The sequence below is a fragment of the Aethalodelphis obliquidens genome, unplaced genomic scaffold, assembly GCF_003676395.1.
Source record: "Aethalodelphis obliquidens isolate GAN/ISIS:26980383/991018 unplaced genomic scaffold, ASM367639v1 scaffold17, whole genome shotgun sequence".
Classification (NCBI taxonomy): domain Eukaryota; kingdom Metazoa; phylum Chordata; class Mammalia; order Artiodactyla; family Delphinidae; genus Aethalodelphis; species Aethalodelphis obliquidens.
The window spans coordinates 19,894,530-19,955,477 of NW_020837961.1; the positions used below are offsets into that span (position 1 = coordinate 19,894,530).

Sequence of the window (60,948 nt, forward strand, 5' to 3'; positions counted from 1 at the left end):
GTTGTGTTTTTGTCAATTTGTCATGGCAGACCTAGGGAACTCAAACAGGTGACCAGACCCAAGCCTCTTTATTACCAGCTTCACTACTCCACCTTCTCCCACCTCCAGAGCAGTCAGAGCCAGACCTGTAAGGGATGCCTTTGATTCAAACAGTCCCCTTAAATCATGGGACTACCGATGATTCAGTCAGGACTCTTGTATCAAGAGGCTCCCGTTGATTCAATCAGCCCCCCCCAAAATACACAACTCCCATCGATTGAATCAGATCCTTAACTAGCCTCACTCCCATTGATTAAGTCAATTCCTTTAACTATTGGGACCCCTGTTAACTCAATCGTCCTCCGAAAATCTCTTAAGGTTCATTAAACCAATCAAATGCCTTAGATTTCCTGACTCCCATTAAATCAACCTGCCTTCTTAATTCTCCCTACACTCATTAAGAAGGATGATTGATTTAATTAGGGTCACCAATTTAAGAAGGCATATTGAATCAATGCGAGTGCAGTGATTGAATCAATGGGAGTTCCCCCTGGGGGACAGCCAGGGAGGGGTCCTGTCCCCCATGGGGGGCGCTCGGGAGCCCCGTGTAAATTAGTTCATTTGTACCAATTTTTGGATTCCACCTATAAGTGATATTATATGATATTTGTCTTTCCCTTCCTGACTTCACTGAGTATGATCAACTCTGGGTTCAACTGTGTTGCCGTTAAGTGGCATTATTTCATTCTTTTTTATGGCTGAGCAATATTCCATTGTCTATACATACCACATCTTCTTTATCTTTTCATCTGTCTGTGAACATTTTGGTTGCTTCCACATCTTGACTGTTGTAAATACTGCTGCAATGGACGTTGGGGTGCGTGGGTCTTTTTGAATACTGGTTTTCTCTGGATATACCCCCAGGAGTGGGATTGCCGGATCATCTGATTAGCTTTATTTTAATTTTCTAAGGAACTTCCATGCTGTTCTTTATAATAGCTCTTACCAGTTTCTATTCCCACCAGCAGCATAAGTGGGTTCCCTTTTCTCCATCTCTGATGATGGCCGTTGTGACTGGTATGAGGTGATACCTTGTTATTGTTTTGATTTGCGTTTCTCTGATAATTAGGAATGTTGAGCATCTTGTCATGTGCTTTTTTTTAAAACAGTGTGAGTAAAAATTACCTCTTGAAATTGGCTTCTTGACAGTCTGCCCTGTTTGGAATTGTTTTTCCATTCCCTATGGCAGGACATTTCTAGAGGGTAGGTGTCAATTACAGCCCCCCAGGCCTTGTGAATATGAAGTGCCCATAAGCATGTTATGAGAGGCCCCAAGTTAACAGGATTTCTTCATACTCATCTCTGGTTATTCTGGCAACAAGAGCCTTAGAGAAAGTTGTGCTCATGGGTTGTAAATTCGACTGGTATGTGCCAAAACAAACACCCAAGGGGACTTCCCTGGTGGTCCAGTGGTTAAGACTCTGAGCTTCCAATGCAAGGGGCGCTGGTTAGATCCCTGGTAGGGAACTAGGATCCCATGTGCTGCCTGGCCAAAAACAAACAAACAATCCAAGTGTTGTATCTCATTACTTCTTCCCCCTTACTCTTTACCCCTGAGGCAAAATCCCAACCTCTGGAAAACCACTCTGCTGAGGGAGCTGTCCTCTGGAGGTGGGGAGACTGTAAGGGAGGAGGCTAGAGGTGGGAAACTCACCAGCAGGGGACCTGGAGACCAGCTGACTTTTCAGAGCTCTTCCAGCCCAGAGAGTCTGCCTGGACCTGGAGACTGTGGTCCCATGAAGAGGGCACCAGGCACTACAGTCCAAGGAGGGCTCATTTGCTGGTACATCTCTCCCCGTACCCTCAGTCCCAGGACCGTCCAGCCTTGGAACCCAAGCCTGCTCAGGCTCCAGGGGTGTGACTCCAGCCCAGGTCACCGAGGTCTGTCGGGAACATAGTAGGCATTTCTTTTTTTTTTTTAAATTTAATTAATTGTTATTTTATATTGGAGTATAGTTGATTTACAACGTTGTGTTGTTTTAGGTGTTCAGCAACTTGATTCAGTTCTACATAGACGTATATCTGTTCTTTTTTGGATTCTTTTCCCATATATGTTATTACGAGTTTTGAGTAGAGTTCCCTGTGCTAGACAGTAGATCCTTATTGATTATCTACTTTATATATATGTTAGGGTGTATGTGCTAATCCCAGCCAAACATGGCCAAAAATAATAAATAAAATAAATAAATTTATTAAAAAAAAATAGTGACTCAGATCATGCCATTGCTCTATGGAATCTCTTTCCATTGCAGTTAGAATAAAATCCAAACTATGTACACTGGCCTGTCCATCCTGATCGCTATTAAAAATATTTTATTGAATCAAGTCCTGCTGGTTTGAGCGCCATTTTTCTTCTTTTTCTGGTGACTTTAGGTAGCTCTGCTCTGATCTTAAAACAGCTCCCAGGGGGCTTCCCTGGTGGCACAGTGGTTACGAATCTGCCTGCCAATGCAGGGGACACAGGTTCAAACCCTGGTCCAGGAAGATCCTACATGCCGTGGAGCAACTAAGCCCATGCGCCACACCTACTGAGCCTGTGTTCTAGAGCCCATGCTCTAGAGCCCTCATGCTACGACTACTGAAGCCTGCGCACCTGGGGCCCATGCTCCACAACAAGAGAAGCCACCTTAATGAGAAGCCCGCACATCGCAATGAAGAGTAGCCCGGCTCAGGCAACTAGGGAAAGCCCGCGCGCAGCAACGAAGACCCAACGCAGTCAAAAATAAATTAAAAAAAAAAAAAAAAAACGGCTCCCAGAGAGTGATTTTTAAGTTCTTGAGGGAAGCCTATGGTTCTGAGAACAGTTACCATTATCATTAGGCAGGGTACATTCCACTTACTCTTACCTTTTCTTAATTACTCAGGAATATCACTCTGAGCATCGCTTACTGGACTACGCTGCAAAGCCGAAATGCCAGGCTTCTGTGCTCTGCCCAGGTGACGTGATCCATATGCAGGGTCTCTGGGAGTGGGGTCCAAGAATCTGCATAGGTAACAATTTCCCAGGTGGTTCTGCCCCTGAGGTTGGAGGAGGACTGGCTGAGAACACTGTCAGAGATTGCTAAGGTACGGAGCTTTCAAGCCATGGTTCTAAAAACCTGGAAGAGATTTTTAGAAACCAGCTGCATTTCTCTGATACTTCCCCCTTCCCTGTGTCACTGGCTGTCACACCTCATGGTTCAGAGGACCTGAGGCTGGAATCTCGTGCTCCTCACTGGCTGTGTCAAGGCAGTTCTCCAGGGCAGAGTGCATGAACTTTGAAATAGCTACTGGCTGCTCAGAAGTCCCTTACTTTCAAGTTTCTGCCTGTGTCCCACATAGCTGTGGGTGCTATAAGTCTTACCTAGGTAAGTGGTGTTCCTGTACACACACACACACACACACACACACACACACAAGCAGAGTGCTAGATTTGCTTTTTTTTAAAATTGAAGTATAGTTGATTTAAAATGTTGTGTTAGTTTCAGGTGTCCAGCAAAGGGATTCAAGCGTTATATGTGTGTGTGTGTGTGTGTACACACATATTTATACACACACATATATATTTTCTTTTTCAGATTATTTTCCATTATAGCTTACTATAAGATATTGAATATAGTTCCCTGTGCTATACAGTAGGTCCTTGTTGTTTATCTATTTTATATACAGTATTGTGTACCTGCTAATCCCATACTCCTAACTTATCTCTCCCCCCAGCCCCCTGCCTTTCCCCTTTGGTAACCATAAGTTTGTTTTCTATGTCTGTGAGTCTGTTTCTGTTTTGGAAATAAGTTCATATGTATCATCTTTTTTTAAGATTCCACATATAAGTGATATCATAAAATATTTGTCTTCTTCTGTCTGACTTACTTCACTTAGTATGATCATCTCTAGGTCTATCCATGTTGCTGCAAATGGCATTATTTCATTCTCTTTTATGGTTGAGTAATATTCCATTGTATATATATATACACCACATCTTTACCCATGCATCTGTCGATGGACATTTAGGTTGTTTCCACGTCTTGGCTATTGTAAATAGTACTGCTATGAACATTGGGGTGCATGTATCTTTTCAAATTAGAGTTTTCTCTGGATATATGCCCAGGAGTGGGATTGCTGGATCATATGCTTCTAGAGTGCTATATTTTGAATGGTTCTACTATATAACAAAATTTTGAGAAATTTCTCTAATATCTCAATTCTACTGGGATAAATGATAGGGTTGGCCAAAAAGTGCATTCGGGTTTTTCCATTCAATGTTATGGGAAAAACCTGAACCAACTTTTTGGCCAGCCCAATATTTTCCTTTTAGGGACCAATTTCAGTAGTTATGAGATAAACATTCATATTCTCCCCCCACCCCCAGTGTACATTCCACTCACATGGTAAGCTTGAATATGACTCTTTTTATTTCAAGCTACTTAAGATTTCCTTATTTTGGAGAAACTATATTCCTCTGCCCCAGTCAGGAGCTAGATTCTAGAGTTTAGAATAAGTTCAGGAAGCTGGTTGTCAGTGAAGGTATCTACACGCTTCCATTTACTCTGTATAGTTCATGCATGTGGTTAACTAGGAGATAACTTCCCCTGGTGATCCATGACCCTTTCACCACCCCACGGGTGACTCATTTAAAAAAAAATGGTAAATAAATAAAATGATAGGTCAGGGAAGTACAAGATAAGCTTGATTTAGGACTAGTGAACTCATAACCCATGTTTTGCAGAAAACTGTGCTTTTAAAGAGCTACATGACCTAAAAATGCTTTTTTTTTCGGTTTGTTTTCAAAGAAAACCAAGCTTTGTTCAACTTAGTTTTATTGCAAGCTCCAAAAGTGCTATTAGACCTTTTGAAATTTGGGCTTATTTAAAAAATAAAAAAAGCCCTGGAAATTGTGTCTTCATTTGTCTATACAAAGTTCAACCTGATAATGGGAATAAATAGACATCAGCCCAGTTTTCATGTTTGTTTTCAAAATGTATCAAATCCTTTTGCAAAAGTTCTTTCGGATTCCTGTCAGAAACAGTATGAGAATAAATGCTCACCACAAGGGGGAGCTGGACCACGAAGAAATTAATGGGTTGTTTTGGAAATAGAAACAAAAACTGGGAGAGTGCAGGTGATTCAGGGTAAAACCATCAGGGTTGGCAGGAGTGATATTCACAAGTGATCATTCCATTCTTTTAGCTGTTCAGACCAAAGATCAGAGTCGTGCTTGATTCCTTACTTCCCAATGAATTAAGCCTGTCTTTCTCTTCTGATGCTTGGCCATCTGGGGCCTTGCTGACCCTGGGCCACCAATTCCTTGAGACAGCAAACAACTCGTCCTTTCATATGCAAACCAACCAATCCAGAGCCCATCTTGCGAGCCCAGGCCTCTATCACCCCAAGGCCAGGTACCAGGTGACTAAAAGCAGCCCCTATACCACAGAGCCCATTGAAAGTATTCAAGCTAATTCTAAATCTTCCTGCCTGTTTCTTCCCCCAGAAACCACAATCAAGCCTCTTGTCCCTGTTTTTGCCTGTTCCCTCTGCCTCCTGACCAACCCTGGCGCTTCCCTGCATGGCCCCTGTGGCTTGGTGTCTGTGGGAACTGTGAAGTAATGAGCTCTCTTTTCCTTCCACGGCACTGATCTGTTGGCCTCCCTGTACCTGAGAAATAATAAGACCAACACCTTAAAATCGCTACCCTACATCTCAGCAAATCCTACTGTCTCTGCCTTTATGGTGTAGCCCCAGTTCAAGCACTCATCGCCATCGCCCCTGTGTCCCACCCACCATCATCTTGTTCTTCCTGTTTCCACCTGCCCACCACCCCACTCCCTGCCCCCTCATTCCAGGCTATTCTGCACCCTGTGAACAGTCAAGGTGAGCCTGTCACACAAGTAACGCAGGTCTTATCACTCTTCCCTTCAGAGCCCTCCAATTGAAGCCCTAACGGCAATTACGGTTTCAACAGCGTTTTTGGAAACTTCAGGAAACTAAGTTGGATAAAGCTGGTTTGTTTTTGAAAACACACAAAAGTGGTTCATGTCATCAGCTGACTTTCCATCCACTCTGAGTTAGAAACCCAATCCTTAAAATGGCTTTGGGGGCCCCTATAGAATTGGGTTCCTGCTTGCCCTCTGAGCACAGCACCCGGCCGGCCCTTTCTCCTTACAGCCCTGGCCTCCACCCTACCAGACCCCCCGATTTGCACTCCCTCCCTCAGTGCGGTCCCCCATCTAACCGCCACACCCCTTGCCTTGTTCCATAGCACTTACAGCCATTGCTGGCTCATGATCAGTGTCGCCATGAAAACGTCAGCTCCACGAGGCAGGGCCTTTGTTTTTGTTCACTGCCAATTTGTTAATGGCTTAGAATAGTGACTGCTACATGGTAAGAAATACGTGTTGATTGAATGAGCAAGCCGAGAAAATGATTTTTTTTAAAACGACACTCCAGCTCCGTCATGCTTACATCAAGTATTTGGAGAATGCTTTGTATGCATCCAGAAAGACACACTTGCTGGCCCCGAAGCCTGTCATCTAAGGGGGAGGCCAGCAAGATGTTTCACTCATTAAACAATCAAGAATACAGTGTGGCCCGAGATGTCCATGGGTGCAGAAAAGCGGTGGGGGGGGGCAGTGAGGGCAGGTCATGAAGAGTGAGGCCAGCTTCTCCTGCCCCCTCCATCCCCCACCCCCCAAAGGTGGCATTCCAAAGCAGAAAGGACACAGTTAGTGAGTCTGCTCCATGGGTCAAGCACTCAATCTTTTTTTTTTTTTTTAGGTATCATTATTAATGTAAATTTACAAGTAAGGAAACTGAAACATAAAGAAGTTTCATCATACAGTTGGGAAATGGCAGCGCTGGGATTTCAGTCTAAGATGATTACCAAAGCTCTCTTAAACATTACAATCTGTGGACTCCCGTTCAGTTTATTGAGTGCTTACTATGTGCCTCACGTTAAGGATCCATCAGTGAATGAAACAGACTAAATCCATGCCCACCTGGAGCTGACAGTCTAGAGAGAGGAGAAAGACAGTGAACAAACATAATGGATAATGAAATTATATAGTAAGTTAGAAGGTGAAAGTGGTCTGGAGAAAAAGAAAGGAGGGTAAAGGGGTTCGGAGATGCTGCGGAGAGGAGGATGCTACAATTTAAGTGGATGGTCAAGGAAGGCATTTCAGCAAAGACTTGTAGGAGGCGAGGGAGGGAGCCATGTGGATCTGGGAGAAAGACACGCACAGGTGAGAGGGGAGCTGGAGCAAGCCTGGCATTTCTAAAGACAAGAAGGCAGTGAGAGTGACCGGAGGGGAAGGAAGAAGCTCAGGGAGGGAGGAGGGCTTGCAAAAGCTCAATCTTTACAATCCCCAAGCAACCCTGTGCAGCAGGTGTTATCCACGTTTGCTAGAGAGCAGTCTAAAGCCCGCTGTCCTTTGGACAGTGGCAGAGCTGATGCAAACCAGTCTGACCCAGAGCCCAGGTCCCGTCCATCACATGACCCTCGCCGGTGCCACCACAGAGAGGCAGTGAAACCTCATCACTGAGGGAGCTGCACGTGGTGGGGGTGAGGAATGAGAAATAAGATGGGATGGAAAAGCTACGACTGGAATCAAGGCAGAGGGGGTGAAAGTTCCGGATCAGGGCAGAAGGTGATGAGAGCAAAACCGTAGGAAGGTGGTCTGGATACTGACGCCGAAAGCTCAGCTTCTCTGTATACCGGTGCCGAATCAAACCTCAGAAACAGAGTTTGGAGTGAAGCAGAAAAGGATAGCTTTATTGCTTTGCCAGGCAAAGGGGGACACAGCAGGCTACTGCCTCAGAAAACCGTATGTCCCAACCTGGGAGGATGTGATGAGTTTTATGGTGGTAGTTCAGGGGCGGGGTTGCTGACAAGATGAGGGTGTGTGCAGGGTCTCGGGTGGTCCGTCTCCTAATCTTGATGGGCTTCTCTGGTCCCTGTAATCTCAGGTGGTTTCTTAGCTGCTCCTCCCTTGATTAGCAACTGTTCGAATCTGCCCTTTGGAACTCAGGGAAGGTCGTGGAGGCTGGAGTCTTGCCTACAAGAAACGGGGGACAAAAAGGCCTCCAGGCCCGGGAGCCCCACAGGGCCCCGCTCGGTTTCAATATCGCATGGATTGGACCGAGGAGGGATGGGGCCTGGGAGATCAGTCAATTAGCTGGCTAAGCAAATGATCAAGGGAAAGAAGACTTAGACTAAGGATATTAATAGTTGGTTTTACCCCGTGGAGAGCATGAAGAAATGAAGGGCAGGAGGAGAGAGGAGCTCCCATAAGTGTGGTTAGGAGAGTAGCCTGGAGCCCAGCTGCCCGGCTTCATGCTTTGCCTCTGCCTCTTCCTTGTGAGTTCTGCGACCGGGTTACCTAACTGCAAGTGAAGTTACTTAACATCGGTATGCCTCAGTTCTTCCCTCTCTAAAATGGGGTGATAGCAGTACCTGTATCACATGGCTGTTTGTGAGATAAATGAATAACCTAAACATTTAAAACTGCCTTTAAACTTGACCTAAATGTATCTTTGTAGAACTCTCTCCCACACCAGCCACTGGAGAATTCTCGGAGTTGATTTGATTAATTAGAAAATCCATTTATGTATCTGAAGAAACTATTTCCTTTCTTCTCTGAAGAAAATAAGACAAAACCTGTGACGTAGAAGAGGCAGACACTGTGAGTGGTCAACCCAACTGTCTTTTCTCCTTTCTTCCTTGCTGGGAGAATCCCAGCTTTGTTCAGGCCCTCCACCCTTCTTCACACAGCAGTAAGCTTCCCTCAGGTAATCATGGTGCCCCCATGGCTCTGCAAGGGATTGGTCTAGGTTTCCTCCATGGTAGAGACCATACAAGAGATTTTCCTTTTCACCCACTAGATGTTGCCAAATCTGGCTGTGATGTCTGCAACTGTGACACCCATGCTGTGACTGTAGGGTGAACTGGGCCCTCAGGGCAAACCGGACCTGCTAAGAATTGCAAAGCAGAAAGATAGAAAGTTGGTTAGAATTAACCAACTCTAGGGTCACTCAACACTTCTTGTTATGTGAGATAGTACATCTTTATTACTTCAGCTATATTGAGGCAGGTTTTTAGGCTTCTTGAAGCCGGAAGCATTCTGATACTTGCAATATCAGAATGATACTGATACCTGCAAAATCTGATACCTGCCAATAAAAATTTGGTAGCAATCTAGATGGAGCCATTCATCTTTTTCTATGTACATTATAAGAAGTGAAGCTCTGGGGCTTCCCTGGTGGCGCAGTGGTTGAGAATCTGCCTGCTAATGCAGGAGACACGGGTTCGAGCCCTGGTCTGGGAGGATCCCACATGCCGTGGAGCAACTAGGCCCGTGAGCCACAACGACTGAGCCTGCGCGTCCAGAGCCTGTGCTCCACAACAAGAGAGGCCGCGATAGTGAGAGGCCCGCACACTGCGATGAAGAGTGGCCCCCGCTTGCCACAACTAGAGAAAGCCCTCGCACAGAAACGAAGACCCAACACAGCTAAAATAAATAAATAATTAAAAAAAAAAAAGAAGTGAAGCTCTAAATTCAAAACCATGGCTTTTGGTTTTCACAAAGAAACAAAACTTTAAGAGAAACACATACCAGTGTGTTGCAGGGGAGTTTGCATTATCTTTTTATATAAAAGGCAACAGCTGTTTTCTAAAATACTTTTGGGGCAAAACTTTCTAGTTGAACAACCCCAAACCAGTCAGATGCATAAAATCCTTCTGAATGATTGTTATCTAACTCTAATTCTAGAAATGAATAATTTCTGAAATAATTTTAAGTCTAGTGTGAATTAGCAGGCTAAATGGTCTGGAACATTAAAACCCCAAAGCAGATATTTAGTAAGAAGTATATGTGGGACGAGTATTGAGACTAAAACAATTTGGTTTCAATCTTCCTCACAATCCCTTATGCTACAACACTTGAGCCTACATCCATCTTAATCCACAAAAAGTTGCCTGTTCGAGAACAAACGTATGGACACCAAGAGGGGAAAGGCGGGGTAGGATGAACTGGGAGACTGGGATTGACATATATACGCTAATACGTATAGAATCGACAACTAATGAGAACCTGCTGTATGGCGCACGGAACTCTACTTAATGCTCTGTGGTGACCTAAATGGGAAGGAAACCCAAAAAAGAGGGGATATATGTATACATACAGCTGATTCACTTCTCTGTACAGCAGACACTAACACAACATTGTAAAGCAACTGTACTCCAGTAAAAACAAACCAAAACTGTTGCCTGATCGTTCACTTTTGAGAGTTGAGCTTCTTAGACTTGCCCCAGTTTTATTCAGCTTTTAATTTCACACCCCTCTCCCACACAAGGAGGAAGAATATTAATATTGTGTGTTAGTGGGCGAAACTCTGCCTTAAAGTTCCAGTGTATGGACGTGTCTTCATCCAAGTGGGGAAACTGATCTAGCCCGGTTTGGACTGAGTCATCTCACTTGCTTCAATGGAAGGAAGTGTGATAAGATCAAAGAATGGGCAACCGAGGGAGGTAAGATAAAGTGGGCGGGCTCATGGGCTGCTTCAGTTTGACACCCAGCTTACTGGAATTCACTTCTTTGGGACCATGGGTAGATGGCCCAGCTGATAGCAAAGTACTATTTTTACCTCCTTTGTCACTGGCCTTTGTGCTTTGGGAATGTTGTAGGGGAGAGTTTGGGAACGTTGGCAGTGATTGGGCAGAAATAAGGGGTTTCTGGCTTCCTTGGCTCAAAGCTGTCCTAAGATCACCAAGATCTACCACAACATCTAACAAGGTTCCTGTATCTTCAACCACAAATGTAAGTTTCCCGTTCTTCAGATATTTTCGCTGATCTTCTTCTGATTTACGTTCAATATCCTTAACATTTATGGAGCCCATCAGATACGTCTGGCTGATGTGGCTAATTTTTCTGGATTCATGGGTGTATGGGGTGCCATACCAAATACACAGCAGGCTCCTCACCTTTCATACCCCTCCCTCAGGTCTTACTATGATGCTTTGAAAAAGGTAAAAGGTTAGTACAGTAAGTCCCCCACATACGAACCTTCAAGTTGCGAACTTTCAAAGATGCGAACGTGCGTTTCATCAGCGTCAGGCGTGAGTGAAACTGCAGCTTGCCTTGCATCTCCTGTTGCTGACGATCCTTCAGCTCTACCATCTCCCACCTCCCCTCCCTTCTCCAGTCCATAACTCTTCTTGCCTGTTCACTCGATGCCAGCCCCTGTATGCCAGCTGTTTTACTGTACTACTGTACTTTTCAAGGTACTGTACTGTAAGATTAAAAATGTTTTCTTTGTTGTTTGCGTTTGTTTTTTATGTATTATTTGTGTGAAAGTATTATAAACCTATTATAGTACAGTACTATGTAGCCGATTGTGTTAGCTGGGTACCTAGGCTAACTTTGTTGGACGTACAAACAAAGTGGACTTACGAACGCACTCTCAGAATGGAACTCGTTCGTATGTAGGGGACTTACTGTAACATTTTTAAACAACTTCAAATGTAAAGTTTGCTTAGTAATTTAAATATACAGGAAGACATGGCAGAGAAATACGTTACTGCCTTCCTGCCCCAGGCAACCAAAGGAAGACAACGACAGGTGATTGTATATTTTGTTTAATACTTGCATTGTTTCTATAGCGCAATTATAGCAATCTTTAAATTTACTTTTCATTACAAATATTTGTCAAGTTTTGTTTCAGAAACATTTTTCCTACTCTTGCACATGCACCCAGACACACTACAAAAAACTCATTCATAACACAGTAAGGGCAAACATTATTCATGTAAACATCTTTCATTAATTTCCCATAATTTAAAAAAATCATAGAATTATAGATATTGAATAAGGCTCATAGATTTAGTTCAAATTCCACAAAAGACCAATCAAAGATGCTCGTTAACTGTGATGAGGTTAACTTTTGGTTGCAATAAATGCCGAAAGCATTCCCCTGGCTTCCAATCCTTAAACATACCTCACAACCTAATCAATGCATTTCAGGATAAAAAGAGAACACAGAAAACCCAGGAGGAAAAACTTTTGAAGTAGGGAGCTCAGAACCATGAACCCAACTTTCCTCTATGATAAGCAGACATCATGTAGTCCCTGTAGTTTCCCAGTACATGACTTGAGATGAATGACAGTCACCCAAAATGTAACCAAGTTGTAGGTTAAGATACATTGGTATGTGTGTACATATTGCTAGTATACACAGTGAAAATTTGTCATCATATTTATCATTTCATTATATCCAGGACTAAAGCGGAAAAAAAAACAAACCACTCAAGTTGAATATCATTATAAAGGAGTGTTCTAGTAAGAGTCAGTGGAGTTGGGAGGTATGTCCTATAGGGAGGTGATTGGTCTTGATGTTAAAACGACTTCTAACAACGGTGTGTAAAGTCACAGACAGAGGAAGCAAGGATCTGCGTTATCCGAGGATGTCTCTCTCTGGTTGGAAGTTTGGTGCTTGGGTGCATAGTTTCCCAGAGCTGAGACCGGAAGTGTACTGTGCTGAGAAATGGGCCCCTTGCCAGCAGGACCCTCCTCCGTCCTCTCTCGAGGTGGAGGCCCAGAGGCAGGGACTGCTGGCAAAACCGTGAGGTCCCACCCGGGGGTCTGAACCCCAGCTCCACTGAGGGCAGCCTCCCTGACGTGTGTGACTAGGCAGTAAGGAAAGCGGTGGATGGCGGCCAGAAAACCCGGTTCCGAGGTTCCCATGGCCACGTCTGGCTTCTGATTCTGCTGCCCTGCAAAGAAATTGTGCTCCGGATAACTGCACCGGTGTCTCTAATGCCTCTGAGTCACTCACGGGCCCCCAAAGGCCCGGAGTGATGTCACTAAGGGTGGACATACCTCCACGAGCACCTAACTTCCACCAGGAAGCGGCTGAGGCACTGGGGAAGCCTACGAGCTCTCTCCACGTCAGATGCAACAACGCGGGGAAGTTGCCATGAGTCAGAGTTTTTTGTAGGCTTTTTGATTTTGTAAAAATCAAAACTGATCTGCATTATATCTCAATAGACTCAGAGAATTCTCACCAAAAATGTTTGCAATTTGTTTAAATAGCACTGGAATAATTCAACTTCACTTAAATATATTCATTCTACCATGAAAATAGTTCATACAAACATCTATTTACATACAAACACGTTAAAATTTGTGAAAAGGGTTTCCATCCCTGTGGTTGTATGGCTTGAAATAGTTTTCATTGCTTTGAGTATGTCTGCACCCATTTGGCAAAATAAAACGATTACAATTTAGGATTTTAAAAATCAAAATGGACACTGAGGCTCCACATTCCTGAAGGGAAAGATCAAAGACAAAAAAAAAAACAGTCTATCAAGGTACCTCAAGTAGATGTAAATTCAATATATTTTGTGAACCTTTGATCTGCGGCAAATAAACATTACGACTATCAGTCTTGCAACATGGTTTTGCTTGTTTTTCTAAAATGAAAGATGTCTGGATTCTAAATCACTACTCTTAAGACAGAAACTTGAGGCAACTGTTTTAAAACAAAGCACAACAGAAAACAATAACCTTCCTGGAAGATCTTAAATGCATTTTGCAGTGAGTGATTTAAAATTCCATATAGTAAAGGAAATTTACTAAAGTGCCACATACCACTCACTGAGAAGACAACCCTCGAACTCACTGTTCACAGTTACTGCAATTTTACCCTTACAATTAAATGTTGTCAATGGTTACACCTGGCCTTCACTTGGGCCTTTTCAGGTTGTTGGTGATAAGGAAATTGTTTTTCAATGTGAAGAACCCCCAGAAGGCAAATAAGTTTAATGACAGCCCCAGACAGGTTCAAAGGGGTCTTGAACAACGAATTTCCTTCTCAGTTTCTCAGGCAGACCAGGGATGAAGCAGGTTAAAATAAGAATAGGTAATGCAAAACTCAAGTCTTCCTTGCCTGTAGCTTTTAAATCTCATCAGTCCTCTGTGTCAGAAATTCAGTCCTTACGGTTGTTTTTTGTGAGTCCTTTCAAATACCCATTTGGGGACATACTCCTACAGATTAGTTCCTATTCCTAACTCTAACACAAGATAATATTTTGTCATAGAAAAGCTGCTAAGGAAAGATCTAGTCATGCAGGAGTTGGACTGAGACAGCTCTGAGTGAATCTGATGGGGACCATGGCATCAGGCACCCTCCTCGGCACCGGCCCTTTTGCAGGAGAGCAGAAAGTTACTCCTTTATCCCCACCACCTGGACTCTTCCACATTTGTTACGATGCTGATGAAACTACCTGCTTCCTGACATATTTCCTTCCACAGCGGACATCAAGATTCAGTAGAAAAATACATCCCAAGGCTTCCCCCTCAGCTTTGGCTCAAACAGGGAACAAACCCTATTCCCTCACCAGTTAATTCCTCATGGGACCCCAACCCCCTTGACTGTTTTATCTACCTACAGAACACAGTGAATCTCAAGGCCCCCTACGACCCCACCCTGTGACAAAGCCTTACATTTGGTTGGGGGGGGGTGTCAGGGGGACAACAGAAGCAGCAGAACCAGACATGGACACAGAGTGATGGAGAGAGGTACTCGCAGAGGGACAGACAGACAGAGAGGGTCCAATGGGCCAGAGAGACTGGGAGGAGAGGAGGGAGAGAGGGAGCGGTCGGAGGGATCAGCTGGCACGCTGTTATGTACAAACACCAGCCATTCTCACAGACAACAGAGAGAGAGAGAGAGGAGCGGGTAGGGCAGGAGAAAGAAGAGCCAGAGAACAAGGGAGACAGGAGAGAGGACGTGGAGAGGCTCAGCTTGGATGTACTGCTTCCTCTGATTTGTCTGAACGTCACAGACAGACACACTGCCAGGCTTTAAACTCAGAGGGTTATTCACTATCTTATTTGAAAAATGGATTCGCTGGTTAATCACTATTTCCAACTCTTCAGCCACTTTTGTCAAAAGAAAAGAAAAATTCCATTTGAATGGGGAAGCCCATTGGGACAGAAATTACACCCCATGGCAGCCGGCAGCCTGAAGTCCTTGCTTTGGATCCTGCGCCATCCTCCCCCGACCGACCGCACTCCCTGATCTGGCTCCACAACCCAACTCACTGGGGCTGATTAAAGCCATCTTTCTCCTGAAGACAGTCACTTTGGGACACGTTTGAATGAAAGCACCTATCAGAATACAAGTCCCAAGACTCTGCCCATCGGCCAGTTTATGGAACGGTCTCTTTCTACAGAATAGAAGCAATCCTATCCTGGTGCCTTTTAATCTAAAAACTCTATTCAGTTCACTTCGCGGAAGATCTTCCTGGCAGCCTCAGAATTTCTCACGAGTGAACCAGCAGCTTAGCTCCCTGAAACCATGGCCACCCAGCTGCACTGCTGGGGACAGGGGAGCTCTGGGAAGCCTGGATTTACCAAGGGAAAGGGCCACTTCTGTCACTGTCTTGAAGGCTGAATCCTGTGCCCAGGAGCTGCCAGAACTGAAAGTTGTGAGCAGCTCTGGATGAAGCACTTTTGTTAAATTCTTCCCAAGAGCAATGTGTCACTGACATGAAATAGCAAACTTCCTCCTGCCTGTTTCTTTTCTCTTTTCCTGCTCCCAGCAAGCCTTCCCTACTAGCCAGAGCTACAGTGTGGAAGGCTTCAGCTTTCAAGACCAAACTGACTCGGTGACAGGTGCCCCAGCTGACAGTTGCAACTTGTAGCAACTGCTGCTTTCCAGACCTCCCAGCTCCTCAGCTGGGCATCTGAAGAGGACACAGCTATGGCGTGTGGTGAGGGCACTTACAAAAACCCCAAACTCCCAGAATTCCCCCAGAGTAATCCCAGTCAGGTTACATACCTAATTAGCTAAACTAAAAAACAGGGGCTTTTCTCCTTATTTCTGCAGTTGTGATTACACACGGCTAGCAAAAATGGCTGAAATGCTATTGATACCGTTGCTTCTAAACTATACAGGTGTTAGTCTTAATTCACAAGGCTGTGAAGCAGATAAGTGCTTTGAAATTACAATGATGAAGAGTTTTACCATTAAGGTTTGATTTGTACCTAGTGATCAGTACGTCTCTCTTAACAGTAGCGATTTAAAAAAAAAAAAAAAACGAAAAACGAAAAAAACCTTTTGAATTCTGTGTTATAATTCAAGTTTGCTATTTGACTTTTGAATTCAATGCACTGTGCCACAAGCCAGACTGCTCTGTTATGTACATTTAATGTGTACCCAAGGAGAAAGAAAATTACTAGCACTATTGAAGATATTGCAAAATTGCCACGTCTACTGCTTAGAAATACTAATTTCCCTCTCTTCTTTCTTAAAGTATATGTTACAACTCTTCCATAACTTAATGCAAACAAAGTAAATTCATTTCTTCTCACATCTTAAAGCAAAGATACCTTTGTTTACATGCGAGAATAATAATTCTATAATAATAGCCCGGCCCTAGGAGCCAGGTCTTTATATTAGGACATAATAATGAAACAGTGATATAGAGAGAGCCAGAGAGACCTACACACTGGCACTGAAACGAAATCCATTTGGAAGTTTTCTCTTGTGAAAGATACCTAAGATAGAGAAGAGGACTAAGGGGTGAAGTGACTCAAAAAGTGGGGTTCTGTTCGCTAGGGAAAAAACAAAGCCATTCTATTGCAAGAACAGATCAAAGGTTAAAAGGCAAATGATACTACATTTAGAGAATAAAAATGTAGTAATTCTCTGTCCTCCATATGGCGCATATGCAAGTGTGATAACGCAATTTGCACTGGCCACAGAAATAAACCTCATGGAAAAGCCACTGACTAAAAATGACTGAAAAACCCCCTTTTTCCCTTTTTTCAGTCTAATCGTTTGGCATCTCTGAATGTGGTACAGATTTAGTCTTGAACCACCCAAGAACATCACGCTGTCTTCTGTCAAGTGCTCAACAGTACCTCTCAGGAGGGCGTTGTTGCTAGCTAATTTTAAATCTGGTATGAGTAATACAGTCAGACCTAGTTAGTATTCGAGAAAGTTGTAGCGAACGCAGAGTGAGAGGATGTGATGTCACAGCATGAGCAGTCCCTGGTTGTCCCGTTGTCGGATAAACGTAGTGCATAGATCCAAGTTTCTATTCCAGGTCTCTGAAGCCCAGAGCCAGGCCTTTCACTTCTGCTGGGTGGCCTGGAAGGCCTTCAGCTCCACCTGGTACCACTCGGGGGCTTCAGGCCCACTCTTTCCCGGGGGGCTGTGGTCGTAGCCATAGGCAACAGTGAGTTCCTCGTCGGCCTCCACGGCTCGGAGCGTGCGAATGCATTTGATGGGTCCAAAACGGGGGTGGACAAACCTAGACATCAAGATGCACATGGTCATTCTCGGGCCGGACCGGGAGGTCAGATGCAGAGGCTAGAAGGGCTGAGGCAGGAATCACCCATGTGCTTGCTGCGCCCTGGACACCACCGGCAGGTCCTCAGTGTGCGGGCCACCGAGGAGCCGGCATCAGCTTCCCCTGGGAGCCTGGTGCTCACGGGGGTACTCCGGGCTTCCCCACCCAGACCTGGTAGTGGAATCTGCATTCTAACACCCCGCCCCCCTCCCCCTCCCCGGTGATTCCTATGTACATTAAGGTTTAAAAAGCACGGCCCTATCTTCCTTTCTGAGCCTATTTGCCACTCTGTATTTGTAAATCAACAATCAGGATCTTCAACAAAAATCTGTCTTTAATGAGAAATCAGATCCAGTGCAGCCTGTCAGCATTTCAGCTGTACCTCGGGGAAAGGCTTTGCCAGGGCACTTCTGGAGTTGTAAGAAAGAGCCCTGTGGATTTTCAAAAGCAAAAACCTCTGTTTTCCATCCTGTACCTATAGAGGAAGAGTTATTTTCTAGCATAAAAGTAAACGAAGGGCTTCCCTGGTGGCGCAGTGGTTGAGAGTCCGCCTGCCGATGCAGGGGACACGGGTTCGTGCCCCGGTCCGGGAAGATCCCACATGCCGCGGAGCGGCTGGGCCCGTGAGCCATGGCCACTGAGCCTGCGCGTCCGGAGCCTGTGCTCCGCAACGGGAGAGGCCACAACAGTGAGAGGCCTGCGTACCGCAAAAAAAAAAAAAAAGTAAATGAAGATCTTTTTCCCAAGAGGGAAGCTCAGACCGCTCTGCCATCCTGCTTCTTTCAGATTTCCCTCCGATGCACCCTGTGATGGGAGAGGCCGGGCTAAAGCTAGGATTATGCTCCTCTGCCAGAGGCTCCCAGCCTGGCTCACCTGCACAGCTCCCTGCAGGGGAACGGGAGCTAAATAAGTATTAAGAGACTCATCTCCTCTAACAGCTGCTGAAACCCAACACCGATACCTGGAAGGCAGGCCAGAAAGAAATTAACTTTGTTTTCCTATGCATCTGGTCCAATCCATTCATTTATAGTTACATTTTGAACAAAGGGCATTGAAACACCAAAGGAGGAGGTTCCAGGCCGGAAGTCAGAGGTACATGGGGCTTGATGGCAAGCGCTTGGTGGGAGAGGAGTGTGTCTGCAGTGTATGGACATATTTTGTGGGGAGTAAAAAGGAACAACCACACCCTCACTCCAAGGGGGCCTCTATGTCCACCCCCTTTGGCTGTCCTGTTTCTTGGAAAGCACACTTGATTTGGGCCCGAAGACTCTGGTGTGAGTCCTGGTGCCACACATTATTACTGCGTCCTTCTGGAAAGCTCGCCTCTGTGTCTCTGAATCTCACTTTCCTCACCTGCCAAATCATGATAACACCAGTAATCCTTATCCTCCAAGAGTCATTGTGGTGACAAGATAGGGTCACATAAATAAAGCACCACACGCAGCGCCTGGCACAACTGAAGACTCGTATCAGTCGTGACATGTGTAAGCAGGCACGTGGGTATATGAGAGCACGCACGTGCACAGGAGTCTCAGACTGTGCTCCAGCACAGAGGACATCCCTGGATCAGGGATTTGGGAATTCCTTATTAAAATCACAACTCTTTGTCTCTAAATTAAAATATTTCATTAAAAAATAATACTCCTTACAATGGAATATTACTCGGCCATAAAAAAGAATGAAATAATGCCATTTGCAGCAACATGGATGGACCTAGAGATTGTCATACTAAGAGAAGTCAGTCAGACAAAGAAAAATATATGATATCACTTACATGTGGAATCTTAAAAAAAAAAAGATACAAATGAATTTATTTACAAAACAGAAACAGACTCGCAGACATAGAAAACAAACTTATGGTTACCAAAGGGGAAAGGCGGGGAGAGGGGGAGGGATAAATTAGGAGTATGGGATTAACAGATACACACTACTATATATAAAATAGATAAACAACAAGGACCTACTGTATAGCACAGGGAACTATATTCAATATCTTGTAATAACCTATAATGGAAAAGCATCTGAAAATGAATATATGTATATCCAAATCACTTTGTTGTATACCTGAAACTAACACAGTATTGTAAATCAGTGATACTTCAATAAAAAAAATACTCCTGAAATGGAGCTCTAGGTAACCTTCTGGTACACTGGAAAAAAATCACACAAGAAGCCTAAGATTTCTCTTAGCGTCCTCTTGTACTTTAATTTTCTTGCTCATGATCGTTATTCTCAGTAGAAAATGGACAGACTGAAAAGACCGAACTCAATCTCAGGTGCTGATTCTTCAAAGCAGCCCTAAGGCACAATGGTTAAGAGCACTTCTCCACTTTGACAAGAGCCCTGCGTTTCTTTTCTTTTCTTTTCTTTTTTTTTGCAGTACGCGGGCCTCTCACTGTTGTGGCCTCTCCCGTTGTGGAGCACAGACTCCGGACGCGCAGGCGCAGCGGCCCTGGCTCACGGGCCCAGCCGCTCCGCGGCACGTGGGATCTTCCCAGACCAGGGCACGAACCCGCGTCCCCTGCATCGGCAGGCGGACTCTCAACCACTGCGCCACCAGGGAAGCCCGAGCCCTGCGTTTCTTGTCACTGATCTGGGACCAGCAGTAATACCAGGAGCCCCACGCAGTTACTGGGAGGATTGAATGACAATGTGCACAGAAGGCTTTAGCACAGCACCGACCTAGAGGAAGTGCTCAGGAAACACTGGCTGCACGATTAGCACTCAGACCAAACCTCTGGGCCACCCTCTTCGGTCCCTTGTGGACAAGTAACCTATATTTACAGCGAGAAAAGTAGTTCCTGCCTATCTGTCCATGTGGCACGCTGTACCAGAGTGCAGTTAAAACAGCTTATAGAACTGCTGTTCTGTTTAAGTTACAGTGTGCATAACAGTACCAATGATTTTAGAAACAAATGAATGCCATGGATGGGTATCTGAATGTTATATTTGATTATTATTCAGCTAGTTTCCCCATGACACCCAATAACTAATCGTTCACATTGGGCTTGGAAAAAAAAAAAACTCTGAGGAGGGACTTGATTTTGCACAAATGGTTCCTTCTCTTGTCTCCTGTGCTCTCTTCTTTTTGATGAGAAAAATCACGTTCTTGCCATGAAATCACAGGACTCATTTGTTTTAAGGGGCAGCCTAAGTAGCATTTGTTATCCTTAGTTACCACTGCTTTAAAGGGTTGTTGTTCAGCTGTGTGCAGCCTGCAAAGATGCTTTGGCCTAATTCACACTGGCCGTGAAAGCCTTGGAGTTAATAACAGTGTCAGTTTCATTTCACATGACACATGTCCTTTGCCATTTCTACCCGCCCTTTAAACAGAAGTTGTAGCTTCAGTACTTGGTACTGGCTGACAAGGAGAGCAAGTCAGTGCCAGACAATTTTAAAGCCATCTCAGGGATGCAAGAGGGGATATTCAAATCCTGGCAATTTTCCTACAGATTAAATGCACATGATCAGATCCTGCTTATGTTAACGAGCTAGAGGACTAAGTGACAGCAAACTACAGCTGAGCAGAAAAGGTTGCACACAGCTGCCTAACTCCTAGACTCCTAGCCTGTCCTCAGCCCGAGTTAAGGACAGCAACAACACGGAATCTCAGCTGTATCCTTTAAGGCATAGTCGGAGATGCTTGCCTTTTGGAAGAGAGGGTTTAGAGGGCACATGAAAACTACTAAGATATTTGTAGGACTACTATGTGGAAGAGAGACTGACACTGTACACAAGAAAAAAGGGAGGTAATTAGGGCCAAGGGCTGGATATTACAGGGAAACCCATAAGGGCTCAACAGAAGGAACTTTCTAATCATCAGAGCCCAACAGCTAATTCCATGGTATGTATTTGTTTGTCCAGACAGCCGCCTTTGTGGATAATGGTAAGGTTCTCATCAATGGAGGTTTCCAAGAGGTTCAATGCACCGTTGGAAGGGGAAGTAGGATTATTTGATTTTTTAAAATAATGATTTTGTTGAGATATAATTCATGTCTCATAAAATTCATCCATTTAAAGTGTACAATTCAGTGGTTTTCAGTTGTGCAACCATCACCACTAATTTTGGAAGCTTTCATCAGCCTCAAAAGGAACCTCCACGCTCATTAGCCATCAACTTCTACTCCGCCCACCCCCGCCCCCAGCTCTAGGCAACCACTGATCTGCATTCTGTCTCTGCGGCTATAGTGGACTGTTCATATACATGGAAATCATACACTACATGCTCTTGTGACTGGCTTCTTTTGTAATATTTATTTATTTATTCTGGCTACACTGGGTCTTCGTTGCGAGCACGCAGGATCTTCGTGGCAGCATGTGGGATCTTTAGTTGCGGCACATGGGATCTTTAGTTGTGGCATGCAGGCTCTTAGCTGCGGCATGCATGCGGGATCTAGTTCCCCCACCAGGGATCGAACCCAGGCCCCCTGCATTGGGAGCGTGGAGTCTTAACAACTGGACCACCAGGGAAGTCCCCATGACTGGCTTCTTGCACTTAGCATGTCTTCAAGGCTCCTCCATGTTGTAGCACGTGTTCAGTATTTCATTCCTCTTGATTGTTACATGATAGGGACTCTGATTTTACACGTTTTTTTCCCAATACTGAGAGCTCACACCCTAGGCTCAGGATCTTTTGGTTCTCCTTCCTTGCACATAATAAAAGGATTCCCTAATATCCACTGTGCAGAGTCATTTCAATTTGTACTATTACTTCAAAGGACACTACCCTTAATTTTCCAGAATGAGACAACTAAAGGACAAAAAAGCCACACTAAAACAGCAACCACTAAGTACAGCATTTCTACTCTTCGAAGCACTTTTCCATTTCTGAGTTTCAAGTTATAACCATGAGGCCCCTGGCCAGAGGACCCTCGAATATTCTGAGGAAGCCACCTTCCTCAAGGCAGGATGACACCTTTGAGGTACCCTCCTCATTCTCGGGGCCCCAGCCACTGGCCGCTTGGTATCCTACTCACATGTCATAGATGCAGTTCGGAGTGAAGGAGTGATTTGCCTTGTGTCCTAAGGAGGCACAGTACTTGGATACACGGTTGTAGGGCTCAGGCACATCAATGACCGTTTCTTCATCGAGGGAGAGGGTGTTCCCATTAAGAGTCCAGTCCCTGCTATCAACCTGCAGAAAACAAGAAAGTGAACATTAGAAAGGCCCTTCCTCCCAAGAGCTCAAAGGACACCGGAGATATTAACTCATTTATCCTTAAACTTCACGGTGTGAGTGCCATATACATGGGAAGAGCCTAAGGCATCCCTTGCACCTCGATGGTGCAAACCCTGCACACTGATGGTGCAAAAGGCGTATGTGGGCAGCGCCGGGCAGCTCAACTTAGCATTTATTGATTTTCCCCTATCTTATACGAAAAAAAGGATTTAAAGTCCCTTTACAAAGACACAAAAAAGTCCCTTTACAAAGACACAAAAAAGATGTCTACTTTTTTTAACATCTTTATTGGAGTATAATTGCTTTACAGTGGTGTGTTAGTTTCTGCTTTATAACAAAGTGAATCAGCTATAATATGCATATATCCCCATATCTCCTCCCTCTTGCATCTCCCTCCCACCCTCCCTATCCCACCGCTCTAGGTGGTCACAAAGCACCGAGCTGATCTCCCTGTGCTATGCGGCTGCTTCCACAAGCTATCTTTTTTACATTTGGTAGTGTATATATGTCCATGCCACTCTCTCACTTCGTCCCAGCTTACCCTTCCCCCTCCCCATGTCCTCAAGTCCATTCTCTACGTCTGCATCTTTACTCCTGTCCTGCCCCTATTGTTCTTCAGAACCTTTTTTTTGTTTTTTTAGTTTCCATATATATATGTTAGCATACGGTATTTGTTTTTCTCTTTCTGACTTACTTCACTCTGTATGACAGACTCTAGGTCCATCCACCTTACTACAAATAACTCAATTTCGTTTCTTTTCATGGCTGAGTAATATCCCATTGTATATATGTGCCACATCTTCTTTATCCATTCATCTGTCAATGGACGACACTTAGGTTGCCTCCATGTCCTGGCTATTGTAAATAGAGCTGCAATGAATGTTGTGATACATAACTCTTTTTGAATTATGGTTTTCTCAGGGTATACAGTGGTATATAGTGGCCCAGTAGTGGGATTGCTGGGTCATATGGTAGTTCTATTTTTAGTTTTTTAAGGAACCTCCATACTATTCTCCACAGTGGCTGTATCAATTTACATTCGCACCAAGAGTACAAGAGGGTTCCCTTTTCTCCACACCCTCTCTAGCATTTATTGTTTGTAGATTTTTTGATGATGGCCATTCTGACCAGTGTGAAGTGATACCTCATTGTACTTTTGGTTTGCATCTCTCTAATGATTAGTGATGTTGCATCCTTTCATATGTTTGTTGGTGATCTGTATATCTTCTTTGGAGAAATGTCTATTTAGGTCTTCTGCCCATTTTTGGATTGGGTTTTTTGTTTTGTTTTTAATAAATTTATTCATTTATTTATTTTTGGCTGTGTTGGGTCTTCGTTGCTGCGCACGGGCTTTCTCTAGTTGCGGTGTGAGTGGGGGCTACTTCTCATTGCGATGGGCGGGCTTTTCATTGCAGTGGCTTCTCTTGTTGCAGAGCACGGGCTCTAGGCCCGGAGGCTTCAGTAGCTGTGGCGCATGGGCTTAGTTGCTCTGCGGCATGTGGGACCCTCTCGGACCAGGACTCAAATCCATGTCCCCTGCATTGGCAGGCAGATTCTTAACCACTGTGCCACCAGGTAAGTCCCAGGTTGTTTGTTTTTTTGACATTGAGTTGCATGAGCTGCTTGTAAACTTTGGAGATTAATCCTTTGTCAGTTGCTTCATTTGCAAATATTTTCTCCCATTCTGAGGGTTGTTTTTTCGTCTTGTTCATGGTTTCCTTTGCTGTGCAAAAGCTTTGAAGTTTCATTAGGTCCCATTTGTTTATTTTTGTTTTTATTTCCATTTCTCTAGGAGGTGGGTCAAAAAGGATCTTGCTGTGATTGATGTCATAAGGTGTTCTGCCTGTTTTCCTCTAAGAGTTTCATAGTGTCAGGCCTTACATTTATCACCAGATGTCTTGAATTAAAAGCAGGTGAGTGTTATGTCAACGAGTCAAAGATGGCGTCTGTGTATGGGCCCCTAGGTTGTTTATTTCTTCACTACTGGCTGAGACCTGTTACCTTAAAAGCCCATCACCACCAACCTTAAATTTTTACAGACCCCACTCTTATTTTAAATAGCCCAAACAGAGCAGAGTTTTAGCCATTCAGAGTTTGCTTCATCCACAAAACCTCACCCCACATCTGCTAGGAGCAGATAGATAAACCCAGGACCATAAAGACGCCAGACTGTAGCTGTCCTTTGGAGTTCTTTGGCCCAGAGACCCCTCCCAGGCTACACATCACCTAGACATGTCAAGCCCCTCTCCGGTCCTTCTTTTTCCCAGGAGTTCCGTTGCCCTGCTCCCCTCTGGACCTTGGCCCCTGTGCCATAAACCTCTGAACGGCCTCATGCTGGGAGGACACCCCCTCCCATGCAGCCCTGCCCAATCACCACCCCATATCTATAAAGCTTGTTGTGTGCTGCTGCCTCTTGTGGTCTTTTTCTTTAATCAGCCCTCAAATCCCTTGAACCTCTACAGAGAGAAGGATGAAGCCAAAGAAAAATGAAAGTAAGAACATCAAACAGAACCGGAAACCTAAGGAATGCAAAACTGAGCGCCAGAAAAGTCCTACACCTTTGCTGCAGATGGGCAATCGGTGTGACCAGCAGAGTCACGGACAACCAGTGTGCTTTCTCACCCACAGCAGGACTCACTATCCGCTGTGCAAGCAGCAGGCATCCCTTCTCCCAACCAGTCCTGACCAACAGGCCCCAGCATCTGTGCATGCCAGCAAGGACAGCGTTTTGGAACTAACAGGATCCCACTTTCATTCAAAAACTGTTGACACTCAGAGGTATACCATCTCTCCTGTCTGTAAGCTACAATTATGCTTTTATTTGTATCTGATATTCATTCAACAGATACTGACTGAGCACCTACCATATGCTAGGCACTGTTCTAGGTGCAGGGGATACAGCAGTGATGAAAGTGAAAAAATCTTCGTGGATCTTAATATTCCAGACCTGTTATGTGATTTGATATATGACACTCAGTACCATTGTCCTTATGTTGCCACTAGTTGTGTATTTTTCTCATCGAAACTTCATGAAGGCAAGGAGGCACCCTCATTCATTTATATAGTGAGTCTCAGCACAGAGCCAGATTCTGCTGTTAGAAACCTTGCTTGAATTCTGCCATTACTATATTTGTGACCTTAGGCAAATTGCTTAACCCCTCTTGGCTTCAGTTTCCTTAGATGTAAAACGTTTGAATAAATTATGTGTCAGTATCCCGCGCCACCGTCCACAGGCTGAATTCCTTGGACTTTCTGGATTGACCATCACAAGGGGACACTGCGAGGCAGATCACAGCTCAGTTTCTGCACTGACATCTTTGTCTGGGCGGCTGCTTTGAATGTACAGTGACTTGATTATTTCTTGGCCTTTTGCTTTTTATCATTCCATAGGAACAAACGAAAAATGAAGACGTGAAGGTGGGATATGAGTGATGGGCTTAAGTCCCACCCAACTTCACACAAGTGAGACCAGGATGGACAGAGCCCTAGCTGTGCTCAAAGCATCAAGCTTTCACCCTTCAGCAGACACTTAAGGAAGCTAGTTGTGAAGTAAAGAAGCAAAAACAAAAAAACATATATGAAATCTGAGAAGTGTATCAAAGATTGTGTCTTAAAGGCAAGAGGTGATTCAACAATTCAACTTTTAATTTTTTTTGGAAATAGAACCCTTCCAGGTAAGATGGAGGCTATTGTATGGCTTTTGCACAGACAGAAGTAGGGCCCTTCCTGTAAAGCACCCCACCCAAGGTCATAAATTAATTATTGACAGAGTTCGGTTGGATCTCAATTTTTCAGATACTGGGTGTAGTCCAATACAAAGCAATTACTGTCTCCCTGATGGTACCAGCCCACTCTCTATAAAATAGCTGTGGAATGTAAAAAAAAAAAAAAAAAAAATCATACTAAGGCTCAAAATAAAGAGGAAAATTGGGACATCCCTGGCGGTCCAGTGGTTAAGACTCTGCATTTCCACTGCAGGGGGTGCGGATTCAATCCCTGGTCGGGGAACTAAGATCCCACATGCCGTGCAGTGTGGCCAAATAAATAAATTAAAATATATTAAAAAAAAAAAGATGAATAGACTTGATTTCACAACAATTAAAAAAAAAATAAGAGGAAAATATCTGCTATAGACTGAATGTTGATGTCCCCCCTCCAAGCATATGTTGAAATCTCATCCCCAATGTCAGGGTATCCGGAGGTGGGGTCTTTGGGAGGTGTTTAGGTCATGACAGCAGGCAGAGCCCTCATGAATGGGATTAGTGTCTTATAAAAGAGGCCCCAGAGAGCTCCCTCATCCCTCCTGCCATATGAAGTTACAGCAAAAAGAGGGACATCTATGAACCAGGAAGCAGGCTCTCACCAGACACTGAATCTGTTGGCACCTTGATCTTGGACTTCCCAGCCTCCAGAACTGTGAGAAATCAATTTCTGTTGTTCATAAGCTACATAATCTATGGTGTCTTTGCTAAAGCAGTCTGAGGCTGGCTATAAGACAATATCCAAGCATTTTACAAAAAACCCTAGCTTTTTGCTCCTTTATATTCCTAGTGAATATTAAAGTAAAAGGACTAATGAGAAAATTAATAAGGGTGCTTGAAACAAAACCCTTTAACCAATCATGCTGATTTTCCACTTCTACCCCGCTCACCTCTTGGTGTGTAATTCGGACTCCATTATAAAAAGACATAACAGTATTGGGTCCCACTGCTACCTTTGAAAACAGTCCTTCTCCAGCACTGGAAATGAGAGATTCCGCAACATAAACCCTAAACAGAAAAAAGGGGCAAATAATGATTTTTTTTTAGTTTGATATGTCATCCCTTACATCAACCACCAAAATAGTCTTATAGCTACGGGATACAAAATGTCAGTTCATAATAATCCAATGAGGAAGTAAGAAACAGTGAAACCACATATTTTGGCATTAGAAACTGGAGAACTGTTACTTATTTCTCTCACTGCTCTCTAATAAAGGGATTATTAGTATATATTCACAAGGTAACTCAGTGCTTGATAGAAGGTTTTTAAAAATTTGTCTGTTTTAATTAATGACAATTTCCACTGTCTTCCTAGACAAGGCAAACATTTCCCAAAGCTAATTAAAGCTATACCTAAGTTTCTCAGTGCCAAATAGGAGGGAAAGACTGTTTTAATGGAGCCCCAAGATGAATCTTTTACATAATAAAATATATCCAATAAGCACTTCCCAACAAAGGAGTTTATAGCAGATCAGCTCAAGGACCGAATCTGGCTGTGTCCATTTTTGTAAATGAAGTTTTATTGGGACACAGCCACACCTATCTGTTCAATATTATCTATGACTGCTTTAGCATTACAAAGGTAGACTTAAGTAGTTGCAGTAGAGACCCACAAAGCCTAAAATACTGACCACATGGCCCTTTATAGGGCAAGTTTGCCCACCACTGGTTTATAAGAAAACAGCGCTCATGATTACGGAACTGGATTTAGTAAGTAAGTACATGCCCCGTCCACAGGATTTCAGTTCTTCTGGCCCCTGTGATGTAATGACTCTGGTGGAACTGGTCATCTGGGATTTTTGTTATGTAGATCTTCTGCTTATTTGATGGGCTGGAAGGCTGAATTATTGCTTTTACCTCTTGACTCTCTCCCTGGGACAGAATTATACGTCCTGCTGCTTGGCCGCATGACTGCCCTTCAGCTTGGGCTGAGGATACATCCCTGCCTGACTGACTTTGGTCTTGGCCATATGATCTGCTTTGCAACTAGGCAGAAGTGACTGCAAAGCTAGGTCTCGGATATTAAGAAGCATGGCGAGTTTCTGCCAGCTTCCTTGAGTTTCCATTCATCTCCACAAGAAGAAGATGCCCCGGGGGGCTGTTGCTCCCTTAGCCTGAGTCTTGGAATGAAGGCATGTGAGACAGACTGGAACCCAACTTGAAACCTGGAGTGTAGCCTAGTCCAGCTGAGCCGAGTTGAGCCCAGTCAAAAGTGGCTGAACGTCAGCCAATCTACAGAAGCATGAGCGTAAAAGAAAATGTTTGCTTTCATAAATCACTGATAGTCTGAGGGTATTGTTATGTGGTATCATCACAATGACAGTAACAAAAAATGACTGATGCATACGGTTATGGTACTGTTGTGTTTTGGGGGCTAACAAGAGACCAAACCTTTCTCCCTGCAAACAGTCCAGAGCCTCGTGTCAAGAAAGAGGCCATTCATTCATTGTGACATTGTGGTGTCAGCCCTGTCAGTTAAACCAGGGAAGAGGCCTTTTCTCTGATGGGGACGGGACAGAAACTGAATAGAAGCCACGCTTACAGAGTGAGGCCAAGAGAAAGCCAACTGCAGATGGCACTCTTACCCACAAACAAGCCAGTCGCTGGGGAATAAGAACCCCAGGCAGGGGACCAGAGAAAACCATACCAGGAGCTTAGAGTTTAGCTAGGGTATGAAATGGAACAGGGCTTGACACTCTGGGAGGGATCTTAGAGAATCAGAAACTTGTAATTTATAAGCTGGAATGTTTTTATGCTTCATGTATTTTCTTTGTTTCACTCCTGTCTTCCCTTAGTGAATAAAGAAATTATCTCACATTCCAGACCCCCTCAGCTGGGCTAAGTAGAAAAGGAGGCATTTGGTCCCTGCCTCGGCTAGAGCTTTCAAGAGTGTGAAATGCTCCCTAGGGGCCAGCAGGGGCTAAGGCACAAACTGTGGCACCAGAGCCCCAAGAAAGGGGACGCTTGAGCAGGGCATAGCTGGCTGCCTGGCCCAACTGCTGTCTTTGTAGAAGCTTCATTCTGGGACTGACACACAAGCTGTTCTGTGCTTTATGGGTGGAAAAACTTCCTTACAGGGACAGATTCTATATGACAATAAAAACACTCTTCCTCGGAATATATGACTATTTTTTTCTGCTCAAGAACTCGGCCTTAGCAGAGGGCCAATAATTCCTACCACAAGGGTTATTTAATCTCACATAAATGGTGCTGTTTAAACCACATGGAAAAAATTACCTCTCTGATTCATACGGATCTGGAAGAAGGGCATTGGTAGAAATGCAAGATGCAGTTGACTTATCAAAGTGGTACACCGAACCTAAAAAGCAAACAAAAATCTCAGTACAAGGCCCAGAGTTAGGGAAGAGCGTTCTCTCTATCCACAGGACCAGAAAGAGTTAAATAATGAAAAGTGTTATTCAAGTCAGGCCAACTAGAATGAAATTCTTCAATATAAATGGATAGTTTTCTAAAATGATAATAGGTTTTTATGATAAGAAAGTTTACTGGCGCGGGTTAGGGGAAAAGAAAAGTTTACTTATGCTGAGTGTGCAAACATAATAAATTTCTTAGCTTCATTCTCCATCATATTCACATGAATCTCTTGGTGATTAAAATAACATCCATTATATTTAAGAGAATTTACGATTGTGAATAGATAAACCCCAACTCCTCATTTTGTTACGTAGTAAAAGGTACACATATGGGTTTTATTTCTTTTCCTGAATATCTAAGTGGAAAAAATACATACAGATAATCAGGAAAAAGTTAATCTAAAGAAATACTTTTTTTATATTACTCCTGAAATGCTTTCACTTTATTCAAGAATATAATAATGAAGATGGCTATCATGTTATACAGCATAATTTACTTTCTCTCTTTCATTCTACAAATATCTGGAATTACCTGGGTGCTCTACATGCAAGCATCACCCACACCATTTGGTACAACTGATGTTACACCTCTAAGATCACTTATGATTGGAGAATCATAAGTATAACAAATATTGCCATAACGTCAAATATTTTCATACGAGGGGATTAAAATCTGCTGTTTTGTTTGTTGAACTTTGTGATGTCGAATTGAGTCGCTAAAAGATATTTTTAGGTTATTACTGAATACAGCGATTGGATGCTTAGTAGATGGGAACGGTAACATGTGGTAATATTAGTTCTAATTAAAATATGTGATAGAGGGACTTCCTTGGTGGCGCAGTGGTTAAGAACCCGCCTGCCAATGCAGGGGACATGGGTTCGATCCCTGGTCCGGGAAGATTCCACATGGCATGAAGCAACGAAGCCCATGCACCACAACTGCTGAGACTGCGTGCTGCAACTAGTGAAGCCCGTGTGCCTAGAGCCCGTGCTCTGCAACAAGAGAAGCCACTGCAATGAGAAGCCTGAGCACTGCAACGAAGAGTAGCCCCCGCTCGCCGCAACTAGAGAAAGCTCACGCACAGCAACGAAGACCCAAAGCAGACAAAAATTAAAAAATAAAATAAAATTAAATTAAAAAAAGTTCAATGACAGGGAATATTGTGTAAAAAAAAATATGTGATAGAATGAGATAGTAGCTGACTGGCTAGGTAACATGCTTCCTATAGGCAGGTTTACACCAGTCATTACAGATTGCTGTGCAAGACATAAATGGATAGTTTTTAGGTTTGTTCTGGAGTTTCGTTCTCAGGTCTTAATAAACAGCCATCAGAAGTATCTTTTAAAATCCCATTTTTGCTTTTGAATTTTCTTTATTCATATGGTTTAAAAGCTGCTTGTGTAATTACAATTTTTAATCAAGAAAAAGCTTTGTCATGAAAATTGGAGATCTCTCTGGTCAGATCAGATTGGATAATAGTTTTAAATTTTTCTTGTGGTTTTCTTGATACTAGACACAGTCTATAGACTCCAACCACCCACCCTTGGCAATTGTCTCCTTCACTAAAAATAAATTCAGCCTCAGCAGAATTAAGGAGAACAGACTGCTTTTGATAAAGCATTAACAAAGTCATCTTATTTCTATTAAAGTGGTTCAGAAGCCAATTAGTAATTTATTCCAGAAACGAAGGTACACAACCGTCCTAGAATTAATGTTCGTTCTCTGCAAAGAATTAGCTTCAGAGCATCCTCCCAGAGCACAAGGAAGACATACGGTGTTCCAAAGGCTAATAAGTAAAGAAACAAGTTTTGGAACTGGAGGGCTTACTCCAGCAAAGTCAATTATTTTAGGTACTAAGGCATCACAAATTATTCCACTAAGCAATTCCTAAGTGGTCACCAATGGCTACCAGGTCCTCTTTCTGTTTCCTTTTTTTATACAATCAAACCCCAAATTAATGGGCTTCCCTGGTGGCACAGTGGTTAAGAATCCGCCTGCCAATGCAGGGGACAGGGGTTCGAGCCCTGGTCCGGGAAGATCCCACATGATGCGGAGCAACTAAGTCCGTGCGCCACAACTACTGAGCCTGCGCTCTAGGGCTCACGAGCCACAACTACTGAGCCTGCATGCAACAACTACTGAAGTCCACGCCCCTGGAGCCCGTTCTCCGCAACAGAGAAGCCACTGCAATGAGAAGCCAGCGCAGCGCAACAAGAGTGGCCCCCGCTTACTGCAACTAGAGAAAGCCCATGCACAGCAACGAAGACCCAACGCAGCCAAAACTACAATAAATAAATAAATAAAACCCAAATTAATGTCTCAAAGTAAAAGTCAGAAAACAATCCAGATCACTCGGTGTCTAACCAGGAAACAGACCATTTGGGTATTTCAGAGAGAGAGAATTTAATACAGGGAATTGGTTACACAGAGGCTGGAAGAGCTGGGAAGCCAAACAGGGCAGTGAAGAGCACAGAAACTGGCAAGAGCAGGAGGCCAAAACCCTGAGCCACAGGGACAGAGGCAGAGGCATTCCTGGAGCTCTAGAGCTGGGGGAGTCCAGGGAAGCTGGACCCGTGGGGGACCGTCCTGCTGGGAGATGGAATCAGGAGACAGGCCACTGCTGGGGACTCTGCTGGACACAGAGAGGGCTTCTCCCTGCTCCTGTCCCTCTCCGTGTTCCCAGCCTGTGGCCAAAGCCAGACAGAAGCCCCAGGCACAAGAGCCTGGGGAACGCAGCCTGCAAGGGGCAGAAGCCCCATGCAGTAAAGCAGGGCAGGGAAAGGCTGAGGAATGCATCCGGACCAGCACACAGCCCATTAAAGGAAGTTAGTTCAAAAAAGAAGAAAAAAACACTTTCAAACCAAACATTTCTGTGGAATACACATTCTATTGTGCAGAAATTCTCCTGTGAATTCCCATCTCCCTTCCTTAGACTAATACTTTCCTCACGAATGTACTAAGTGCCAACCACACGTAAAGCACTGTGTTAGGGGCTGTGCAGATACCAGTGGGAGTCGCATCTCTTCCTGCCCTCAAGGATGCATCTTCTTCAACGCATACCGTCCCTCCCTCTACTCCCTTAGACAGGCCTGTGCTCCAGGAAAACAGAAGGCACCCTTTCCTTTTCCTCCTTTCCCCTATCGTTGGTACTATGACCTGTGACTAGAATTCATCCATTCACTTGACAAATGTTACTTCTAAGAGGTGAGCCAAGCTGTAAAGATAGAATAGGCAGGGACTTCCCTGGCGGTCCAGTGGTTGGGACTCCTCACTTTCACTGCTAGGGCCCAGGTTCAATCCCTGGTCGGGGAACTAAGATCCCACAAGCTACGCAGCCAAAAAAATAAAAACTAATAAGGGCCTACTGTATAGCACAGGGAACTCTACTCAGTCCTCTGTAATGGCCTATATGGGAAAAGAATCTAAAAAAGAGTAGATATATGTATATGTATAACTGATACACTTTGCTGTACACCTGAAACTAACACAACGTTGTAAATCAACTATCCTCCAATAAAAAAAATTTTTTAAATCAAATTTAAAAAAATGGGAATTCTGATTTAATAGTCCCAAAGTGGGCCTGACAGCCTGCATTTCTAAGAAACATCCAGGTGATGCTGATAACTGTGTTTAAGAAGAAAAAAAAAAAAGATGGAAAAGACATTAGCCAGGGAATGGAATTCCTATGGAAAGAGGCAAAGAGATGAGGAGAAAAGAAATTCCAGGCAGAGGCACAAGGAGAAACTCAGCAAGAAGTAAGTGGAGACAGAGAAGCAGTTCGTGGACCCAAAAGCACAGAGAAAAAGGAGAAGGCGGTTGTAGGAGGATTTTAGGTGAGATACTCGATTTCTGTTTCCCTCTTCCTCTCCCTCAACCACTGGACCAGAGGCCACATGACCCGAAAGCCCTCATCTGTCAGCCAGTCAGTGGTTCAATCACTGTAACTGGAAGAGGAAGGAGAGAGAAGCAAAAGGAGCAGAACACAGAGTAAAGACTGCGCCCGGTGCCTCCCAGTCACCCAGAGCAGCTATGGTTCCTGACCCTTTTGAGACCCAAATTGTTCAACCTATCCTTAAAAGAACTGCGCCTGCTAGAATCTTGCCAATAAATCCACCCCCCTCCTTTTTTTGGCCTTAAGTTAGTTTGAAGAGGGTGTCTGTTATTTGCAACCAGGAGTTCTAAGAAAAATCATCATTCCCCTCTCACTTTCCAAAATGTGTTTCGTACTTATACTAAGAACCACAGTAACTTTCCTGATGGGGGCTTTATGGTAGGTGCCACTATCTGTATTTTATAATGAAAAAACGGGTTCTGAAAGGATAACTAACCTGCCCCAAACCATAATACAGTAAATGTTGGCACTGAGACTCAAACGAGGTGACTCTTAAGTCCAAGACTCTTGCCACTAAAAATGCTGCCACTTCCAAATGCTGCCACTTTTAAAATCTGCATCACCAAGTGGGATCCTCCCCTAGCTGGAGTCTCCTCATTTCTAAACCTTATAACACTGTGTCCTTTTGGAATGGATGTGAAGAGTGCAGATATTAGAGTCTGAAGTTCAAAGATTACTGTTACACTTAAAAAACCCTTCATTTTGGAATGATTTTAAATTTACAGAAAAGTTGCAAACGTAGTACAGAGAGTTCCCAATGCCCCTCACTGCTTCTCCTAATGTTAATTTCTTGTGTTACATGGTGCATTTGTCCAAATTAAGAAACCAACATAGCTGCGTTAGTATTGACTGAACTCCAGACTTTATTCAGATTTCACCAGTTTTTCCACGAATGTCCTTTTTCTGTTCCAGGATCCAATCCAGAATCCCATATTGCATTTAAAATGCCTCAATTTTAAACTTAAAAAAACAAAACCAGAGACATTTATAACAACCCAAGTTGGACCTAAATGTAAAGTGCTAGGCTTCCTATTTTTGGACTACCACCCTTTGGAGAATCTCCTTCCAATCCAAACAGCTAAATATTATTTAGGCCTATCAATGCCTATATATATTATCTTTTCTTTTTTTTAAAAAATTATTTATTTATTTATTTGGCTGCACCAGGTCTTAGTTGCGGCATGCAGGATCTTTAGTTGAGGCACTCAGGATCTTTAGTTGCGGCGCTCGGGATCTCTAGTTGCGGCATGTGGGATCTAGTTCCCGGACCGGGGATTGACCAGGCCCCCTGCATTGACAGTGTGGAGTCTTAACCACTAGACCACCAGGGAAATCCCTGTATTATCTTTTCTCCTTTATTTTCCTTATACCTTAACTTGGATTGGAAATACATATATGCATATTTCAAGGAATCAGACCAATTTAGCTTTCTTAATATTGTGCCACTGCAAATACAAAATCTTGATGTTTTTCTTTGTATATCTTCCAGATTTTCTACAAGAAATAATTTTATACTCAGAAAAAAAGTTTGGTGTGCCATCCTGTACTTCTAAAAAGAAATAGGATTTTTTCTATCATTGATTCCAATAGGATCATTCATGTATGGAATATGTCCTCCAAGAAGATGCTAGACTTTGAAGAGGGCCCGGGTGCCAATGTGCATTTATCCTTCCCAGTCAAAGCTCAGGCTGAATCAGCATTACAATCTGTCCCAACTTGGAGATCTACCTAATTTGATTCTATATCAGTTAAATCATTAAACTGTTTTTTTCCCTGAGATATAATATTTAAAACTGATTAAATTACTGCTGTCATTTCTTCACTCCTTCCGTGCGTTAGAATTATACAGCTATGCCCTTGTCAGATGACTTTTTAGCATGTGCCACTAAAGTGCACGGGGTATATTACCCTGTCTCACTGACGTCCGCCTTGGCCATGTGACTTGCTTTGACCAATGAAAAGTGGGTGAAAGGGACTTTGTGTCAGTTCCAAGCTGAAGCTTTAAGAGGCATCATAGGTGTCTGCTCATGCTCTGGCTTCCTGTGACCACCTGAGAAAACTGACCCAGGCCACCATTGTCCCTTTAGATTGGGCCCAGAATTAAGACATAGAACAGACTCAGCTGACTAGAAGCCTCAGGTCCAGCCTGGCCTGGCCACGCCCCACCTGGACCAGTCGAGTACAGTTGCTTAGCAGACCTGTGTTTGCTGTTGTAAACCACTGAGATGCTGAGGTATCTGTTATGCAGCCAAGCTAATACACCAGACTAGACAAAGAAATTAACTTCTCTTAAGCCTCAACAACCCGTTTTGGAATTAGAGCAACCCGTCTGAAGCAGATTCAACTTACTTCCAGGCATCAGTTCAAAGTGAGGCCTTCCTTCTTCAGTGGACAGAAGAGTAGCCAGTTTCCCTTCTATCATCTCTCCATCAATGAATTTTCCATACAGGGCAGTCCTCTCATCAGGGTACACATATGCTATCTTTTCTCCAGTCATCTCTCCATCTTCATTTACTTCTCCTACAAGGCTGCCTCCATCCTGATGGGAGAAACCCAAAACCAGAAAATATTATATATAGTATTTATCTATATGACATGAGTTCAAGACATTTCCCTTGTGCACTGCCATTGTTAACAGCACTAATATGGATCACAACAGTTTCAGAACATGAGCATGAAAAGCATGAGGCATCTCTCTCCTCCCCATCCAGTCCCCTATAAGTTATATGCACAGGGGGCATATAGCCTGATTTAGAGAGTCAAAGACGGAGTTGTGCTTTATGATCCTTGGACAAGCTCCTGATACTCTAACTTGGTTTGTTATTTAAGAAACAAACATGTTGTATTTGTGATGTAAGTTACAATCATCGAAAGGAAATGTAACTAAGGGTTACTCTGGGGCAATATCAAATGTGATGAGGTAGCAGGACAGTCTTAACTACTCCTATAATTTCACTTCTCAAATATTGAATTCTGGATTTCTGGTCTAGTAAGAAAATCTTAAGTTCAAAGTTACTTAAGAATTAGTTTAGTATACATGAGTAATGGGAGTCATCCGCACTTTCTAAGGGATAAACAAAAGGACTTGTGGACACTGCCTTTCTGAGAATTCTATTCCATCACTTTTTTTGGAGTTAGAAGGAAAAGTGAAAAAAGATCAACTAAATTCTACGCCCTTCCCCATCACTTCTTTCTTCCCACTCGTCTTTATTTACTTCTCCCTTCTCCCTCCTTCCAGGAGAGAAGTCAGCTGTGCTTCCTCTTTAACTGTCATTTGCTTCATTCCAAAGGGTCATTAAATGCTTTAGGGCAGAGGCTATCAGAGAATTCTGCATCCTGGTACCAGTGCTAGGGATACAGTAGATGATATAAATATTTTTAAAACTGAATTGGGATACTAAAACCAATAAATAATTTTAAAAAATCTGATCTAGGGTGCAAGAGATGTTTCCCTTTCTTTTTTTTTCCCATCCAGAAGGTCCTTATGGTATAACTGAAAATCTAAGACCTTCGTGGGTCTGACACAAGACTAGTAAGCCCATGACATCTTCTAAAAGCTTGGATATTCCCCCAACTGAAAGGTTCTAGAAGCAGCTACTCAAAGTCAGTGACGTGGGATGACTTTTAAGTGATTCCAAATGCTGTTTACAGAGAGACAGCAGGAAGAAATACCACCAGGTACAGGATTTCTACAGTTCATCGTAGTCCAATTGCTCTTTGGAGAAAAAAGATTATCAATTAAAAAATGAATCACAGCACTTCCATAGAAACAAAAATACTTGGAAGCATTTTTCATGGATAGAAAGTGCATTAGCGACGTATTATTGCTCTTTCTCCTTCCCGAGTTAATTCTTAATAACCCAGCCCGTACGGGGATGATACTTTTTGCAAGGTCTGCCTTCAGGCTTTCAGTGACTGAGCTGAATGGTGTATTTATGCTTCTTATATGCCGTAACTAATATAAGCCATCAACATGATTATTTCTTCAGAACAGGATTCTGTCTTTCTAGGGTCTCACGTTTTTCTTCCCCCTTATGTGCTTTAAACTTCCAGTTTGGGGGGCAAATGATTTTATTTGTCTAGAATGATAAAGCAGAGATTCTTCTTTTTTTTCCAAAAGGAGTTATGAGTTGTTTTTCTTTTTTTGCGGTACGCGGGCCTCTCACTGTTGTGGCCTCTCCCGTTGCGGAGCACGGGCTCCGGATGCACAGGCTCAGCGGCCATGGCTCACGGGCCCAGCCGCTCCGTGGCATGTGGGATCTTCCCAGACCGGGGCACGAACCCGCGTCCCCTGCGTCGGCAGGCGGACTCCCAACCACTGCGCCACCAGGGAAGCCCGGAGTTATGAGTTTTTAATTAAAAACTTTCCATCACTGTTTTAAGGTCAAATTTTGAAAGAAATAAACTGTCCTTAGAGTGAGCTTACAAATCCTGTAGGGAGGATCATTATTTTTGCCTCCCCTTGTTCCTGCTTTGACTTCATGTCACAAACACTTCTTTGTTGGCTGTGTCAGGGGTGCTGGGGAAGAAACTGCTCCTTTTTCTCCTGTGCTCGGTGGCTCCCCCTCATGGGAGGAGAAATCGTTCACTTGGTTAGTGAGAAGGCAGGATCTGACACCCACTGACACCCAACTCTACTGGGTAGGGGTTAACGGCATCAGGCTGCTGCTCTCATGTGTTCTGCACTTTCGCTCACCTGTCTTGGGAACTGACAGTGCCCACAGGCTGCACCTGCTCCCCTCTCGGTCCTCTCCTCTCCCTGGGGAAGCTCCCCCAAGCAGCCCTACTCCTCAAGGGAAACCTGCAGCTTTCTAGCTGCTCTGTGGGCAGCTGGCCCATCCGTTTAGTTCAGAGGGGCAGGAGTAGAAGCCCAGGCCACATCTCCAGTCCAACTCCGCCATAATGAAGCCAACATCCTGGTCCCTGATACCTACGTCTATTTCTTAATTGATTCCCAGTCCAGAGAGCAGAGCAGTGGGGTGTGATTACCAGCCTCCCCCAGCCCCGACCCCAAATGCCAACAGATACTATATACAAAGTGTTATCAACCAAGTTGATTTTTAAAGCTTGTAACTCCCTAGTGCTTCTTCCTTCCTAAGGCAGAGTCTTCTCTCGGTGCTTTAAAAGACAGTGATTAAGGCTGAAGGCTAAAATGCAGCTGCACATTCTAGGTTTCAAAATGCAACTACATTGAGCCAATCGGATCCATTCACCTCAGTTCATCGTTGATCTCCTCTAGGGACTTAAATTGATCATAGTCACAAGTAAGATGACAGGTAGTGGGAGAATCTGGTAATCCGCTACCTCTTTCCTAGACCCACCCTCATGAGGAATTCCACGTTCCCAGGCTTCAAGATTCACTGTCATATCGGCAGCTCCCCAGCACTGGGCAGCAGGAAGCTTATCCTGCCTACTGATGAAGCAACGAAAGTTTCAGGCTTCCTAACTGGTAAGTACCTCCATCTCTTCTCCCTCTGTAACTGAAAGGACTTGTGAGCTATTGCAGATCCTACCAAGAGAATGTGTAAATGCTTTCGTAATTATTTTAAAGAATGTTTTACAATATTTTTTCTTATGCCTAGAGTATAGCTTACTTTTTAGGAACAATAACATGTAAATAGATTTAGCTGGGACTACTCTTCTTGTTATACATGTTTTTATTAATACTTTTAAATCAAAAGAGGATACGGTTAAGACTAAGAAAAAAAACGTATTTTGACTTAAGCTCTGGACAAAATAAAATATTTCCTCAGGTTTATTTTCTGAAACATTTTCTGGAAATTCACTACAAACAGATGATGTATTTGAAATGCAAACAAAAATTACAGCATTAATTCCCAGCCATGGGTTTTGCCACATTTTTTTGCTCTAGTCAGCTCCAGAAAGATCATAAAATGTTATCAAATACTCAGAGGAAGTTAATTTTAATCACCTTGATTTAAGCAAGATAAACCAGAAAGCAGGGAGTAGGATTGTAAAATCAAGTAACAATAGTGTAGTAAGTCCAAAAAGATGGGAAATTGCTGGATTAGTTCTTACATATGAGAAAGAATAACATTAATTGCAACAACGAGACATTCCAGCATCTCTTTCTATATCCCAAAGGAATATTTTTAAAAAGCAATATATTTTTGTCTTTATTAGTGGTACAATCAAACCAGTTTGTCCCAGCTTGTTTTCATCATGACTAATCATTCCTTTCCAAAGCCACCCTGAGGAGAAATTCATAGTAGATCGGAGCACAACAATCAAAGTCAATAGTGAAACTGTGAGAGGATATCCCCTTAAGCTGTTGGCTTCAGCTACCGACTCTCAAGTTTCACAGCCTCACATTTCCTAAGATAGAGAATACATTTTGTTATTCATTGGGAAGACTCGAAGCATTGTCTTAAAACTCGTTACTTTCCAGCAAAATGAACAGTCGTGAGGCTTACTGGGTAATATATCCAGCACACTCCATGCCGAATGTTATCTTTATATTGTCCCTTGAAGATCAGTCTTCCATCTGTGTCGTACTCCTGGGCAGGTCCATTCAGCTCTCCGTCTACATATGTGCCCTGGAGAACTCCTCCATCCTCATAAGTGTAAACTCCCTGGCCCTGCAGGGCATCATCCACATAATATCCCTCCAGGGTGCTGTGAGAGAAGGGAGAACAAAAGAGAACAGTCAGACAGTGACTCAACTCTCTTAAAAGAAAGGATCACACCACGCCCAGCTCTGTTCCAATGCTGGCCTGTATTCAGTACATCCTCCTGAATTCTCCGAGATTGCTAGGAAAAATACTCCCAAGATATGGGTAGGATTAGATACTGAAAGGGAGATTTAATTCCTAATCTCCTGGTTCCTATTAATCCAATTTCTCTACTGGAGGAAATACAGAAGAAAGAAGCCACAGGTGGCAAAGAACAAGCCTCATCTAAGTATGTTTCCAAGGCTAGATGCCAACCAATACCGGGCAATAGAAATTCTGGTGTTACCCTTTCCACACATAAACCACCCTTTCCACACATAAACCACTCATGCTTAATTTCCCTCAAGAGTTCCAGAATTCACTGGGAGTTCTCAAGGGTCTTTCAGATGGCTTGTATATAGTGGTCTCTAGTAATACAAATGTGGTTTAGAACGTGTAGATGTCTGCTTATCTGTCTTAAGCCATTAATGCATTATTTATCGGTGACAACCATAACTGGTATCCAATCAAAAGTATCCCCATCCATCTCTTTGGAAGATATATGGGGATTTACTCGTGTGTGCGTGCGATCATGGGAAATAGGGGCAAGTAAGGAAGATGGCCCGCTCAACCTTGCTACTATCATTAGCAGCCTGATAAAGTTTGAGACCCGTCGTCCTAGAACAGAAGAAAGCTCACAAGGGTGCTCAGGGTGATTTTACAAGAACCTTTTTCTCTCCTCATAAAACACTCCTGGAATTTCAATACATGTTTTCAGTGTCAGCCTCGCAAAGGCCATTATGCAATGAAACTAACTTTATCCAAAAATTCCCTTCATGAACTGGAATCTGGAATGAGGGGAAAGACCGGCTCAAATTATTTTTTACAATTAAAAAGTAACATGTTTAGCAACAAAGACAGTTTGATTATTTTAACATGTGCAGATAACACTCATTCATTAATTCAACTAACAGACATTTACAGGGTGCCTTCAAGTAGTGAGCGTCGTGTGAGGATCTAGAAAGCATGATGAACAAACACAGAACCAGGAGACCGGTACTGGGGACAGGTGGGACCCAAAGGGGGCCATGGGGACCGAGGTGGCTGCACCTGAGTCTGCCTGGAAAAGTGCTGTCTTGCTCTAATGAATGACAGAATGATCTGTAATTATTAAATGAAAAGCACAGTCTAAATAACGATAGCCTCTGATTACATTGTAATTATACTATTTGTAGTCTCCCAAGGAGATAAATCGTTCTCTTTCAGTTTTGTTTGTACTATCAATGATAAACAGGCCTAGTAAATTCATGAAGAGAAAAAGGTGCACTTTAGCACAGCCCTTGCATCAATAATCAAAATTCTATGTCAGTGAGGTCGGAATTAAGGAGATTCGGCTGTCATTAGACTCCTGCCATGAAAAAAAAGAACCTTGGTGAAGGATTACTAATCAACTGACATAATGATGCAATAGACAGGGCAAAAAACTATTTAATCATCTATCTTCAGTTTGGGGATTGCCAGATAAAACAGAATATGCTCAGTTAAGTTTGAATTTCAGATAAACAACAAATAATTTTTTAGCATAAGTATGTCCCAAATATCGAACTGGATATAGTTGTACTAAAATATTTTTCGTTGCTTACCTGAACCATTTTAACTGGGTGCCCTGGATTTTTATTTGCTAAACCTGGTGACCCTATTGACTTCGAATTCTCAGCAGCATTCAAAATGTTACTGTGTATGTTTGGGCAGAATTATCCCCTGACAGACTAGTCTGCCAATGTTTCTTAGGTTTATGATGAAATCTACAAGGCATGGGTCTCACGAATCAGTTAACCAGTCCTGTGGGTTTGCACATATTTCCCCCAGGTCATGCCCCGTAGTTTGTCCCGCCCTCCCTCAGAGCAGAACCTTCCCTTATTAGTATCCTAATCCTAAGAACAAACTGCTCTTTCCCGTAGCTCAACGAACGTTAAGATTCCCAAATGCAAATTCTTAGGTATTGGAGAGCAAAACTTACTGCATTGTTTTCCAGCCCCTGCCTGAGGAAACAGCTTAGCTTCCTTAGTACATTTTTTTGGTAGCTTGGATGGAATCTGATAACAAAAAGGGGGCATGTTATCACATGAACTGGGGTCTCCAGGGCAATAAAAAATGATAAGGCTTTGAAATCCTTTCATTTCAAAGGAAATAAAAGCTTCTTAGTCTGGTGTTAAAGGCACCACCTTTCTTTCTAACTTTTTCCTCCAGAGGAGGCTGGCAAACCATGGCCGGCTGCCTGTTTTTGTAAATACAGTTTTACTGGAACACAGCCATGAACATTCCTTTCCGTATCCTCTGTGGCTGCTTTCATATGACAACAGCAGAGTTGAATAGTTGCAACAGAGGCCGAATGTGGCCCAAGCAGCCTAAAATATTTACTATCTCACCCCAGGCAGAAAAAGTTTGCCGACTCCCGCTCTAGAATCCTCTGCTCACATTAGTTTATTCACTGGCCCCAAGCACACATCTATGTATCTTAGCTCCTATACTATGTTTTCCCTGCCTCTTCCCTTAAAACATATGTAACCAAACTTTTAAAATCCCTGAGGACACATTCAGGAAAAAAAAGTTACGGGTCACATTTTCCTTTTTTTAAATTCAAAACAAAAATGACTTTGGGAAAAGAATGAATATTCTCCAACCTCTGGTCTTTTTCTATTTCAGAAAGAAATCGACTATGAGAAAATGGCACTATTTTGTAGCAACTCAATCATTAATATCTGGTTATATCTGAGAAGTAGCTATGGAGGAATAACTTTCTAATCTTCCTTGCTGAAACTGGATTGGGAGCTGTGTTGTGGAGGAAGGTGTTCTCATCACTGGCCTCCCCAGAGCCTACCCATCCTCCATATGGAGCCGTACTTCCCACAGAGTCTACCTTGACCTCTGCAACCACAGTCACTGAAGCCTAGTCATGGACTAGTACAGGATGTGCCACGTCTTTATCCATGATCAGCTTACGGGTCCTATTTCTCTAAATAGATTGTAAGCCCTTTAGAGGAACAAATTAGGCATTATGTATTCCTCCCTAACATATAAACACAGCATATCTTCAAGTGATATTTCCTAAATGAAAGAGTGGAACTGGGATAATCTTGCTTTGAGAAGAGAAAATTGAGAGGGAACATAAGGATGTTAAGAGTATTTCTCAAGTGCAGGGAGGATTCTTTATATGAGGTGTATGTGCATACAGTCTGCAAGTTAGGAAAGTTTCTTAAACGCTCTGCTTTATTTCTCCATTTGTAAACTGCAGCTGCTAATAGGGTTATTAAAAAGTACATGGGTTAATACATATTAAGTGCTTAGAAGATGATCTGAGACATAATGATTGCTCGAATAAATAACAGCTATTGTTATTAAGCATGCACTTTCATGTACATGATGGTGAGCTTTCTACTGAGAAACTTGGCCTAAAACAGCAGCAGCAGGGAAATAGTTATGAGACACTGGAATAGATCGTCAAAGAAACTGACAACACTGCTCTAAATCTACTTAAAAAAAAAAACAAGTAAGGCCTTCCGTGGTGGCGCAGTGGTTAAGAATCCGCCTGCCAATGCAGGGGACACGGGTTCGAGCCCTAGCCCGGGAAGATCCTACATGCCGCAGAGCAACTAAGCCCGTGCGCCACAACTACTGAGCCCACATGCCACAAACTACTGAAACCCATGCGCTTAGAGCCCGTGCTCCGCAACAAGAGAAGCTACCCCAATGAGAAGCCCACGCACCGCAATGAAGAGTAGCCCCTGCTCACGGCAACTAGAGAAAGCCTGCGCGCAGCAACAAAGACCCAACATAGCCAAAAATAAATAAATTATATATATTACTTAAAAAAAAACCCACACAAGTAAGAAAGATCCCTCTCTGTCTGAGGGAAGGATGGAATAAATGCTTCTTTAAGTGAAAAAAGTAATATGTATTCATTGTAAAGTGAACAAATAAATCAAATACTACAAAGATGCAGAAACTCCCAGTACTCTTACCCAATTTGGCAATTTACCATTTAAGACTTTTTTCCATTTATATATTAAGCATTTTCCCACCTGTGTGGTTTTTTTTTTTTTAACAAAAAAGGGGATCATATCATACACAATGTTCTTGACTTGTATTTTCTTAAAATTTCTTTCAACATCTTGGCAGATTTTTTAGTATGTTAAGAAGCTGCAAAACTGGTTTGATTTTTCTGGTACCAGCATCTGAATCAAATAACTCGAAAACATGGAGAAAATTTAAAAATCAATTTTAATTAGATTTCTTTCTTTCCATATACACAGACCATTTTCATCTGTTTTATCAAAGCTCTTGTACTTAAATTTCCAGTATTAAATTAAATGAGAAAATCTAACTTACGAAGAAATGAAAATTTTTTGTAATTGTTTACCTAGACTGATACAGCTGCAATCTATTCAACTATTTTCATTTTAAAATTCTCTTTAATATCTGAATACACAAAAGTGTTCTTAGGAGACTAAACAGCTTTGGCTTTTCCTTCATATTTTGGCCTCTAGAAGGTTTGGGGCTTTCCAGCTCCTGAGGCATAAACTCTGTTCCCTCCCCCACTGTGTTGCCTTTCTTTTGTCTGGTATAGAATCAAGAGGGAAATTTTAAATGAATGATAATTTTACTTTAAATTCCTGTCTCTAACCAAATTAAATTGTGACTCTTAGTATTTAAACATTGTCTTAAGAACTAGTTATATGACAATATATATTATCTCTTTTTTTTAATTGAGATAGTACTGACATATAACATTATACTACATATTATCTCTTAAAATCTTGAAAACTAAGTAAAGAAGAACATCAATAACAAACCCAAATCATCTGCTGGGGCTATACGCAACGAGAAACTTCAGCTTCTTCCAAGATGTGACAAGCAAACTGAATGGAGCTCTGTAATGCTTCCATGTAATCCAGTGCACTATCTTCAAAGTTTCTTATGCTTTAATAGAAGATCTATGAGTCCGTAGTTTCTGATTGTTATAAAGTCTCAAGATAACAGTAAAATATTTGAAGAGCAATTAGTGAAATTTAGTTTTGTTCTCTAAAAATAAACCCTGAGAAAACCCTGCTGGCCATTGTTATCAACGGATAATAATTAACAGCAGTAATAAAATATAATAGTAACAATGATAACAATAATAGTCCATCCTTGATCTTGAGGACCTTATGCTAAGTGAAATGTCAGGCAAAGACAAATACTGTTATGTGGAATCTAAAAAAGCCTAACTCATAGAAAGAGAGTACAGCAGTGGCTGCCAGGGGCTGGAGGATGGGGAAATGGGGAGATGCTGGTCAAAGGGTACAAACTTCCAGTTCAACTTGGCTTGAATCTCAGCTCCAGCTCTTACCAACGAGGTCACCTGGGGCAAGTTAATTCATCTCTCTATGCCTTAGTTTCTTCATAAGTACAACAAAAAAGGATTATAAAATCTACTTCACAGATTGTTGTGAAGGCTACATGTCCAGCGTTTGAGCAGATGGTAGGTATTCAAAGTTATCCACCTCATTCCCTCTCCCTTTCTTATACATCACAAAAATCTTTGCCTCAACCAGAACTGTTCCTCAGAATACAGATGAATGTATTTGTTGAGCCTGGTTCCAACAAAAGCGATACAGAAGGGACTTTTGCCTTGTGTAGGAGGTTGGGATACATGAGTTCCAGCTCCAATTTCTCTAAAATGTGACCAAGCACTTTCTAAAAACCAGACAAAAGAACTCCTGCATGGACCTGACACCTGGAAAACATCAGCCTTCTCAGTGGCTCATCAGATGGGCAGCTTCTCTTAGGCTACCTGGTCAATGATCAACTACAAGGAGCCCGCTTAGCCGGATTCGTTAGTGGAGCAAATCAACATCAGAAGATGACTTGGGCAGAGGAGGATAAGTCATGGAGTAGCAAATAATATCTTGAAATCTAATTGGCATGTCCGGAGGAAGCATCAATAATGTAAAAAAAAAAAAAAAAACCTGAATGAATTCACTTATCTCTCTCTCATAATCAGGCTAAAAACCACATGATGCCCTAATATCTCACAGCCCAAAGCCAAACTGCATTGAAATATCTCTTTCTTGTTACCATTCTAAGATTTAGAGAAGTCCTGCTAAATTGTCTTTACATCCACCAATCTTGTTTGAGATGAGAACAATTCAGGAAAAAAAATACATTAACATGAACATCCAGAATCTGGGATTAGTATAAAAAGTAGAGATGTGTAGGGCTTCCCTGGTGGCGCAGTGGTTAAGAATCCACCTGTCAACGCATGGGACATGGGTTCGAGCCGTGGTCCAGGAAGATCCCACGTGCCGCGGAGCAACTAAGCCCGTGAGCCACAACTACTGAAGCCCATGCTCCGCAGCAAGAGAGGCCACCGCCATGAGAAGCCCACGCACCGCAACCAAGAGCAGCCCCCGCTCGCCGCAACTAGAGAAAGCCTGCGTGCAGCAACGAAGACCCAACACAGCCACAAATAGATAAATAAGTAAATTTTAAAAAGACAAACAAAAAAATATCTCAAAACTAGCGAACATTCTGAAGCTTCTGAAGCTGACACAGTAGTAAAAAGGTAAAAATGTACATTTTGGCTATTTAAACTGGTTTAGAAATAGATAGCTAGTTCCTTATTTTACCTCGAGTATTCTCTGCCAACAGTGGTGGCAGAGAATAAGATGCTTAAATTCTCTGCCAACAGTGGTTTACCTCTGTGACCTGAGGACGGGGGTAAAAAAAGGGGGGGAGCATGTTCACTTTATACATTTCTGTATTTCTTGAAGTTCTTTTTTCTACCAAGTATTTGCTACCTATGTAATTAAAAAAAAAAAAAATATTCTGCTTCTGTTTTTCCAGGCCATCTTTCCTGGTGATCTGAATATTTAAAATTCTTATTCAGGTTTATCATATTCTATGTAAAGGGGAAGACTGATTCCAGAACTTTCTTGATATAAATTTTTGTTTGAAACGTTCTCACAAACCACACACCCAGTCTATGACATAGATTGTGGTGACAGTTTCATGAACGTATACTTAACTCTAAATTCATGAAGTTGTATATGTTAAATAGGTACAGCCTTTTGTATATGAATCATGTCTCTAGTTTAAAAAAAAAATCGCAATCAGGTTTTATATAAGATTAGAATGCATCAGGCCAAATCTTCTGTCACTACACTAGAATTTTCCAAACACAGCCTCCTGTAACTGCAAATAAAGCCTCTGATGGGAACATAAGCGAGTACTACAGGTTTGAACAACTTTTAAAAACTCTACCATAAACCTTTTGTTTCCTCAACTGTTATTTCAAAACCTTGATGTCACCCTTTTGGGAGGAATTTTTCCAGACTAAAGCCTCCTGACTGGCAGTAAAAGCACTGAGTGCCCACTTTGTTTTTTTTTTTTTTTTGCGGTACGCGGGCCTCTCACTGTTGTGGCCTCTCCCGTTGCGGAGCACAGGCTCCGGACGCGCAGGCTCAGCGGCCACGGCTCACGGGCCCAGCCGCTCTGCGGCACGTGGGATCTTCCCGGACCGGGGCACGAACCCGCGTCCCCTGCATCGGCAGGCGGACTCCCAACCACTGCGCCACCAGGGAAGCCCCCACTTTGTTTTACCCGATACATCAGACCCTAAAAATGGGGTGCAGTGATAGGGAGAAAAATTAATAGAGCAGTGTAAAGTAAGCTGCTGCTTCATTAGAGGTGACCGACTTCTCCATGACCACTTCCTGCATCCCCCTTAGAAAGATCTAATAGATTCCACAGCCTTTATTGCAGTCATAAGACTCACTAACTTTTCCGCCAACCCTTTTAGCAGATGTCTCATAACATGATCATCACTGGGCTTACGAATGAAGGTGCCGAGGACCTTTTGAGAAACTGTCACCACACTGCTTCATCCCATGTCATAAAAGCAGTGATACTGCCCTTCTCCCCTCAAGGTATTAACAAGGGTAAACTTTTCAGGTCCTTGCTAATACCGCCACTCTTTGAGTCTACCATTGGACCCAAGTCTCTCCAGGTGTTTGAGTGGTAGGTATAAAAACCAGTGAATTCGTGCCTCTAAAAGAAAAAAGAAAGGCAATGAATTTCCTTCTATTCCATAGATAGTTACTGGCCTAGTGCTTCAGCCTCAGCCCCTGCTCCAGCTTTCCCTGGTCATGACTCCCATGCAGATCACTGCATTTGTACAGCACACTGGGGGAACTGGATGAAGCTGGTCAGAGCCAGACGTGACTGGCTTGACACAGGGAGGGAGGGAGGCGCTTGGGAAGTCTCAGGCCCCACTCAGCCCCGCAGGGCTCATTCCTGACACACTGGTTGGGAAGCTCAGCCTAGCCCTTCAGCTCGATGAGTCTCAGGTCCGTGAAGCGAGCCAGTAACCAATACTAAACTCAACAAAGCCTGCTGGACTGTTTTCCCAGAGTCAGTCAGTTACTGGGTATGACCTTCAAACTATGAGATTTAAAACAGCAGCGTGTGCACGTGCGTGTGCGTGTGTGTATGTGTGTGTGTGTGTGTGTGAATGCTACCCTCTTTTTCGTCTCCCATCCTCATTCAGCAAGAATTTTTTTTTTTAATACCAAATTAACAGAAAGTGCTATGAAGCATAGAAGATGGAACAGATACAGACTGTGCCCTCAAGGAAACCTCTCTCCTGTAGGGGAAGGAAGACATGTATATAAATATATATTTGCTGAATGAATAAAAGAAAAATTGCATGAGGTAAACAGTGACGCTTTCCAGAAAAGAGTTATAAATAAACTTCTATGGAAGTGAGGCAGGAAAAGTTTCCTTCTGGACAGGTTAAAGGAATCGTGAGAGAAGAAAGCACTGAGACCACATCCAGTAAGAGGCTGCTACGGGACTCAGTTATCCACCAGGGCAGAAGAAAGGAAGCAGAATATTCGACCATTTAACATGAATAGTTTGGAAACCAATTTCTGCTAAAAAGAGGTGGGGTGTGGGGTTGAGGACAGTGGGAAAGAGAAAGTTGGAATTAAAATAAAAATTTACAAAAGTTCTCTGATAGGTTTTTATTGCTTTCCCCACCCCTCCTTATATCAGATAATTGAGAGCCTGAGGACCTGTTAATATTTTTTAAAAGCGACTCATTCCACCTACAGAAAAGGGATTGTGGGTTACAAGCCAGTCCCTGCGATCACCCTTCAACTATCAGCTTAGACGTTTTCTTTCCTGAAGGAATTCCAAGGAATAAGGAAGCTTCAGCTCATCACCAATGTCAAGAGTTTACAGTAAGCGGTGCTGTGGCCCACAGAATTCTATAACCTGCTTTAGCTAAATCCATTTCTGAATTACCCAGTCAAGTGGTATGAACAGAGCTAGTCCTTCCATGGCTCTGAATTCCTCTAAATGCTGGAGAAATTTACACGACCGCTTTTCATTTCTGAAGCGGACACGGCTTAAAAGTCACTGTTGGCCCATGCAACCCCATCTCTTCTTGAAAGAGAAAAGTCCTAGTTATTTCCACCTATCTCAAGAGGGTGAGAAGCTTCTGCCTCACAGCGTTCTCATACGGGAGGTGAAAGCAAGGTAAAAGAACCCTGCTGTGAAAAGTATTTTCACTAGTGGTAGAACACAGGAAATACTAGTTACGACATCAGCATTAAGGTATCGCACACAATGTCCAGTCATCCCAAAGACAAGCATTTAGAACACTGTGAGTCTGCAGCTGTACCCCTCCTATATCTACCCATCTTACTGCTTGGACCGCGATGACGTGGCTTTGAAGAACTTTGCTAAATAGTCTCTTGACTAATCTCAGGAGGAAAGAGAATATGCTGAGAGAATTATGAAGTTGCAGAACCAATAAGGTGGCTGAATCTTCTTTCAAAAGGAGATCAAGAAACTGGACCATGATGTCTGAGAGTGTGCTGAACACAGAGTGAGTGTGCATTACGCTTGGAAAGAGTGTCAATCAGCCACTACTGGAACTACACACAGTGGTCCCTGACAAAAACAATCCCCACCTGTGTGACTTTATGGAGACTCATTACCTGAATGAGGAGGTGAAATCCATCAAAGACCTGCGTGACCACCTAACCAACCTGTGCAAGAGGGGGGGGTCCCTGAATCTGGCACGGCAGAGGCTCTCTCTGACAAGCACACCCTTAGAGGCAATGATGGCAGAGCTGAGTCTTAGGCCATAGCCACGGGGGTGTAACTAAGCAGGACGCTATGGGACCTTCCCGAGACAGACCCCTCGCCCATATCCTCCGCTGGAGCTCCTCTCTGAAGTACCCAGATAACAGGCACTGATACACATTTCCGGAGTTGTTTTGCAAATGTTAAAACCACCACCAAATGGAAGAAATTAACTACCTGAGGTCATACGTGGTCATGACTATGTAGCCCACAGACCTACTGGTAATGTTAACCCCTGTGACACCGCCCTGTTCCCTCACCATCAACCAAGCAGAGATATGTGTGCAAGTTGATCACATGCTCTGGGACTCCCCTCCCTCACCTGGTGTTTAAAATGCTTTACCGAAACCCACCTGGGAGTTCGGGTGTTTTGAGCACTAATTACCCTGGGTTCATTGCTTGGCGCCTGCACTCAACGCTGCACTTGCCTTCACCACAGCCAGATGTCAGACTGGCTTTACTGCACACGGCTGAGCAGACCCAAGTTTGGTTCAGTAACAGGGGGTGGCTGACATCCCTGGTCCCCCAAGCAGTACATGCACGTTGGGGTTACTTTGACTTTTTCTATAAATTGTACTAAAATATTCACTTAAATTCTCTCATTCATATCATTCCTCCAAATAAAGTAATTTGGTACCTACTCCCCACCCCCCCAAAAAACAAAATAAAACAAAACCGTGAGTGCTACCTGCCATCAAAGAAGAAGAACTTCCCCCGTCCGTTCTTTTCTCCGTGAATGAAGTTGCCCTCAAATCTGTCTGTGGAGGAGTAGGTGACTGTGCAGAAGCCGTGCGGTAATCCGTCATCATCCAGGTGCCCTGGAGAAAGGGAACCACAAGGCAAACCTTAACATCGTCCACGTTCACCCACCATCATCTGTGCTCAGATGCTGCCAGCAAGTGCCCCGTGCAGCTCAAGGGTCCCTTCCCTGCCTGAGGGGAGAGCGAACACCAAGGTTTCCCTGCCCGCATCAGCACCGTCAACTCCGCTCTTAGGTACACTTTAGAAAGGACGGGTCCACAACAGAGGGCCTTAGACACGTGTAAGGTTATGAACCAAAGCCACGCTCATATTTCACCGGGGACTGAGAGTTATTCTCAATAATAACACCTGCAGTGTGAGTTTCAGCTGACCCAGTACTTCCCCCCAGGGTACTGCTCACGTTTGGAATTAGCGCCCCCGAGCTCTCATGCTTAACGGAAACACAGCTGAGATGGCACACTGTCTTGGCAATAAGTTATCTGGTTCTAGAACTAAGTACACAATACGACTTCATACATCCTTATGTAGTAGGTGGAGCCCTGCTAGCCAGGTGCCCTCTGAAAAGGATAGAGCCATGTCTTCAAGACTGCCCGAATATCTACACCTCATGGTACGAACACACGAACTCAGAGTCCCTCGAAGCTTAAACTTAAGCTTAACATTGAACTTACTGCTTTACTTCACAAAATCTTTCAGCTTTGAATGTTCGGTAATCACCTTGTCATACACCCTCTACCCACTGTGTTCAGAGGGTTTGTGCTTTAAATGTAGTTAGAAGTGTCCACATGACCATTTAAGCCGTGATTTTGAACATCAACAGCGATTATTACACTGTGATCTTTAAACTGCTGGTTCTTCTTGGGTCACCGATTGGTGTACTCTTATATTTACATTTACAGTCAATGTTTAGGTTTTTTATTATTATCTACATATTTCACAAAACCCAAGAGTCACCTCACTGGTGCCTCCCCGGTCATTCTGGTGAACTAATTTTGCAGAGGCAGGTGAAAATGAAGGCAGCAGTTAAATCTACTGGCTTTCTCCTGGGTTAATGACCTGAGTCATGGATGAAAAAGGTATAAAAGCATTAAATACTGTGTGCAGTGCAGGGACATTAAACACTTAAATGTGGCTTCCAGATGGCTCACAAACATAAAAGAAAACACAAACCATTTCACCACAACGAATGCTTTACTCTCCTAAAAGAACTTCTTCTAAAGTGATAAACGAATGTCATCCCTTAGAAGAGATAGGAAGTAAGCTCTCTTATAAAGAATGAAAAAGCTCTTTATTTGTATTATTACATAAACATAAAATAAAAATGAACAAATGCACTGTTTTATTGCTACATCTGATTCTGCATAGAATGAACTACCTGGAATATATTACATTAAAACATGGCTACTTAAATAAATCACAATCAATAAGGTTCCTTTCCTCTTAACCCAAATTGTTTTCTAACAAGGGCCAGGAAATTAATGGTTAGGAGGGAAGTAGGCCACAATTGCTTCCTTCTTGCTTAAAAACCAAAAACTGTACCTGACATAATTCAATGACACTTGAGTCATATGAAGTGATTTGGACAATTATTTTCTAAATATCTACTGATGGCGTTTCTCTCATTGAAATAAATTATATCTACTTTTTCTCCTTTCATTAAAAAAAAACCACTCAGTGTATAGTTAAAAGCTTCCTTTTATGAAATGTTGCTCAGATCAAATTAAATTTAGCTACTTGCATTCCTACAAATTTAGTATTCCACTTCTGATTTAGGTACAACTATCAGAATAATCATTTTCACCTTATATCGAGGTACTTACTAATTTATTGGAAACGCTTTCCCCATAGAAAACAGTTCACATATTTCAGACTTTATAAAGTTAATGTTTGATAAAATTAGTTATTCTACTTTAGATCAAGAGAAATATTATGATAAACATGAACACTAAGAAGAAAAAAAAAAATCCAATGTTAATTCATTTCCACCTTTGCTCAGTTGCAATAGTCCTATCCTATTTCTGAACAAACACTGCAGGTGCACCCTCAGCAATGGCATTTAGATATCAGAGAAACTGGGAAGCATCACAGAACACACTAAAAGCACTTGAAGGACAGTACTGAACCCCACTGAGATGAAAGCAAAAAAATCACCCCTGCTCCATGAAGGATGCTTATGCCCATGCCTCCTTCCACAGGCCAGTGAACAGAAGTCCCATCACCTTGTCAGGCTCTAGGGAGGGAGAACAGAGAAGCTGCTGAATGATGGCTGTTTCTCTGGGGACACTGTGTGTTTAGAAAGAAGGCTCAGACTTGTGACGATTCCCTGCCTTTCTAAAGGTGTTTAGGCTGCTTGTTGTGAGAAATCTCCCTCTATCAGATCACAGCAGAATCCTCTGTTTGGCTCATTTGTTTTGTTTTCTTCTCATCCTTCCAAAAGGAGGATGATGTGATCAATGACCAGGATGTGATCAATGACCGGGATCAATGAAAAGGAGCTAAAAGTTAAGGCTTGCGATAATTCAAGACTTCCACCCTGAATATGTAACAGCCAGGGGTGGTGTTCCTAGCAGTAGAACTTTATGTTTAAAACAACAGCCACAACCAAAACAATAACAACAACTAAGGGACCTTCCGAGGAAAGAAACGTCAGGAAGAAAAGACATTAGGCTGGGACTTCCCTGGTGGAGCAGTGGTTAAGAATCTGCCTGCCAATAAAGGGGATACGGGTTTGAGCCCTGGTCCGGGAAGATCCCACATGCCGCGGAGCAACTAAGCCCGTGAGCCACTACTGAACCTGTGCTCTAGAGCCTGCGAGCCACAACTACTGAGCCTGTGTGCCAGAACTACTGAAGCCTGCGTGCCACAACTACTGAAGCCTGCATGCCTAGAACCCGTGCTCCGCAACAAGAGAAGCCACCACAATGAGAAGCCCGCGCACGGCAACAAAAAGTAGCCCCTGCTCGCTACAGCTAGAGAAAGCCCCCGCGCAGCAACGAAGAACCAATGCAGCCAAAAATAAATTAATTAATTTTAAAAAGAAAAATAAAGAAAAAAAAGAGAAGAGATTAGCTTGCTGAGACCTCATATCTCCTATCAATGTTAGTGCGAGAGGAGCTTCTGGTACAACTCTTGTTCCGCTGCCATTTGGACAATAAGATCATGTAATATCTGTCTTGCCAGCAACAGTCAATTTAATGGAGAGGGAGACTGATACACAGAGAAGAAAAAACTCTGTATACCTACTATGCATCAGGCACTGGGTTATGTAATTTCCTGTTATCTAAATTAAACCTTACAACCATCCCTCAAATTCCACTCTTATAGATGAGGAAGCCACTGCTATGTGCCCAAGAAATACATTAACTGCTACCCTGAACGCGTTCATGGATGCTGAAGGCCCCTTCCCCCAATCCTCCAATCCCTCTTCTCTCTGGTCAAGGGCAAACTGGCCGAACACCCTTTCTTCCCTGCCGATGGTGGAAGAAGCAACCTCTAAAGAGGGAGGTGTTCTCAAGTCCCAGGCAGAGAAGTGGAAGACGCCTTTGTAGTTAAGATAGTTCTCACAGAACCACCAGGATCTTCACCAGCACATCCTGGTGGCAAATGCCTGTCTCTTCCAAGTGTTACTCAATGCAAAGAGAAATGCTAGTCCAGCTTGCTCTGATTGAGATCAATCTGTGCAATGCGCCAAGTCAGCCAACAGCCTTCCGGGCCAATTCCCACTCAACAGAGATTGAACGCCAACCCAAACAACAGGGAAAACCCACTTGAATGACTGCTCTGTGTTGGGAATGCGGTCCCAGCTCGTGTGCCGTATATCTGTCTGCAGCATGGTTTTAAATATTGACTGAAGTTAGAGGAAGAGGGAATAAAACATAATCGTCTCACAAGTCTAGTTTTTCACTCTGTTCTAAAGATCATTATCTACTGAACAGAGAGAAAGTTCAATTTTTTCCCCACGGGTTCCCTCGGAGCTTTCTCCTGAACCTGATGAGAGCCAGGCCTGTATTCTATGCAGTGACGGTACCTCTCAGCACAGGAAATTCCCTCTGGATCGGACATCTGGCTGCTTACTGCCTCAGACTTATTCACAGGACATCTGGGTGTGTGTGTGTATATGTGTGTGTTTCCCTCAGAACCAGAGGCCCTTACATGCATTGTTGGTTTTGTATAATAGAACTACTTTAAAAAAAAAAGTAATAATAATAAAAAGGCAAACTTATTCTGTTTAGTGCAAAGAATGTGCCCTCATGATGATACACTTACGCTGGTGGTTAAAGACATAACCTGAGGGCTTCCCTGGTGGCGCAGTGGTTGAGAGTCTGCCTGCCGATACAGGGGACACGGGTTCGTGCCCCGGTCCGGGAGGATCCCGCATGCCGCGGAGCGGCTGGGCCCCTAAGCCATGGCCGCTGAGCCTGTGTGTCCGGAGCCTGTGCTCCGCAACAGGAGAGGCCACAGCAGTGAGAGGCCCGCGTACCGCAAAACAAAAACAAAAACAAAAACAAAACATGATTTGAGTTTTGAGAGTAATCCCTTGCAAGAACTCAATTATTAGTTGTGAGGGTCTTAATTTTAATGTGAGGCCTCCACGTAGAGGGTGCTACCAGGACACCTAGCCTGTATTTTTCCTAAGTACATTGCATGAGCAGTCTTATTAGAGACAGGCAGGATGAGGTATTAGGGGGACTGTTAGAAATGCTCTTAGTATTTGAGGGGTTGGGACAGTGAAACATGGAGATGCTCGTTTTCATTCTGGCCCCTTAGTTCTGGAGACTCTGCTATTTCCCATTTTTGAGGATTCTTCCTCGATGTCTCCTTTATGTTTCGAGGCCTTTCTGTTTTTTCCTACCCTCGTGACCGCTACTGCAAAGAGCCTTTTAGGTGATCGCCTCACCCACTCCCCACTGCCTGTTCATCCCATGCTCCCGCCCTCCCAGAGCAGAGCCTTCATCCTCCATTCCCAGCTCTAAAGAGCCCTCACATGGCCCACGGCCTCCAGGACAGAGTCCACAATCTCGGCCTGTGACGAGCCGCCTTTCCCTGTCTCACCTTCCACTTTTCTCCTCCTAGGCCCTCTGTTACAGCCGAACCCAGGGATTCATCTCTGAATGTGCCTGCATAATTCCACTCCTCTCTCTCTCTTTTTTTTCCCCTTTCTTTTTAATGTCTTTGTGCTCCTGGGTTAGTACTCAATTAGCTGAAATTCCTTGATGATATTAATGAATCACACGTGAGGGTGTCCCTTTCCTTGTAGGATGATATCCGTCTCATTGAATTTTGTCAATGTAATTAGAGAAAACTTTTATCTCAACATTTTTATTTGTATTTATTTAATGAAATTGTGTCTTTTCAAATGCTTATTGGTCACCTGCCTTTTTCTTGTGAATTATTGTTTCATTCCACACCTCTCTTTACTCCCAAAGTTCCCCTCTGGACTGGACTCATCTCCACGCCACCTCTTCCGGGAAATCCTCCCCCATCTATTTCCCCAAGCTAGATGCAATTTTTACTTCCTCTCAACCACCATCATTCATCGGTTTAGATGTGATATGTTTATTTCAAATTATATTAGGGACCACATTGTATTCATCTCTGTGTCTACCGGTGGACGAAGAAATAGACGTAATGACGATTTCTAGTCCCAAAGCTAAACATCACTCCCTGAAGAACGAATGAGCCTCAAAGAGTTTTTTAAAAACCACAGCAGGAGCTCAGGTGATGTCTGCAGGCCTGCTGAGGCCCAGGGCTACCTTCCCAAGGGAGCACAGCCAGCACTGTACACAGATGCTCCCTCCAACCACCTGCCCTCGGGGATTCATCCACCCTGAGCTTAGAACTCCACCCAAGCCACAGTTCCCACCCGACAGAGAATCAAAATGTACGTGAGGTGACAAAAGACTCAAGTCCTGAAGAGACCAATTTCTTCCCCAGAGTATGTTTCTAAGGAGGAAGAAAAAGAAGAGAAAGGCTATCTGTTGCAGAGGCTGTAAGTTAAATTCCCTTTCCCCAAATACATTTTTCTGAAAGTCACCAAACTCTTTCAGAACCAACCTCTAAAGAGTGACATTAATAAAGAATGACACTGATGCAACATTGTGGCTTCCAAACTCAGTTACCAACTACTTCATATACTTGACTGACTCATTAAAAAAAAAGAAAGATGTAGAGAGACAGTCTGGTATGGCGCAGTGGGGTTCTGGAGGTCCAAGCCTGTCTCCCACACGGCTGAATGTCCTCAGATTAGTTCTTAACTTCTCTAAGCCTCAGTTCCCTCCTTTGTAAAATTAGGATAATATTACTAGGCACGTGATAAGACTGAATGGATAATGTGTGTGTGAAACACTTAGCACGGAGCCTGCACACGTAAGGACTAAACAATTACAGCAATGATAATTTCAGCTAAGACAAACTACCGAGAGCGCAGGCTCTGTAAGTGGAGAGAGGTAGGTTAGTTGGTACTTCAACACCAAGATATTCAGACTGGCCTTTTACCAGTCCCCCACGCATGTGTTAGATGTTAAGTAAAGACTATTACAGACAGCACTTAAAAGTCCAAGAATGGCTAAAGAAAAGCCTACTTTTACACATGCTCTAGACACTGAGTCTGAGCCTTGGGTGCATCTAAGGACTTTTTAAATTTCTGTGTTACTCTAGTTGTTTACTGTTAGGTACAACTGAGTCACCATGTGTCCCAGATTGCCCCAGACATTCAAGGTTTAAGCCAGTTGTCCCAGCATAAGTATTAAACAGTGACCCTTCTCAAGTATGTTCTGATTTCGGACAATAATGCAGACGGTCACCCTATACAACAGAACCTTCCTTGCTTACATGAAGAAATTTCTCTGCTTTCACCCACTGAGCAATCTCAAAAACAACATCGGTGCATTTCTAAAGCTGCTTGTTCACATTCTGCAAGGAGCCTGGGACCGTGGACAACTGGGCCTTGTGTTTCCAAACAGCTTCAAAGGGGAAGATGGGTTAACCTCGGGAGCACTGCCTGTGATCAAGGGTTTGCATTAAATTTTTATGAGTAAAAGTAAACTTTGAAGAATGAGAGCCAGTCCTAACAATTTGAGAAGAGCATTTTTCAATTATCTTTCGTAATATGAAGGCACACGTAGTCAATAATTTACATTTAAAGAAGGCTTCCAACTAACATCTTTGGGCCCCAGTAAGTCCCAGCATTGGCTTTACTCATTGGAGATAAACAGTTCAGGACACTATGAAATTAAAACACCACCATCAACACTCCTTGAAGCTGGATAAAGAAATAAGAAGTTTCAATAGTTACATTAAGACAGTTAGCTTTTATAGAATTCAGAAATATTATTCTACTTAATCTCTCCTTAAGACCTTGGGACTACAAAAGGAGTCAATTATGTTGACATAAAAACTGATTTTTTTTTTCTCCCAAAGTAGCAATAAGTATGCATCCTCTTTCTTTACCGTTTCTGAGAGCTTGTTTATACAAATTAGATAGATATTCAACCAAAAGCTTAAAAAATATTTACCTAGATATCTGGTTAAAATATTCCGGAATAATATCACGCAACACTGCAAAACATGACGACGTACTGTGTACGGCAGAATCAAATAAATAAATACGCTAAAGAGTATTTTCCAGTATTCACTGTTACAAAATCATAACATCTCCTGATACAAACAACTAGATTGTATAACGTCCCCACCTCGCTTTTTAGAACCAGCAAAAAAAAAAAAAAAAGGTGGAGAAACTCAGCAAAACAAAGTGGCGAGAAAAGTCGGGGGAGGGGCGCTGGAAGCGAAGGGGCGGAGAAACACGACACCAAGGCGGTGATATCACCCACAGCCAACTGCATGGAATTCAGAAAGTTAAGTGTCACCCAGCAATTTCAGTCCGGGCTTGCGGCGCGCCTGCACAGCGTGGCGGCGGCGGCACCCGCCTGGGAAGCAGGAAGGGGGAAGGGCGGTTTGACTGAGTTCGCTCGGGGGCAGCAGAGGCCAGGGCCACCCGCCTCCCCGCCGGCGTGCGTTCAAGCCCCGGGTCGGGAGCGTTGTCCATGGCTCTGCAATGATTTCATCGTTTCGGAGAAGCGACCGCCCGGACCGCGGCTGCCACGTGCCTGGTCCGGCCCCGTGCGCTGCGCCGGGGGACGGACCCGGACGCGGCCGCGGTCACCGCGGGTCGCAGCGGCGAGCGGAAGGAAAGGGCTGGCGCCCGGAGATGGGCTCGGGCTTGCCAAAAACGGGCGGGGGGATTGCTCCACGGAGACGGCCGGCCGCGGGGGGCTGAACTCCTGCGCACCGCCACCTCCCATCCCCGAAAGGGGGAAGGCCGGAGTGCCCGGCAGGTTTCGCAACTCCGAAGGCGGATGCAGGCGGTGACCGGGCGGGATGGAGCAGCAGCGCTCGCCCGGAGACCCCGGCCCAGCCGAGACCCGTTCCCGGCCTGCGCCCCGCCGTGCAGTGCGCGCTCCCAGTGGCGTGGCCGTGGCGGTCCGGCCCCTGCCCAAGCAGCGGGCCACCCGCGTAGGGGACAGTGGCGGCCGCGGGGCCCGGCGCCGCGCAGGTCGCAGCCCGCCACTCCTTCCGCGTTCCGTGCCCTCGGCGCCTCCTCCCCGGGCCCCAGAGAAATGCCTGTACCTTCCACAGCCTCCTCCACCATCTCGTCGTCGCTATCCATGGCGGCTGGGGACCCTGCCCAGCTCGGAGCCGCGCGGCTGCCTCCCGTCCCTCCGGGTGCTCCCGGCGGCTGAGCGAGCGCTGGGGCTGAACCCTGCGAGTTTGGAGGAGGAGGAAGAGGAGGAGCAGTCGGGGCTGGCTCGCACTGCCTCCCCCTAGAGCCCTTTCAATTCCTTGGCCTTAAGCCGCTCCCGCAGCAGCCGTCCCTCCTCCTTCGCCCACTTGCCCCTCGCTTCCGAGGCTCCGGGGTGCCGCCGTGGCCGCCGCCGCCGCTGCAACTTTCTCCTGTAATACCCCCTCTTTGTTATCGAGCAGCTGATCCGCTGACATCACCCAGCGCCGGTGCGCTCCCTCCCTCGCTGATTGACAGTTCCCCGTCCCTTCCCAGAAGTGAGGCTCCTTAAAACGAAAGACGCTCGGGGTCCGCGCTGACGCTACGCCCCAGCCCACCAGCCCCCGGGCCCATCAGGGTTTATCTTCTGCTTCTGCGAGGCTTGGTGCGCTCCGAGCGCCAAGCCTGGTCCTGGGCGCCGCGGGCTCCTCGCGGGCACTTGGGACCTCTGGGTATCCGCCCTCTGGGGCTCAGAACTCCGACCTCCAACTGTGCCGGGGACCACTTGGAAGTCCGCGTGCAGTGCCCGCCAGTCCCCCCTCGGGACAGCCTCCAAAGAGCAAGGCAAGCTAAGGCAGCGTTCCTAAAGCTCCAGCGCCTCAACTTCCTCTCGCCCTCGCCCCCACTTCACCCCGTTTGCCACCCGGAGCTGCACGAGTGCGGCACGCACTGGAGAGCAGGTGTCTCCGCGTTGCCGCATCACATCCGCGAGCAGGTTTCCCAAACTCAAGGGGGTGACATCCAGCCCAGATGCGGGCCTGCGGCTCCCACCCGTGCGCGCTGCGTCCCCACCCTCCTCGGGACTGTCAGGCGTCTCGGGTGATTCAGAAATTCAGCAGATCCAAATGGCAGCGGGCTCTTTATCAGGCAGGAAACAAGCGGCGCGGAAGGCCTGGCAGTTCCCTCCTCGCGCTTGTGGTAAAAGAAAAGGAGCCACCGAGCGGAGCTACTGAGGAGGGACCCTCCGTCTGGCACG

At 44.0% G+C, this 60,948-nt stretch overlaps 1 protein-coding gene across 1 annotated transcript; it reads right to left on the reverse strand.

Annotated features, from left to right (window-relative positions):
• Positions 1-11,628: 11,628 nt before the first annotated feature.
• SETD7 (SET domain containing 7, histone lysine methyltransferase) lies at positions 11,629-60,514 on the reverse strand. Its single transcript, XM_027117032.1, has 8 exons — positions 59,822-60,514; positions 51,123-51,252; positions 40,007-40,208; positions 35,922-36,111; positions 29,543-29,624; positions 27,196-27,313; positions 22,342-22,499; positions 11,629-17,326 (listed from the first exon to the last, which is right to left on the reverse strand). The coding sequence occupies exons 1-8, from the start codon at positions 59,859-59,861 to the stop codon at positions 17,146-17,148; spliced, it is 1,101 nt and encodes a 366-aa protein (XP_026972833.1). The 5' UTR covers positions 59,862-60,514; the 3' UTR covers positions 11,629-17,145.
• Between the last annotated feature and the right edge of the window lie 434 nt (positions 60,515-60,948).

Bases quoted from the DNA above. Each gene is read 5' to 3' on its own strand.
- SETD7 (XM_027117032.1), bottom strand. From the start codon at position 59,861: ATGGATAGCGACGACGAGATGGTGGAGGAGGCTGTGGAAG. The intron at 40,209-51,122 runs GTAGCACTCACG...CTTCTCTCACAG, and splicing joins TTCTTCTTCTTTGATGGCAG to CACCCTGGAGGGATATTATG. The intron at 27,314-29,542 runs GTAATTTTTTCC...TTTTCTGTTTAG, and splicing joins GATCCGTATGAATCAGAGAG to GGTTTATGTTGCGGAATCTC.